Here is a 72,089-nt window from a genome sequence, read left to right on the forward strand (position 1 = left end):
CATAGGTATGTGTTGGCAGTTTGCAGAAACCTATATCTATGTGAATCACCTCATTGTTGAAATCCAAGCCAGGCATAAGAATCACAAAAAGTGTCAAAAACAAATAAGAAAGCACACAACAAGACAAACATATTTTGGATGAACCAACATCTTTACCACTAAAACACCTTTAATTACTCGCAGATTTGAAGCAATTGTTTAAACAAAAAACCAATTTCAAGAATAGTGTAAAACATGATAAGGGTGAATGATAGAAAATGAAATAGAGGTTCAATATATATACTAGACAACATCATGAATAGTATACAGATTTTTTGAGGGTGAATTTATCAAATCAAACTACGCCTATAAGATGTGGGTTTAATTTAAATAAGAGATTACTATTATTTTTAACTTAAATTTTAATATAATGAACATATTAGTATTTTTTATATATAATATTAATTTTTTAAAATAATGTAAAATTTCAGAGTTAAAATTTTGAATCTGGTGACACTTGAAATTGTTGTCTAAATCAAGAAACATAACATAGTGTATAAATTTTATTTTATAAATCAATTTTGTAAGTTGAATTAGATTTATAGTCTATTTTTTAACATTATATTAAAATCATTATTAAAATTTATTTTAACAAGATTTATTATTTGTTAGATGTATTATTTTATTTGTATGCAAATCATATAAAATGAATTTATAAAGTTGAATTAAAATTAAAATTTTATTGTTGATATGTTACATGAATAAATTTATGAAAAAAATCCTTTTTTTTTGTACCAGCTAATTCATCAAGACATTATCAGTTTTCATGATACTGAATTGGTAAAAGGGCAAGTGTTTTTGTTGTTTGTCTAAACAGAGAATAGAAAATTGGCCACATTTGTCTTGCTCTGTCACAGTGTCTCTATTTGCTTTCTGCTTTTGGAAGGATCATACATTATTATATAAGATGTTGAATCCGATCTTCATGAGTTCTACCATTCCTTGAATGGGTAATAGCAAATTGCAGTGCAAGACAACAATAACATCACGTGCCAAGACATAATTGTCACCTATGTATTTTTATATATAGCCAACATTATTGGTTAATGAAACTTGGTCTTGAAAACCATCATGATCATGGATTATGCATAACAGATCTGACTCATGATCATTAGTTGAGGTTGCAACAACAATTGCACCACACAAAAAAGAAAGTTGGATTGAGAATTTTGATGGTAATAACAAGTTCTTGGTGATTCTACAAACTCATCATGGTGCTAATCATTTCCTTGCCATTGTGAGATTTTTTAAGCTTATCACTACTATAAGTCAAGGCTATGAAACATATGGTTCATTTGTTGGTTCATGTTGTTATGGACCACAAAGCAATTTATTTATGAGAAAAGGCTAGCTATAATAATGCAAATTGTTACAAGTGAAGAAAAAAAAGAGAATAACTATTATATATTATTTTCTTGAATGTGGGTAGTTGGAGGGAAGTGTTGTCTATTATCTACTTTGATAAATAAAAAATACAAAAATGTCCCTTTTTCAACTAAATTTGGGGAAAAAAAATTTCATGTTTTCAGTTTCTACTAGATGTTGTCAAAGTATTTATTATTTCTATTTCCAAGATGCATGCAAACAAATCATCCTTTAATACACCAACAAGAAAACACACTCTATCAACTAATGCATTGAATAATATGAAGTACTACCATAGAAAATCATGATGATAATCATGATCATGTGAATAACATTTATTATTTTTGAAGTTGGAAGTAGTTTTTAATAAATATTCTCTTAAAATATTCATAAAATAAAAAATATATTATTGAAAAACATCTACCTCCAATATTTAACCACTCCTAGCTGTAAAAACAAGGGTGAGACTCACTTAAAAAAAGTTCTAAATAGAAAAATAATTTGGGTGAATTAGCTACACTACACCACACTGTGGTCCTTTATCTATAATACTCTCACACACTCTGGCATATCTTATATTATTTAATTGCACTAAGTTATAAAATAATAATACATACATACAATATAAAAAACAATAATATTTCTTTTCATTTACTTTTCTTTATCAGATAATACTTTTTCTCTTATATTTGTCTTCTTTTATTTTTTTTACCCATTTACTTTATATCTATTCATTTATTTTCATTTACTTTATAAAAAACAATAATACAGTCAGATATTTAAGTATAAAAAGTCAACAACAATCATCCTTTTAAACTTATAATAAAAATGTGTTATTACATTAATGAAACGTAGTTTAGAACAATTCCCTAGGGGAAAAAACCGTATATTTGACCTTAAAGAAAAGAATTAAGGTCGTGAATACAAAGTTACAACTTACATGTAGAGTAGTAGTAGAGAAACGAAGGTAGACAATAATGGCGGTTCATGATTCTCTACATTAACTTCACTCTTCCTTCCAATGGTCCACCACTCCCTCTTCCTTTTTCCATTTCCTTTTTCCATTTCCTTTTTCTTGTCTCTTTTGCCTTTCCTCTTCCCTTTTCCATTCTCTCCTTCTCCACACTAGACTCAACTCTAAAAGCCCAATCTTGCACTCTCTGCTACCACCCCTTTCACCTCCATGATTTAGGGTTTCCCTCCTTTCTCAGACCCTGCATTTCCCACCTCCACCACAAGAAATGGCCAAGCTCCATTTGGCTCTCATTTTCACGCTTTTTCTTCTACTCTGCAATGTCTCAGCTGCACCATCCACCACATTACCAGCCAGTGAGTAACCCTGTTTACTGTTATCACTCTGCTTTCATCCTTTCAACTTCTTTAGCTCAAAGTTTGTTCCTTTTTCAGGGATTGTTAGTGGGTTTTTCTCCAATGTCGTGCCTGCATTCACCAAATGGGTGTGGTCGCTCAAGGCACCCACCAAAACTGGTATGAATCTGCACAATGTAGATTGCATTTTCTTTTCTCTTTCTTTTTTTAATTTCAATTTTTCGGTTTATGTGTAATTGGAGTGTTGTTGCAGCGGTTGGTGTGAAGTCGATGATGAAGTTCGAGAGTGGGTACAGTGTGGAGACTGTGTTTGATGGAAGCAAGCTTGGAATTGAACCTTATGCGGTTGAGGTGTTGCCTGATGGGGACCTTCTTATTCTGGATTCGGTTAATAGTAACATTTATAGGATTTCGTCATCGCTTTCTTTGTGTAAGTGTGCCCCGTTTGATTGGATGGTAGATTGAATTTGTGATCTGATTCATTTTTCATGTCCAATCTGTCATTTGATTTGTTTGTGTTTTTATTTAATTTGTGATATCAGCATAAGTCGGTTATCTCTTCACTGTGTTACAGTGGACTAAGGTTTTCTTGACATTGGACTTGCTGTCAATTTGGAAATTATGAGCTTCTCTACTTTGTGATCTATTAGGCAGTATTAGAAAAACCTTGAATTTCTCTCAATAGAAACTTGTGAGGTTTTTCTCCCTACCTACTTCACCCCAACATTCTGTTCAGAATTTCTTGCTAAAGTCAATTGCAATGTTTTTAGACCATTTTTTTCCCTCTTTTGTGCAATTGAACTTGAATTATTCTCCATTGTCTGGTACTCAAGCATATGGTTTTCGTGTCAAAATACTTGTTTATAGACGGCTAGTTGGCAACTGTCATTTAAGATTCACATTCCCCTTGCTCAAATCCCTTTTACATGGTAGAATCACAGTTGATTGAATCAATGTGTTATGTGCCTAGCATTATATCATCTCACTTTAGTTCTTGCTTACGAGATTTATGAATGTGCATCAAACTTTTACAACGTAACTGTAATGCATTTTGAACTTACTGCATCTGTGGGACTTCTCCTTTTGTTGAAATTTCTCTACCACTCTTGAATCCATTTAAATGTATATATTTTTATTGACTTAAAAAACTAATAGCCTTTGCTTTGCAATTTTTCAGATAGCAGACCGAAGCTTGTGGCAGGATCTGCTGAAGGATATTCTGGACATGTTGATGGAAGGCTTAGGGAAGCTAGGATGAATCACCCGAAGGGGATAACTGTTGATAATCGTGGAAATATCTATATTGCAGATATAATGAACATGGCAATTAGAAAGATTAGTGATTCAGGTAAACCTTATACCAAAACTGAACAATTCTTTCTCTTCCTCTCCCTCATGAGGCCCTTGTTCTACTTCCACTATAGAATCATTGGTGAGAGCTTTTTGTTGAGTTGAGATTTCTGTTTACAGGTGTCACAACAATTGCTGGCGGAAAATGGAGCCGTGGAGGGGGCCATGTTGATGGTCCAAGTGAAGAAGCTAAATTTTCTAATGATTTTGATGTGGTTTATGTTGGAAGTAGTTGTTCCCTACTTGTCATAGACCGGGGAAACCAAGCCATCAGAGAGATTCAACTACACTTTGATGACTGTGCTTACCAATACGAAAATGGATTTCCACTTGGTAAACTAAATCATTCCAGAGTCTTCCTCTAGAAAAAATTTTAATTACACATCAAGGCTAATTACCATAAATTTACAGGTATTGCAATGCTTGTTGGGGCTGGCTTTTTTGGTTATATGCTTGCATTATTACAACGTAGACTCGGTACAATTGTATCATCTCAAGATGTGAGTTCATAGTATTATCTTCTTAGACATTATAACAGTAAAACATATATAGACATTGTAAGTAGATGTGTGGAGTTTTCTTTGTTATGCAGCTACCTATGAAAGTAACATATTCTATACATGGACAGGTCTAGATCTCTCATTTCATGTTATGCTACACTTTTCAAATTATCCTTTTTTATCTTAGCTTTTTGCCATAGCTGCAGAATTTAAACTTGCCCTTTGTTTGCTAAAACTGCATAGTTGAGTTATTCAATAGTTTCCTAAATTTATTAGAAAACTTGGGCCATTTAAGCAATCTCTTGCTTTTGTAGGCTGAGGGTTCAGCAATGTCTGGCATTTCACCAAGTCCATATCAAAAGCCGGTGAAGTCTGTGAGGCCTCCTTTAATTCCATCAGAAGATGAATCAGATAAGCAAGAAGAAAGTTTCTTTGGATCCCTTGGGAAGCTTCTTACCAATGCTGGGGCATCAGTAGTGGAAATAATGGGAGGTTTATTTCCTGGTTTCAGGAAAAGACCACAGAGCTACGAATTTCAAAGCCAAACGTTGTTCCAGCAACCTCAAAAGCAACTAAATGCTTGGCCTGTGCAAGAAAGCTTTGTGATCCCAGAAGAAGATGAACCCCCTTCTATTGATCCCAGAACCCCAACACCACGCAAAACATATCCTTTCATGTCCAAGGATGCCGAAAAAATGCAACAACTATTGCAAAGTAGAGCATTCTATAGCGGATGGGAAGGAGATCTTCAGCAACAACAGCAACTAAAACATCAGCAACAGCAGCAACAGCAACAGCAGCAACAACAACAACAACTCAAGCATCATCATCGCCATCAATATCATTCATCAATCCCTCACACTTACCTTGAGCAAAGCCACGAGGAAACCGATGAGATACTATTCGGAGCAGTTCAAGAGCACGATAGGAAGCAGGAAACTGTGGTTATCAAGCCTGTGGAATATGGTCAATCTCTCTATGATCATCACTACATTCGACCTCGAATCAGTTCTGTGGGTTATACCAACAAGCACTGAGTATATAAAACAACAAAGATTAGGAGCAAAGAAGTGCTTTATCCCCAATCCAGCTTTAATTAGAGAGGGGAGAGTGATATCAAGTACAGGAAGTATAATTAATGATTTCTTTTAAAAAGTGTGATCTTTGTAAGGAGAAACTGGTGGTCATCACAATATTAAGTGTTTAATCAGTTTGAGGGTAAGATCAAGAAATTTTGGCATGCTATTTCTTGATATTTTTTTCTGGTGAAGATTATGTTTCAATGTCCAGCAGAAGTTCTCTGCCATAAAATATAAGATATATTATATAGTATACATATACTTGTCTCCTTTTGCCTTTGTTCCACGGAAAAGTTCTGACACATTCAAGTGTTCTTCTGTACCTTGTACGTTTTATGTGGGTGACATGCAAACACCTCATGCTTTGATAATTGTAGACAAGGAAAAATCTTTTCCTAGTGGAGCATGTCAGAACTTGTGTTTGATGAGTGTTTCAGTTACCAATTTTGCTGTTCTTCCAACAAACTCTCATATTCCATCCTGAACATATGAATGTAATTAAGATTATTGTGAAGGTGATAGAAGATGTTAATAGTAGTGACAGAGGAATGGAGGTGGTAATAATGGAGAGTAATAATAATTGAAGGAATATGATAATTGGAGTGACCAGCGGAGTGTGTTAAGTCCAACTCTAGATTTCATTACAAGTGGATGACATGACATGTTGGGAGTCCCCACTAGCCACTGCATGTGACTGACATTATGGCATTTTACATTATTAAATTCTTAAAGATTTTAGTATAAAGAATGTTAAATAAGGAAAAATAATACTGGAGGATTCTATTGGATCTAAGGTGAATTAGATAAAAATTATGTGAATTTATTTTCAAACTAAATATGTGACTGGCAGATTGGGTGAATTCGCCCAAGTTCGCTTGGGGTTTGAGATTTAAATTGTGCATGATCTTTTTTTTTTTTTTATGTAGGATGACACTGAGAAAATTTACCTATTGACTGAGTGTATGTAATATTTATTTTTTGAACTGGGTAAAGATGAATATGTATATGTTTATTCTGTTATTATTTTTATTTTAAATTACTAAAGATGAATGTATGTATATTTATTTTAAATTACTAAAATATTTTTACTTTTTTTTGGAAATAAATTATTAAATTTGGTAAATAAAGAGATACCTGCAAAAAATCTTTTCAAAATTCTAGATTCAAATATGAGCTTATGATTACTTTAAAAAACTCAGCAACTTGTATAAATTTGAAATTATTACAGAACTTAAATAAGTTATATCAACTTTTATTTATACTTAGTCTCTTAATTCACTTTTAAAACACTCATTTCATTATTTTTACACTTTTCTATAATTATTTACATTTTTATTTGATATTCATACAGTGATAATTCCTTTTTTAATATTTAACATTGAAGAAAAATAAGTATCCTTTTAACATTTAATACTGAATTATATTATATATTTTTTGCTATGATTTTTTTTTTGTAACCTTATAGTTTTGTTTTTGAAAGTTAATTTTGTGTTATTATAATTTCTTCTATTTGATATTTAAAAAGAGTGTCAAATGTTATATTAACTTATATTTATATTTAGGCTTAATTAATTTTTAAGTTTCTTTTAAATTTAAATATTTTTAATTAAGTTTTTATTAAATTTTTTATTATAAAACTACAAGTCATTTTTATTGTCTTATATTAATCACAAAATATCTGTAACATCCCAAAATATAGTAATTACCATAAATTAGAATTAATCACATTTACGTGATTAAACAGTGCATTCTTAACTAAATCAGCTATCAAAGCCGAACGTTAATTAAATACAGGGTTCAGAAAAATTTAATACAGGAATAACCAAGGTCCGCTGACGAACGGTTTACAAAAGCTAATAACCGAACGTCCAAAAATTTTAAGTAAACTAAGCCTACTGAACGATCTAAGTCTCGGCCTTCACTTCAACTTCCACCAGGTTTTCTTCTTCAACAACTTCCTCCAAAAGGGTATCGCCATCTGCTCACATCCACACAGATGATCATTGCATTGACAGGACGGACGTACATAAACAACAGACAACACAAGGAAACTCAAGGGTAAGCTTAGGTAATTTAATTCATACAATTAACATACAATCTAACATATGTAAATCAACATACACTACACACAACAATATATATCAGCATAGAATTAATCATCCAAACTCTTACAAGACCGACCGTCCGGACTGTATGAATCCATGTATCTACAGGCGTTCGTGCACTCGGGTGATGTGATAACTGGAAACACTCAACAGCTGCCACCCGAGGTTAGCCCTATCAGTCCAAAGTACTCATTAGGACTAGGACCTCCTGCCATTCCCACACATGACCTACTCCCCTCTGCATGAGGACGAGCACTCACGGAATATCAGGATGAACAACCATCAGCAGCTTTACCATGGTCACACTACACCACTTCCCACATTCAAATCATAGAGACGTTCCTCCTCGGAACGCTCGTTCAAAATCCATCATCATAAAATTTCTCCAAACATGGTTCACACTTCAGAATTTTACACTTTAATTTCATTTTCATCTTTAGTTTTAAGGGGGTAAAATAACGAACGTTCAATCCTCTGAAGAACGAGGACGAACGCTAAAGACTGGATTTACGACAACTCGTTCCAAGATTTGAAGAAATCGACACTAGGTATTTAACGAACGTTGTGGCTATTCAATCAGTTGAGGGGAACTGACTCTACAGTTATGAAATCAATATTCATAAAAAAAAAACTAAGTATACAGGCTCTAGGCCGAATCCAAATGTATAAGAATACAAAAGACAAGTATTTAACTTTACTGAGAATAATCATTCAAAAGAAATCGACTGCCAGTGAATGACCAAACGTCAACTAATAATTTGGACGAACGCTATTTACGTCCGTGCTGGAATCAAGGATAAGGACGAGCGTTCAGTATAAAACCGAACACTACTTAGGATGAACGCTAGGTAGATGACCGAGCACTAATTTGAACGAACGCTCGGTATAAGACCGATAGCTCATTTGGACGAACGCTTAGTATAAGACTAAGCGCTACCTATAACGAACGCTGGATATAAAACCGAGCGTTACTATTATAACTTCAATTAATTACGATCGTTGGGTACCACTAGGCTGTGCCGAACGCTCAAACCTAGCCTTTCACAAGAGGACGCTCGTTCTCAAGCAGAGTTCCTTCCAAATGAAAGAATTCCATTCTAAGTTATTTTCAGGGAAACCGAACGGTATAAGACCGTTCGATGACGAGCGTGCATTATCAAGGTAAGAAATATCATATTTTCCAGATTTTCATCTACATTAACTCCACATTTTTCACACGATTCATATCTTATAATTTTATCTCCATCATAAATCACATACTTTATAGGATTCATATTATCATCTCATACTCTACATAACTTATCCATTTTTTTTCAATTCATACATTTCATCATCAACATACAGTTCAAACAATATCACCCATATTCAATCAAAAACAGTGTTCGTTCATGCATCATTACAAAACATATTACTCATATATCCAGTTCACATCATCACATCATGCTTTCACGTTACATACAAGTATCAATTAAATTACTAAGCTTCCCTTACCTGGTTCAGTAGTGAAAAATCCAATTGTAAGGGTTCAGTTCGTCCTCTTACAGCGTTCTTCCCTCAGATTCACTCAACAACTTTCACTTAATCTAAAACACAAAAAAAATCAGAAACAACTTAGACCTATAACCCATGCATGCAACCAGAACTTGGTTCGCATGAACTAAATGGACAAACGATCAGAGACGAGAACTTACCAGCTCAGATCCCAGTTCTGTTCGGTCCAGAACGACGCTCACGTCTCAGGGAACGTTTCCACGGCCTCTGAAAGTTGATCGGAAAATAAGACGATGAGTTACAGTAGAGAGAAGATGCAAGGGTTCTAGAGAGAAGGAGGAGAAAAATGCAAGGTTTGATTCAGAGGAAGAAGAAAGGTGTATGCGGGAATGAGGAGAAGGTTTTTCAGAAAATCAGCTTTCTTCCCAATTCAAACGAACACTCTCTCCCCTACCGACACCTGGCTTCCAATACTGACTTTAGAACCTTCCACCGTGACACTTGGCAAGGAGACAGAGAGAATGAAAATGCGTTTTTAATGCACTGCAAATGGGTTTTCGAGATTCATTAAGGGATGTGACCGGTAATTATGGGTGTGCACTTTCCGAGATCTCACAATATCACAGAGAAAAAAACATATTAAGGGGTAAAATAATAATCATGTCACCTAATTTTTAAAAAAAAAATCACAAAAACTCAATTGAAAAGTGTAAAATTTTTAATACCCACTAAATATTTATTTTGATAAAAACTTATTTAAAAACATACAAATTTATCAAATATTTAAAACTTAAAACTTATATTTATATTTAGAGTATTAATGGCCAATAATAAAGTAGTTAGCGGTTTATTTAATTACTTTAGAGGTTTATTTGATCAATATAAAAGTATTTGATAACATATACAGTAGTTTATTTTATGAGTTTTAATTTATTTCAATTAATATTTAATTTACAAAAACTACTTTAGCTAGTTTTGGTAACATCCTCAAAAATATAGTTTTAAACTATACTTAAGAGTCCTTACATTCCTAATAAAATAGAACAGTTTATTAGAAAAATAAAGTTCATTTACAGCTATCCTAGAATAACCATAAATTTATAACTTTACAGAAACATATACTAACACAACTCATAAGATCTGACTGATCAGTCATACAAACAGTGTGTTAAACCGAACGGTCTTTTACTAATACAAAATCAGCACCAGACCGAACGGTCTTACCCTAGCAAGAACCATCTTCTCCTGCCATCGCCTGCTCTAGAAAAACTTCAGCTCCTTCTGCTCACACCCACAGGGTGATAATTGCAAGAACGAGGACGACCGAAAGGACAACCAGACAAGATAGAAAAATAAGGGTAAACTAGTGTAATTTAATTAACTATGAGATTACTCACATAAATCTGATATAAATCAATCAGTCCATCATGTAACAAACAATCATACATTTCCACCCATAATCATACCACAATGCATGCATTGATTGTTTACTTTACTTTGACTGCCCAGACTGTATGAATTATGTAGACACAACGTTCTTGCACTCGTGGAAAGGTAATCTGGAAAACCATCAGAATTACCATAGCTGGAAACCCAAGCCGCCACACGAGGTTAACCCTTCATCCCTCATTGTAGCTGGAAACCCAAGTCTACACATGAGTTTAGTCCGATAGCTGGAACCCCAAGCTATACGCAACCAGGCCTCCTGCTATTCTCACCACATGCTCCATCATTCTTTACTTGAGACTCGGTGACCATTAGAATGTCAGGATGAACGACAGTTTAGTCTAACCATATTCATACTTTACAATTCAATAACCAATCTTGAGATATTCCTCCCTGGAATACTCTTTCATACCCATATGATTTCATGTGTATCACAATTTAAATACCATACTTCATTAACAACATATTTCCTCATTCGTCATATCTTTAAATACATATCACACATCACATTGAAACAATAATCCCACCTTTATAGGCTTAGGCCGAACACTTAGGGCTCATGTCGAACACTAAGAACTTCGACCAGACATCAATACCAACCAAGTACCAATACAAGACCAATCACTACTGAGACCGAGTGGTAGTACAGAATAAGCATTACCGAGACCGAGTGTTACTAAGGCCGAACGGTCATGAACTGGGAGGACTTCAAACACACCAAACCCAATTAATAACCAAACACAGGAGAAGGCCGAACGGCCAAATCAAAGCATGGCCGAGCGGTCAACCCTGAACCCTTAGTGAACTACATAATTCTGCAGAATAATGATCGACACCACACATTACCAATTTCACTATACTCGTCCAACCTCTAATCCTCCAAACATATATCAAACACTTCTTTATACGGGACTAAGATTGCTTAAACTTTTCTAACATTGCTAAGAGAGTTTCATCACAGATTTGAGAACCAATTCTGCAGAATCATAAACTCGATGACCGGGAATCAGATTTCCTATACAGACCAAACCCAAACAATTTCCCCATTTCAATACCACACTACCTTTCAATTTCACTCGGCCACTGAACCATAATCATGCAGATACAAAATTATCATAATCACATCATCAATATTCCACACCAACAGCACCGAACATCCAATTCATCCAATTTTATACTCATACAGCTTTATCCAGATCAGTTTCATACACATGCATAATTATCAAACAACATTTTCATACATCAAAATCAAGTAATTAAATTATCTAGCTTCCCTTACCTCTTGACCGGACCGAACAATAATTATTCTTTTCCAGACTTTGCTTCCTTCCCAGGATTATACCAAAAACACCTTCACCGAACGGTGAAGAAATACCAACCCAAATTACTAGAAAAATAGTCAGAACTAAGAAGAAGGAGCTTATGAACACATGCAACCAGGAACTTAGTTTGCATGTGTCATGAAGTAGAATTTCTAAGAAGAGAATGAACTTACTTGACTCTAAACTTGATTTTTATCGGTGTAGATTGAAGATCTTGACTCCCAAATTGCTTAGACGGTGGCTGTTTGAGGAAAAAGTGAAAGGAGATGGAGGATTTCTAGAGAGAAGGAGGAGAAAAGGTAGAGGTTTGAGTTTTAGAGAGATGTACATTCTGAGAAAAGGGATGAGCTGTGTTTTGGAAAAGCCATATAAAATACTCAAACTCATCTTTTTGAGACATCTGCCCCTTTCTTCCACATGTCATTTTCAGGGGTTTGACAGTTTTTAATTTTCACATTGTTTTATTATTTCTTATATTTTAATAAATTTCATCATAATTCTTAAGTTTTTTACTTATCATATGTATTTAATCTTAGAGAGAAAAAAAAATATTTTTTATTTCTTTATTAATACTCGTCAGATAAATTACATTAAATAAAATGACTCGTTAAAAAATATATACAACTCTTAAGAAAAATTGATAAAAACACTAAAAGTTTAATAAAAATTTAATTATTTTTTAAAAGTATAATTATACAATAATATACTTTTTTTGTCTAAAGACAGTTTTATTTATACAATAAAATCTATATAGGTTTGTCGTTTTACATTTTCATCACATCCTTCTAATTTAATAATTATTTTGATTAAATCTTTGTAATTGAGTAAGCTACTTTTATGAAACAAAGTTTTAAGAAATTTGAAGTATTTATTAGGGAGTCAGGGTAGGTGGTGGTACTCACACTTGGATGTAACAGATTCAGGTACAATTGCAACATGTGCCTCCTACGTTTAAAAAAGTATGGAAGTGTTTCTTTATGCACCCTATCGATTTCTTCTTACACCTATTATTTTTTGAATTCCACTTTTACCCTTCTTTGTTTTATGGAAACACGGCTTGGTGTGTGTTGCGGTGTGGTTTCTCCTACAGTGTTGGAGGAGGTACTTCTCGGGTTCTGGTGAAGTAGGGTAAAACAGTTAGGGTTAAATGGGAATTCACATATATATTAGATGTAGTAAGAATAAATTTTATAGGTACAGAAGAAGAACTCTTATTTATTTGTAATGGACCCCGGGGCTTTTGAAATATGCACCTCCCAATCATAGCAAATGACAAAAAATATCATATTAAAATTTTTGATACATTTCAGATATATGGAATGGATAAAAAAATTCAGATTAAATATTTTAGAAAACAAATATGACACAATTGGCGTTCTATAACTAATGATAGATGTACATTTCAGATATATGGAATTTATTTCAAATTATTTATTTTCAGATAGTCAAATATTTATTACAGTAACTATTTTTAAAATAATGATAGATGTATATTCCAATATTTTGTAAAATAAACATCATTTTATTTTATATGTAAAATAAAGCATTATAATATATTTATTATAAGATGAGAGATGCTCCACAATACATAATAAAAAATAGTCTGAAATATGTTTTGATCAATGCATTATTTTAATAAGGTCAAATGATTTTTGAGATCAACATTCGGAAATACTGATGTTTGAGTTCTTTTAATATTTGTTTTCAATAGTTTTTGTTTGATTCAATCTGTGATAGCATTATGAGACCATGTTTTTGAAAATAAATGTGTTTTTATATAAAATATGTATGATAAAAATTGACTTAATTACAATTGAAAACTTTTAATTGAATGTGTAATAAAAATTTTATAATTTATTATGTCGTTTTAATAATGTAAAACTACTAAAATAAAATGTACATATATGATAACTTACAAGAAACATATATGACATCCCATTTTAACATGGAAAAATAAAATTCAACATACAATTTCAATCATACAATTAGTAGAACATATCCCACCATTTACACATATTCTATTTCCTATTCACACCACTGACTCGGACTTGGCCAAACCCTTTACAATATAGTATAAATATCGAGTCATGGAAGGTTCTACACTTGTGTGGTGGAATAATTGACCCACTCAAAGCTGTCACACAAGGTTAGTCCTTAAAACGTCCTTTGCCACCATGAAGAAAGGACCCCAGGTTAGGACCTCTTGCTCCTATCACGACATGACTCATCACTCTCTAATTGAGCATGAATGATCATTAGAGTATCAGGATAACCCATATTGGCTTCTTACAATTTATACACATGAATCCCCTAATAAGATATTCCTCCTTGGATGGAATTCTCTTTCCCAACCTTGAAAACCATTTGAAATCATACATATGTACATACACTTTAACATTCAAATAATACATCAATACATGAGAATACTGATCATACATTAAAGAAATAGAAACACTCATACAAATCATTACAAATCACACAATAACACAATTTCTTCATGGCATCTTGATACTTTTATTTAGGTAAGGAAACCAGCTTTGAAACCCTCACCAACAGCTCCGGAAGGGTCCAAAACCCCTAAAACGACCTAAAGAACGTAAAAAGCCAATAACTGAATCTCAAAAACTCCCCAAAACTGTTGTAGTGCAGTCTACTCGAAAACTCAAGGGCTGGGGCTCAGTGCCCTGATCACTGAAAAATGGGCACTTAGCACCCTGTTTGGCGCTCAGCACCTTGTTTGGGCGCTCAACGCTATCAGTAGGTACCAAACTCAATTTTCTCACTTTGAACACTTTACCCCCAACTTCTAAAGGCCTTTAGGACCCTCAAAAAATCTAAGAAAACTCTGAAAACATTGTTGTAACTCAAATTTGTCATTACCAAATTAAGTTCTCTAAGCTACCCAATCTCATTTCTACCTCTTTTACCACTTATGCCACTGGTTTTACTGCATCAACAAGTTCTAATTGACTCAACAATAGAGCCTAAACCAACTCCTACTCCACAGAACTGCTCCTTTAAAGACTCAATACTTAAAACCCCCCTTAATAGACTTGAAATCACTCCAACAAGTCCTCTCAAACTCTTTTTTGCATTACAAACCAGATTTTTCTTGTTTAACCACTCTCACAAGTCCTAATGGACTTCAAAACAATCCCTAAACTTCTCTTTTACCTAACCAACTGCTTACTCAAAAACTCACTTACCAAAACCCCTAATTTTCACTCAAAAACAAGTAGGATTTGAACTCATTTTATCTCCCTTCCTTAACCTCCTTTATTTGACCATTTAATGATACTAACAAATCACAAAACACTCAAAGACAAATACTAGACTGCAAATTTTACATTGTTCTCATTATTCCAAAATTGACATTACCTACAACATCCATTGAAGGTACAATCTGGACTGTAATTTCATATATCCACAACCATCATTATTAATACAATTTTATCTTAACAACATATTAAATTCCTCATGCAATAACCCACAACAACAATCATACAATCAAAATTATCAAAACACATCCTAAATTTACAATCACTCAACACTTTTCCCCAATTTAACACCACTTGTCTTTATATAAAACACATACACACAAATTAACTGATTTAACGCATTTTACTACACTTATGAAAAGCAAATTAGCTTCCCTTACCTTGCAATAAAGTGTCCAACTCAAAGAAACATTCCATCGATTGCTTGAAACGCAAGGAATCTCTAAACGAACCTATGAGACACCAAATTGGAAACGAATAGAATCTTTAGAACTCTAGATAAATCATGAATGACTAGGAGAAGCATGATTACACATGCAACAGTACAAGATTTTTCTAAAAACAGATTAGGAACAAGAGAGGAAAAAAGAGTCAAAACTTACTTTCTCTATTCTTGAAATTGAGTGACTAGATTTATAGACATTGACGTCGTGATCGTCTGGACACCTCCTGATTGTCAAACGGATAACTTAGGAACAAGAACACTTAGAGAGAAGGTAGAGAACTCTAGAAAATTGGTTTATAGAGAGATAATACGTTTTAAAATAATGAAACTCGTTTATAACAAAACTATTTATAACTAAACCATTTAATATTAAAATAACCGAGACTTACTATTTTTAAACTATCATCACTTCTAAAATATACCATTTTTTGGATTTTACATATTAAGTACTTAAAATATTTATATTTTTTAATTCAATAGTGGTTAACTGTTATTTTACTGTATTATTGTCACATATTATTTTATAATTTTATAAAATGATAATTAATAATATACAATAACAAACTGAAACATTATATTAAAATAAAAATATAAATCCTTAATTTTGATATGCAAACTTATACACGATACATTATTCATATTTTTATTTCAAATACAAAGTTTTGAACTTTTAAATATTGTTATTGTTTTCAAAATTAACCTGATGTAATATTTTCTTATTGAAAAAACTTAATTAATAATGGCTTAAAATTTCTATTATTTTTTAAAATCTGTTAACTTAAAATCTAAAAGTTTAAATTATTTATTTTATAAATTTTAAAAATCTTTCAATTAGTTATTTATGTTGAGTTGATGAAAATAATACATTTTGAAAAGTCTCACATCACTTAGGATGAGCAAATAAGTGAGTGTTAGTGACTGTATAATGAATTTAAAGTTCATTATTTTAGTTGCCTCAAATAAAAAACACTCTAACTTGTTTTTAACTTTTCTTAAATTATTATAGTATAGTGTTGTGTTAAATTCTTTCTTTAGAGAGTGTAGATGTATTTATGGTTAAAAGGCATGGAAGAAATATTGTATATGTTGTAAAAAATATCACATATTGTTATTCTCTAGTTGTTATTAAACAAGGTTATGATTTTTTTCGATTTTAAAGTTTTCACGTTATATTCTTATGTTGATTGTTTTGATCTTATTTCTCCATTTGTATGGTGATTCTTACAAGTAAAAACGATAATGTTATTTATGATGACACATTAGAGTGAGTATCAAGAGCATATGACTCGATAGAATATTATTAGTATATTATGTGGTTACAACTTAGTATGATATTCCACATTACAAAAGATGAATTCCTTATTGTTGGAGAGTCATCATTGGTTACTGAATTTGCAATGAAATTTGTAGGTATTGTCAAATATGACATAGAAATTTGATGGAAGAAACACTATTGGTACTTTGTTGGCTTGGTGAATTTGTAGTTAGGTTTGTGGAAGTCAACCAAGGCGCAAGGACGATGAGTCATGTTAGATATGCAGTGGAGTGAGCATTTTCTGGTGAGTGTGCTCCTAGATATGTAGAGAAGATTGGATCGGTGCTCACATGGCTCGATAAGTGAGGTTTGACGAAGATGTGTTTGATGAGTCATGTGTGATTTGGGTTTCCATGGTTGTCATGGTCTGCATGTTGTAACAATTTCTAGGATGCAATTAAAGGTTTGATGAGTGTGTTCAGATCAATAGCTGGGTTGATCTTCTAATGCTCCTGTGTGTTTTTTGGTGGTTGCGAGGAGGATAAATCATGGATCTGTAGAGATTTTTAGCTTGTGATCTAGAGAGGAGCTCATGCACTCTTTGATGGAGATTAACGGTGGAAGTGTTAATCTAGCGTATTGTGCGCAAAAGCTCTTCCTATATGATATGCATGGAACTCAAATGGTGTTGGTGATAACTCTAGTGAGTGTCAAAAGATGGGGTTGCAATAACATGCAATCTGCTACTTCGATGATGCACATAATGGACAATTGTGTTTGGTGAGGCTAGTAGTGAGTAGAGCTTGATTTACGTGGGTGGAGCTTGAGATCTCTAGTGACGGTGTTTCGTGTGGCTGACATGATGGAGTTTTGTGTCGTCAACAAATGTGTGACGGTGTTGCAACATTTTCTGGTTCAGTTTATGTTGGGTGGAGCAAACTTTTCCCTTCTTCAATGCTGGTATGTGCAATGACGACACGATTCAAATACTCTAGTGACTATGTGGAGGTTTGACGATGGTTTGTGGTGAAGACATTAATGTATTGCATGTCTGCTTGAGGAAAAAAGAAGATGATGTGGTAACTTCTGGTTGGTTAAATATCAGAGTGAGGGATTATGAGATGTGACATCCCCTAGTTGATTAAATTTGACAATGGAGGAATGCGACACGTGGTAGCTCAGTTGAGCAGGTTGTGAGTGCTAGGATGAGTCTTTTCTAATTGTAATTATACACATACATTGACTAATATTTATGCAGGGTGTGTGTAATTATACAATGTGACATTGGTTAACATTGATGTATGGTGTATGATGTTTATGCATGAACATTAGTTAACATTAATGCAAGGTGCAATGATAATACACGGGTATTGATTATCTTTGATATGTGTGCAACGAAATGAAATTATTAGGATGATTTAATTCAAAGTGAACATACTTTTATGATGGAATATGATTGTTGGTATAGACAATGAAGATGTATTTATTTTAATCATGGTGGAGATGATTGAGTTGATGAAAATAATACATCTTAAAAAGTTTCACATCATCTAGGATGAGCAAAAGAGCGACTCTTAGTGACTATATAATGGACTTTGAGTTTATGATTTTAGTAGCTCTAAGTCAAATACCCTTTAAGCTTATATTTAACTTTTCTTATACTTTTGTATTAGAATACTGTGAGATTTGAGTTAATTTATTGTTTTAAAAAATGTGGGTGTAGATTAAAGTTCATGAAAAAAAGTTATTTATATATTTTCTTGTTATTATCTTATTATAATTAAACAATACTTATACTTGTGTGTTTTATTTTTGATTTTGAAGTTTATGTATTATATTTTTGCAATGATTGTTTCGATTTTATTTATCCATAAATAGAATGATTCTCGAAAGTAAAGATTATTATTTTTTATGAGAACGTATTTTTTTTCCATAATTTAAAATGAGTTTTCTTTTCTTTTTGTATGAAGTAAAGATCCTCTGTTAACTAAAAGCATTTTTAGTCTATATTTGTAAGCATAAAAGTATTTGGAATATTCAATTTTTTTATTTAGTCAAGTTTTGGTTATTTGTAATCTATATACATGAAGTTAATTTTTATTACAAACCATCTCCGAATAATTTGCGTTATTTTCAACTATTTCTTGATAACATTTTTTTACATACTTTATATGTCATTTATAATTAAAAAATATTAATATTTGACCCAACAGGAAATAATATGTTGCAATAAAAACGTTAGTGAATTGGACCAAAAAATATGAAAATATTTTTTATCACTATTTTAATATAAAATGTAATAATGCAATAAAAATGCGAGTCAGTACATAAGACATGTTTTGACTAGTATTGATAAAAACATGAGTTTTTAAACTGATCAAATTTAAATGATAAACCCTTTTGATGTCTCATTTCCAATTTCAAATAAAATAAAAAACCCTAATTTAACTAACGTTAATGCACCCAATGACTCTCAAATGGGTGTAGCTGACTCTTTTCTAACATATTTTTTTCAAATATTTTCTAACTTTTTATTTTTAAAATGTTTTCTAACACTTTCTTTATAAATTGAAAATGCATAAATTACAGGAATTAAAGAAAGCCTAAATTAACTGCGGGTTCGTGACTCGAACAAAGGCATCTTCATCAATTAAATTAATACTCAAGTAACATATTTTTTTCTCAGGGTGAGGATTGAGGAACATTTTATTTTTAAATTTTGCCAAAAGCAGTTTAAATTTACGAATCTGTCCCTAATTAATTATCATTTTTAATTGTCTGGAATTTGTAATTTTAATCCATTTTCATATTTTTCTTTCTCAAAGATTTGAGACAGAAACGTTAAAATTGTAAAATCGTTGCAAAAGCTGAAGAAAGAAAAGGTGCGGTGGTGTCGAGTTGTTTTGTTTCCTCTGAAAATTGACAGAGCTCGCGCACACACACACAACGCAAATACTCGCTTCGTATCAGATCCGAATCCCTCTTCGTTTTGCCGATTCGGATCTCCGATTGATCTCCTTCTCCGATTCCTCCTCGTCGCAATTGGATCCGATTTGAGCTTCTTGCCGTACATAATCACCGTCAATCATGAACCCGTTCTCGTCAGGAACGCGTTTGAGGTAAGCAATTAAATCCTTCTCTTCTTCGCTTGGTCGCTTGGATTGGATCAACGCCTAGTGCACGCACGCACACGCTAACACGCACGACCACATTCTCACATCATGTACAATATGTTTGTTCTTCTTTGTGCTGGTTTTGTAGTTGAGTAGGGCTTTGCGTTTGGAAGAATTTTAAATTATCTCCGCATTTTTATTTTATTGGAATTTACTGCTCTTTTAGTTGCATGGTCGCGATTTTGTGTTTTTCTTTCAGCTGAAATTAGTGATATACATGTTAACAATTCATTTGGTGACTGGTTTTGTTGTGCTTAGCTGGTCAAGGTTTTCTCTCAGTCTCTAAATGGGATGGTGATATTGAACTCCAGCTTCTAGCCCCGAACTTGAACGAACACTGTACATCAGAGTTTCATTCGTGTAATTATAGAAGCGTTGGAACAATTCTTGAACGATATGTATTCTGTATATTGTTAGGATAAAGTCTTAAGCGTAGACATATGTAGTTGCAACATTGTAAGTGACTTAGTTATAGATCTTTATTAGTATATTTGTCTCCCTCATCCACAGAATGTCACTGATGCTGTCCCTATTAAGTACTGTGACCTACCAGTTTGATAATGGATTTGAATCTGATGTGAGTAGTCATGAGATTGTTCATGCTGATTTTATTTTATATATTTCATTATTGTGAAGCAATGAATTTGTAAATTAGCATCCTATGGCTTTAGTTACAATATGTGGCCGGTCTCGAGTCCTCCCATGAATTTAAAGCATGATTTTTACACACTCGACTGGTCTGGAAGGGGCCAATATGCTGTGCCGTAAGCAATATTGTATTGATTTGTTAATAGTTGCAGTATCTCTTGTTCTCTGCTTCCGCACTAACTTTGAGCATTGAGATAAAGCATTGTGTAGAAGAATTGGAATTACAACTATACAATGCTGTCACTTACATAAGCAAGGTCTAGTTTTCTTTGTGATCTTGCAGTTACGCATGTGTTTTCTTTTGTCTATGTGATTGACATTTTTTATTTCAAAATTCCTCTGATTTAAACGGTCAAATACACTTAATTTTTCCAGGTTTCTTGCTAGTTGGAAAGGGGAGACGTGTTTAATTTCTAGTTTCTGTTTGACTTTAATTTTGATTAATATCATTTACACATTGGGTTCATATTTTTCAATATCCCAACTTGTAGGGACATGATCCGGGCAATTCGTGCTTGCAAGACTGCAGCAGAAGAACGGGCTGTTGTAAGAAAAGAGTGCGCTGCCATTCGTGCAGCAATAAATGAAAATGATACTGATTATCGGCATCGAAATCTGGCTAAGCTAATGTTCATCCACATGCTTGGTTACCCCACACATTTTGGTCAAATGGAATGCCTCAAGTTGATAGCATCTCCTGGATTTCCGGAGAAGAGAATAGGTTATCTTGGCCTCATGTTGCTTCTGGATGAAAGACAAGAAGTTCTCATGTTGGTCACCAATTCTTTGAAACAGTATCCAGTTGTTAGTCAAAGTTGTGATTTATTTTATATATATTTCCTGATTTTTGTTGCACTTTACAAATGTGCTATTTTTTTCTTCTACCTACTGAAACAAAATGAGGGAAGGGAAGAATATTAATGATTGGTCATAGATGATGAGCCTTAACTGAATCACAGAGATCTTAATCATACAAATCAGTATATAGTCGGACTTGCCCTTTGTGCTTTAGGAAACATTTGTTCAGCGGAAATGGCACGTGATCTTGCACCAGAGGTTGAGAGATTATTGCAATTTCGAGATCCAAATATTAGGAAGAAGGTAATTTTCAGTGTACATCACATATTGTATCAGTGTTTTTTTCCATATATTAGGGGAGAAAATGTCGTGAATGGTTTTAGGTTTCATAGTGACAGTAACATACTTTCCTTTCCATATGATGATTAGTAGTGTAACTTTATTGACTATTCTGCAAGAGGTTGCTTATTTGTTAGAGTTCTTTCTTTCTTTTTGTAGTTTTTTTTAATAAAGGTTTGAGTTATATATTGTAAAGAATTCTCTTACATGCATTTATAAATTATTTTCAATCATCCGATGATTATGCCTTTGTTCTATAAATTTTTTAGTTGTATTTGGCAAAAGGAAGTAATTCTGATGCACAAATATGTGAGGATGCTTTGTGTTTGATGCCCATTCGAAGAATCTAGAATTTCATCATGTAGTATTAATAATAAAAAATAATAATCCTTATGTTAGGGTGGTCTGTTCAGCGTGCTACATCTTTTTGACATCACTGCAAATTTTGCAATGTATAATCTTTCTCATTGATTACCAGTAAAATGCTGTTTGCTACTAGTACTTTTTTCTTTCATTTTCATTATTTTGAATGAAAGTTCTATCAAATTTCCTCCTACGTACTTAGCATGCAACAATCGATTCCATAGTCTTGTCTATCACATGTACTAGTAATCTCCCTATTCTCATTTTTCTAAATATTTATAACCTTGCAATGTAATTTAATATTTGAGTTATTAATAAAACCTTTCCCATTTAACTGCTTGAATGATGGCTATTGATTAATTATTCAAAAAAACTCGTTCACAGAAGTTAACCGTGCTCACTGTTATATAGGCAGCATTATGCTCTATAAGGATCTTAAAGAAAGTTCCAGACTTGGCAGAAAATTTTATCAATCCTGCTACTGCCTTACTTAGGGAGAAGCATCATGGGGTTTTGATCACTGGGGTTCAGCTTTGTACAGATCTGTGTAAAATTAGCGCTGAAGCTCTTGAAAATATTAGGAAGGTAGTGTTTCATCTTTTAAACTATTTTGTCTTTCACATGGTGTAGTTACCTATAACTCACTTTGCATATTGAAGACTTAAGTTAAACTTATCTACTATAGCCTTAGAATTACAAATATTTTGTGCTGCTAGTCAAATTATCTCTATATATTTTCTTCTTGGTATTTGGGAGTTAATAGCATCCATGAATTCTTGACGATGATATAACCTAAAGGAAATTTAATGAAGTTATAATCTAGAATATGGGATTTGTTGGGTAGTTAATTTGAAATTTCTTTTCAATATCGGAAAGGCTTTTTTTGTGAGCTAGTATTATGGTGTTTGTAAACTCAACTGTTTCAAAAAATAACATACTGTTTCTAAGGTCACAGCACCATGTGTTAGTTTCTGCAAGCTAGTTTATTGGGTATAAATAATAGTATATACTTATTTGAACTGGAAAGGCATATTAACAAGTTTCATAGGTGTACCCTAATGCTCAAAGTTAACCTCTGATTGCATTTTAATATGAAGAGCTCCTGCAAATAGAGTCATGATTTGAACAGCTTTTATTGTAACGAATCATTTTGTGAATAAATTATTACAGAAATGCACAGATGGTTTGGTCAGAACTCTTAAGGATCTAGCAAATAGTCCATATTCACCAGAGTATGATATTGCTGGTATCACAGACCCATTTCTCCACATCAGATTGCTTAAACTTTTGCGGGTGTTGGGTGAAGGTGATGCTGATGCTAGTGACAGCATGAATGACATACTTGCCCAGGTCAGCTGTGTGTTTATGGTGAATTTTATGATATTATGTTATTATAGAGCTCATTAATAATCTGCGACGCTTGGTTATCTGACCATGCCTCTATCATTTCTCACATCTTAAGTCTATTTTGTTGGACTAAGTTATTATTCCTAAATCCACTTTTTAGTATGTTATTAGAGCTTATCTTAGATTCATTAAAAGGGTCACTCATCATGTTATCCGTGTACCATGCCCAATAATGTTGGAGATGAGGGAATGTATCAGGAAAAACGCAAGTGTATATCAACTAGAGATAATACTAAAATATAGCATACAAGTAGGGATAGTCCTTATGTCATAAGCTGGTTTTATAGGGTTGAGTGATGTCTAAACTCACTAGTACATAATCCTATGACAACACATTTTGGGGAAAGGAGTTAATGATACTAAACTTCTGCTCCAGCTAATGCATTAAAGGGCGTTATCAAACATAGATTGTGGTTTTGGATGTTGGTGTGTTTGGGTGGCACTGGTCAGAGGAAGATGCTTTTCTATTGGTTTATGGTAATGTATGGTTGGTTAGTTTGGTTTTGCATTAATGTAAGATCACTTTAGAAAATGTGCTTAAAGTTGAAGATTTGTATTAAAATCTTTTTTATTTTTTTCTTGTGTGCATGTGAATGTATGAAAGTATTTGTAAGGGGAAGAGGTGTCTTCCATTGTAAATAGTTGTTGAAATAGAAGCCCATTGAGCATCTGGATTTTCTTCTTCAAATTTCACTGTATATTTCTATCTAATTCTTTGAAGAATTACAAATTAGGCAAAAGAGAAAGGAGGGAGTTCTATAATTGTATTCTATATAAAATTTTTGCCAAGGAACTAGTATTTATGATACACTATGTGATTTAGTTACTGTTAGAATTCTTCAGTTAACTGGCGAAGCTTAGTTTTTTAATCAATTGTGTTAACCACATGTTATAGTAGTCAAGATTTGGCCATTTGCTGTTTGCCAAATCAATGTTTTAGGGGTAGATGAGTTTTAATATACTATTTCTTATTGTTGGTGGCCATCTCTTCTGAAATTTTAGGTTGATAATTTTACACGTGCTGCCTGTTTTAGGTGGCTACGAAGACCGAGTCAAATAAAGTTGCAGGGAATGCCATTTTATATGAATGTGTTCAAACAATAATGAGCATTGAAGATAATGGCGGCTTACGTGTACTAGCCATTAATATCCTGGGAAGATTCTTGTCAAACCGTGACAACAATATCAGGTTTATTTCTCGTCATTGTTTCTCTTTTGTAACTGACTAGAAATTTCAATCAAAACCTTCTAACGGTGGTAGATTGAGTGTTGAAATTGTAAGCTTCACTATAATTGCTAAAAGAAACATAAAATTTAGCACAGTAAGAGGTATACATAAAATGTGATTGATGGATGGTGCTTTTTGGGTTGATCTACAGTAAACTGGACTCAGTAAGTCATTTGAGCAATCAAATTATTGCCTTACCAATTTAAAACATTTAAAAAAAATAAGGAATCACCAGTTTGTTTAAGATAAAAAGTGATTTTTGTATGGAATAGTTTAGTGATTGTTCTAGAGGTTTTTAAAGAAGTAGTAATTAACAGGTTTGTTCACAATCAGAAAATCACCAATTTTTAAGTAATTAATTTTACAAGAAGCTATTCTAAAATGTAATTTCATTTGTGATGGGACAAAATCCGATTGTACCATGTGTAAAAGGATCCTAACCATTTGTAAGTATTTCCAGTTTCTTATTATTTTTAAATGCCGCACAAACATGTAACAAAGAAAGGGATTTTTTTTTTTTAAAACAGAATCGATTCTTTGATAAAAAAATGTTTCCAAACAAATGAACTCTAAAAAAGAATAGGACCGGGGACCCCAATTATATTGACAACATTTACGTGATTATAACTCTTAGAAAGTAAATTAAGTCTAACTTAACCATACAAAACCAACTTGTAAGGTGGGGATAAAATTTAAGTAGTTGATGTCTCTAGTTACTCATTTGGCTATATGCTAAAATTTATTTAGTTTGAACTTAGTTTGGTCAAAATCTTGTTTGTAATTTTTATGTTGCTTACAAAAGTATATGCTATGCTGTGGCTTAATTTGTTCTTAGGCTGAATTGTTCTTTGGCTGTTGACAGAAAAAGGCGCTTATAACTTCTATATTACGATAAAATAAATCATGTGCCCATTCAATTTCTTTAATTCTTTATAAAGGTTATAATTAATATTGCATCTAGTGTTCTTCAAGCTCTATTTTCATTCCATCCTTCTGTTTTTGTTTTTCTTTTAAATTTAATTATTGAAGTGAATCTTACTCTTCTACCTTCTTCGTTTAGATATGTGGCATTAAACATGCTAATGAAGGCTGTAACAGCTGATGGTCAGGCAGTACAGAGGCACCGTGCAACAATTTTAGAGTGTGTGAAGGTATTAAATTTGTCTTCTTCCTTAGTGATAAGAAAAGAGCTTTGTTTTAGAATCGTATGGGTTGATCACCTGACTCTTCCATTCAGGATTCAGATGCTTCAATTCGGAAAAGAGCCCTTGAACTTGTTTATGTTTTGGTCAATGATACTAATGTGAAGCCCTTGGCGAAAGAACTAATAGATTATCTTGAAGTCAGTGATCAGGATTTCAGAGCTGACCTTACTGCGAAAATTTGCTCCATTGTAGCAAAGTGAGTCATAAGATGCTGAATGACATTCTTTTTTCAGTTTCATTTGTTTTTTTTTATCTTTTAACTTGGGCAAGGAGAGAAGAGAAGGAGGCCAACTGTGTGAAATTTATTTCTTCTTTTTTGAGTATCCTATAATTTCTGGATCACTTGTGATATTCCATCATTAAAGGACACTTGATTTGTCTGAGGAACATGCTTTACTGGCATTAGTTCTTTTAGAAGATATAACTGTTTCTCACGTTGGTAGTTGTGAACATGTTTTCTATGTTGGCCTTGCAGTCTTTACATTTTGGAATTTTCTGCTCTTTCTTATTGATCTCTTTTTTGATAAAATAAAGATGAAGCCATTTGATCCATTTTGAATTGGTCCTTATCTTTGTTACCCCTTGTCAATCTAGAACTAATTAGAGATTTTCTTTAAATTTTACACTCACACACACACACACACAGATATATTTAGTTGACTAGCATTTATTTATTAATGTTTCAGGTTTTCCCCAGAGAAGATCTGGTACATTGATCAGATGCTCAAGGTTCTGTCTGAGGTAATAAATATAAGGGACAAACTTTTGTAGTGAATTAAAATTTTAAAGGAAAAAATTCCAAGCATGCTAGCTTTTTAGGCTATCCGTTAGCAGTGATGCGGGTCTACATGTAGATTTAATTCCTCTAGAGTGACAGTGATTCACTGGAGGGAAAAGTGAGACATCTCAACCATAAATGCTAAAATTATGGGAGTTGATTTTAACAAATCCATGATTATACATGTGCATGTAATATCAACCATTCTCATCTATGCTTAAATTTTCTTGCCTTTTCTTCTGAAGTGAACTCTGCCCTCTAGAGGAGCTAAATCTTTGTATGTGAAATATGATAATTCATTTGCTTCCCAATTGGCATGAAACATTGTATGAAATCATTCGCATGCTTAAAATCTGCTCTAACAATAATGTTAACATCTCCCACCTTATTATTGTTGTTTTATGATTTGATGGTGGTTCAGGTATTGATGCTAAAAATCTGCCATGTATATACGGTTTCATGGCATCAATTTGTTTGAGTCAGAATTGTGTTGTATGCCATGTGTTGGTCAGAAAATGTCTGCCAAATAACTTTGATGGTGTATTGAGATTGTTGTCTGGAAGGTGTGCCTTGACACAATAAGGTTGCTACCTTATAATCTGGTGGTCACAAAGTTCTAGCTGTGGAAACAATCTATGTGATCACAGGGGTGTGGCTACATTTTACCTTCTGAGGACCACTGAATGGTGGGAGCTTTATGTGTTGAGCTGTCCTTTTATTGTGGTTGTTGTTTTGGTGCTAGCTGTCTCCACATTGAGCCATTTTAGTTATATACATACATATATATATATATATATATATATATATATATATTTTTTTTTTTTTTTATATTGGGTGCATGTTCTGATCTCTATTCTATGTTAGTAGGCTGGAAATTTTGTAAAAGATGAGGTATGGTATGCCTTAATTGTTGTGATAACCAATGCTTCTGAGCTTCATGGATATACCGTAAGAGCATTGTACAGAGCATTTCAAACGTCAGCTGAACAGGTGCTCACTTTAGTTTTGACAGAATCTAGGCACTTACTTTTCTTTTGATGCTGTGCACATAATATTACCTAATGCTTTTCCTCAGGAGACTCTAGTTCGAGTTACAGTGTGGTGCATTGGGGAGTATGGTGACATGTTAGTCCATAATGTTGGAATGCTTGACATAGAAGATCCAATAACAGTGAGTGCTACTGCTTGAGAAGTTTATTCATCTGTCTAACTGTTGCTTCAGGTTGCATAAATATAATATATCACTTGATTATAAGCAATAATTTAACAAGTTGATAAATGTATTGGTCTGAACCTTCAAATGAAAGATGTTTTAATAATGTCCCTGGTCCTTGTTATACTTAATCATTGTCACTTTCATAGTTTTATAGTTCTCCCTAACTGAAGGGGGGAGTGAGGGTGGGATTTAGTTTACCTGTTTGATTAGTTTATTTAACATGCTCTGTGGCAGAAACTGCTCCTGTGTCCTTGCTAATTCAATGAAATCTGGGCATGATATGGTTGTACTAAAACCATATATGTTAGCATTATATGACTTGCCTTTTTCATTTTAGTTCTTATTGCATAGTTGGATTTTTTTATACAGAGGAATGAGTTTATATTCCGGCCGTGTTTTCTTTTGAGAGTTGCAGCTTTATTTAACTGTGATTGTACTTTTAACAATTGTTGCCTAAATCTGCTCATTTTGGCAGCACATAGGAAAATCTAAAAGAAATCTTTCACTGAATCTACTTTTTTTAAAAGTTATCAGCCTTCAATTTGTCATGCTTGCAGGTGACTGAGTCTGATGCAGTTGACATTGTAGAGATTGCCATTAACCGTCATGCATCAGATCTTACCACAAAAGCGATGGCTTTGGTTGCATTATTAAAACTCTCTTCACGTTTCCCTTCATGTTCAGAGTACGATCTTTTTTTTTTTTTTTAAGTTGTTATTATCTATTACAGCATACCTTAAATTGGAGTTTGCCAAGAATCAATGTACCAAAAAACTTAAGTTGTAGGCGAAACCTTATGGATGGTTTTGTATCTGACAGGCTCTGTCACACTTGAGCCGTTTGGGCTCTAAGTGTAGCACCTTACTTTATGCTGAAATTCAACATTTATTTAAAATAATGGAGTTCGAAAGGATTGAACCCATGGCCAATTGATCATAGAGGCTTTAACACCATATCAAGAACCAACTCCCAAACATTTAAAATATTAGGTGAAGATTCATGAATGGTTATATGTCTAATATTGTTTCTTCTTTTTCTTCCCTTTTTATTTTAGAGGAATTAGGAATATTATATTCTAGTAGAAGTTTACCATACTGTGTTCAGGATAGTTTTAAAATCCTATGCTAGCAATTTGATATGTGAGGAATTGGGGAACTTTTCTTCCACGGTTCTCCTACCTCCTTACTCCCCATGCCAAAGACTCATGCACCAACTGCAAGTCATATACTTTTTATTTTTAACATGGAAATTTTATTCTCTTTTGATATGGATATAGGAGGATCAGAGAAATTATTGTTCAGTTCAAGGGGAGCTTTGTGCTAGAATTGCAGCAGAGAGCTATTGAATTCAATGCGATTATTGCAAAGCATCAAAATATTAGGTAAGGTTAATTAATTTGCTTAGTAGACTATATCAATAGTATGACATTCTACCACACTCTCATGGGAGAATGTCATTGTGCAGGTCTACTCTTGTAGAAAGGATGCCAGTTTTGGATGAAGCAACCTTTATTGGTAGGAGGGCTGGGTCTCTGCCAGGTGCAGCTTCAACTACAACTGTACCATCAGTTAGTCTACCAAATGGTGTTGCCAAACCTGTGGCTCCTCTTGTAGATCTACTCGATCTAAGTTCAGATGATGCTCCTGCACCTAGCTCTTCTGGTGGAGATTTTCTTCAGGACCTTTTGGGTGTTGATCTTGCTCCAGCATCACAACAATCTGGTTAGTATTGTGATCCCTGAAAAGAATATCTTTTGTATTTAGCAATTACCATTTTTATTTATACATCTTTGCTTTTCACCCATCCAACATAATTGGCATTGTTTTATGAGGCCTTCTTTACTTTCCAAACCTCTTGATCCATAATAAAAACCATTATGAAGAACTTCTCTCTTATGGATTTATTGAAAATTTAGTTTATGATCAAACCTAATGACATTGTTTGATCCATCTAAACCATCCTACCTAAAGTGGTGGTAGTCGTTGGTGATTTGGATTTTGTTCAAGAAACATCATTTAACTTTTTATGAATATTGAATAAGTCCATCAAACATATTTGTAGCATGTCTGACTTTTATTTGCTTTTTTAGCAGCTGGCCAAGATTCAAAAAGTGGCAATGATGTTCTTTTGGACCTTTTGTCTATTGGATCACCTTCCCAAACCAGCTCATCTACAGTAGACATCTTATCCTCCAATTCTAGTAACAAAGCACCAGTTTTACCATTGGATGATCTCTCATCTGTTTCACTTTCCTCAAAAGCATCTTCGAATGCTGCTCCTATGATGGATTTATTGGATGGTTTTGCCCCCAGCCCACCTACAGGTTGTTAACTTTGTTTAGTATTTGGGCAATATCATTGCATGATATTTAGTCAAAGTACTGACTTCTCGTCCTTTCTTATCTTGAATAGAAAACAACGGACCAGTTTATCCATCTATAACTGCGTTTGAGAGCAACTCCTTGAGATTGACATTCAATTTCTCAAAACAACCAGGAAACCCACAAACTACAGTTATCGAGGCTACATTTACGAATTTGACCTCTAATACATATACAGATTTTGTTTTCCAGGCAGCTGTTCCCAAGGTATGCCAATCAATATGCTATTGAACTTTCTGCATGAAGTGCTAAGATCTTCATCGTTGTAATTGTATAGATATAATTTTAATTTACTTCTTTTAACATTTTGAGATAATGATAAAGGTAATTTTCTGAAAATGCTTGAGTATCTTTTCCACTCAGCAGATTGATTTATTTATAAAACAAATGATTACATAGAAGAAATAACAACTACTATTTTCAAGAGAAAAATTAAACTGTAGAACTTCCTATGGAACACTGAACAATGATAAACACTTGGAAAGATAAACAGCATAATAAACATTAAATGCTCCTATTTCCAACACTTCCTCAAGCTGGAGAATAGATGTTTTCCATAGCATATTATTCTTTCAAAAACTTCACAATCCTTAACTGAGAATATATGCAAGTTAACTTAGTGAAGGTGCATATAGAGCACAAATCAAACCGTTGTCCAACTTTTCTATGATAAAATGGCTAATCCTTTTCGATGTGTTTTGTTCAATCTTGTTGAACATGATTATGAGCTTATGCTAATTGTTGGCTTGTTGTCACAATAGAGCTTTCATAGAGCCATCATATTTTATCTTTGTTGAAAGTACTACATTGACTAGAGATAAGGTCACTTTACTGTATATAAGTAAGTGTAAACCACATCTTACAAACCAATTTTATAAGGTTAAATTTTGCTTAAAGTTCATTTCTTAACATGATATATAGCCTTGGGTTAGAGTCTATCCTAGCAGAGTTTGTTGTTTGTTGGATCTATTGTTCTACTTGGTATCGGACCACATATTAATGTCTAATTCCATGTTCAAGATGTATATGTCTTGTCGTGAAGTTGTACGGTTGAGTTAGGCTTAAAGTTGACTTTTTAATAATCTTGAAATCTTCTAAAATCATTTCAGCCAAATTAGTTCACAAATACCTTGTGTGTAACTAAGAATACAATTTCAGCAATAGATCAAGCTATAAAAGTTGTTTTTTACTTCTTCCAAGAAAGGTGAAATACCCATTAGCAAATCTGCTATCAATGGTTGACCCTACATAGTTAGTGTCAAAATAGGTTTAAAGAATTTGATTTCCATTTCTTTGACATAAAATTCCATTTTTGTGTCACCATAAGGTATTATAAATATGAAATAATAGAGAAGATTAGGAGAAATCTCCCTTATGTGTTTAGCATACACATAGGGTAGTTTATTTATAATGTAAGATAAGGGTTAAACCCTAAATACAGAATGGGCTAAGCCCAATTAACATAAACACACAACTTAACATCTAACACTCCCCCTCAAGTTGGAGCATATAAATCATATGTTCCAAGCTTGTTACAAAGATAGTCAATTCTTGGTCCTCGTAAGGACTTGGTGAATATGTCTGCCAACTGGTTGCTTGAGTTAACGAACTCAGTCTTGATATCTCTAGATATGATTTTTTCTCTAATAAAATGACAATCAACTTCAATGTGCTTGGTTCTCTCATGGAAGACAGGGTTAGAGCTAATATGAAGAGCAGCTTGATTATCACATATAAGTGTCATGCGAGTGACATCTCCAAATTTCAATTCACTAAGTAATTGTTTAAGCCACACAAGCTCGCAAGTAGCAGATGCCATAGCTCTATATTCTGCTTCTGCGCTGGACCTTGCCACAACACTTTGCTTCTTACTTTTCCAAGATATCAGGTTGCCACCAATAGAGACACAATATCCAGAAGTAGACCTCCTATCAGAAGGGGAACCAGCCCAATCAGCATCTGAATAGCAAACGATTTTTGTATCGTTGTTAGGGCCATATAGCAAACCTTTTCCAGGTGATCCTTTAATATACTTCAGTATGCGAACAACTGCATCCCAATGGTCTTCACATGGGGAGTTTAGAAATTGACTCACCACACTAACTGCGAAGGAAATGTCAGGACGCGTAACAGTAAGATAGTTTAATTTACCAACTAATCTTCTGTACCGTTCAGGATCTGAGAAAGGCTCCCCATGATTTGGTAGGAGTTTGATGTTAGGATCCATAGGTGTCTCAACAGATTTACAGTTCATTAACCCTGTTTCCTCCAAGATGTCTAATGCATACTTCCTTTGAGATATGACAATACCATCATTGGATTGTGCTACTTCAATACCCAAAAAGTACCGGAGTTTGCCAAGATCTTTGGTTTGAAAATGATGACAAAGGTGTTGTTTCATCTGAGAGATGCCGAGATAGTCACTTCCTGTGAGAACAATATCATCGACATACACTATTAAGTAAATACATCCAGCACTTGAGTGGCGATAGAACACTGAATGATCCGCTTCACTGCGAGACATGCCAAATTGTTGAACAACACAGCTGAATTTACCAAACCAGGCCCGAGGAGATTGTTTTAGGCCATATAAGGATTTGCGAAGACGACATACCAATCCAGATGACTCCCCCTGAGCAACAAAGCCAGGCGGTTGCTCCATATAAATTTCTTCATGCAAATCACCATTTAGGAAAGCATTTTTGACATCAAGTTGGTAAAGAGGTCATTGTCGAAGAGCGGCCATGGCAATGAATAGGCGAACAAAGGTCATTTTTGCCAATGGAAAAAAAATATCACCATAATCCAAACCAAAAATCTGTGTGTAGCCTTTGGCAACCAGTCGAGCTTTCAGACGATCAATTGTGCCATCAGGGCCAACCTTGACAGCATACACCCACCTGCAACCAACAACAGACTTTCCAGATGGTAATTGGACAAGCTCCCAAGTTCCACTTTTCTGTAAATCACTTAATTCATCCAGCATAGCTTGACGCCAGCCACGATGAGTTAAGGCATCACCCACAGATTTAGGAAGTGACACAGAAGAAATGGATGAGAGACAAGTGTAAAAAGATGGAGATAATTTGTGGTAACTAAGAACAATATAATGGGGGGAAGGGTTACGGGTAGAGCGTATACCTTTACGGAGGGCAATAGGCAAGTCAAACTCATTTGCTGGAGCCGGAGGAGACACAGGAGGCGGCACTGGAAGTGAGTCATGAGGGAGACAATTGCGGTGACTATAAACCTGAAGGGGTGGTGGTGAAGGACGATCCTGTGGTGAATGAGAGTCTAAAGAAAGAGGAGACAAAATGGGTGGAGCATCACCAGGAGGATCACAGATAAGAGGAATATCAACAGTAACAGGGAGAGGTACAGAACTAGAAGATAGATGTGTAAAGTAAAAAGAAGATTCATCAAAAGTGACATCAGCAGAGATAAAATGACGATTGAGGGAAGGGGAAAAACACTTATAGCCCTTTTGTGACCGTGGAAATCCTAAGAAGACACATTTATGAGACCTAGTAGATAACTTATCAAGACCAGGACTAAAATCATGAACAAAACATGTAGACCCAAAAACTCTAAGAGGTAATGGATGTAGAGGGTCTTGAGGTAATAAGATAGAATGAGGGATTTTGTTATCTAGGACGGAAGATGGCATGCGGTTGATAAGATAACATGCCGTGAGAACAACATCATCCCAAAAACGTGAGGGTACTTGACCATGAATGAGAAGGGTACGAATTGTTTCAATAAGGTGTCTATTCTTGCGCTCAGCCACCCCATTTTGTTGAGGGGTATAGGCACATGAGGTTTGGTGAAGAATGCCATGAGAAGCCATGAAATGTTTAAACGGTTGAGAAAGGTATTCACGGCCATTATCACTGCATAAAGTGCGAATAGAAACCCCAAACTGAGTTTTTATTTCACTGAAAAAAGATTGAAAAATAGAAAATAACTCAGAACGATTCTTCATGAGAAACAACCAAGTACATCTGGAATAGTCATCAATAAAGGTAACAAAATACTAAAATCCGAAAGTTGACTTAACACGACTAGGTCCTCAAATATCAGAATGAACCAATGAAAAGGGGGATGACGCTCTTTGTGAAACACTACGAGGAAAGGAACTACGAGTGTGTTTACCTAACTGACAAGACTCACACGACAAACTTGATAATTTCGACAGACTCGGAACAAGTTGCTGCAGTTTGGCAAGACTTGGATGACCTAACTAAGCATGAAGAAGGGATGGTGACTCCATGATTACGCCAACATGTGGAGAAGGGCTGAGATGATATAGGCCATGAGACTCACATCCTGTGCCAATCATGTGTTTCGAACTCCGGTCCTGCAACCAAACAGAATCTTTGGTAAATGAAATAACACAATTAAGGGAACGAGTTAGACGACTTACGGACAATAAGTTAAAAGGAGACCCAGGGACAAAGTACATTATCAATGGATATGGACGGAAAAATATGAACAGTACCAATACCATGAGATGAGACTCTAGACCCATCAGCCATCGTTACCGAGGGTAAATTATCCGGACATGACAAGGAAGAAAACAAGGACTTGTTACCGGTGATATGATCGGTGGCGCTTGAGTCAAGGACCCAAGATCCGAGAGAGTGAGTCAGACCAACAAAAGGGGTACCTGTGCGTATAACAGAAGCAGATGTAGTGGAACTAGAGTGCTGACGGTCCTCATACCATCTGAGAAATTCCTGAAAGAGTACAGGGTTGTTTATGGTATTTGATGAAGTAGGATGGTCTGCAGACGGTGATCGGGGAGGTGGATCAGAATTTTGTGGTCGAGGAGGACATCCATGAAGCGCATAACATCTATCAATTTTGTGGCCTAGCTTGCCACAATGGTCACATTTTGGACGTTCTTTACCTGGTTGGCGAGACCGACTCCGATCATGAAGTTGGGCAGCCATGGAGAGGGAGAAACCCTAAAAATCCAAAGTGCTCCGATTGACGCAACAACCACAGATCCAGAAAGAGGGCGAGGAGGCGATCACGGCGGTGCTGATCAGCGGCGGCAGCGTGGCGGGAAGCGGCGGCAGCGGTGACTGTTGTGGCGGCGCGTGGAGGCGCGTGGGTGGTCCGTTCGCCGCGATCTTTGGACCACGGTGGTCGCCCAGCCGAGACGATTCCGATGATGTGGTCGTCGATCGATTCTGGAACTCCGGCGACGGCAGCGGTGGCGGCGGCGGCGACTGCAGCGACAGCGGCGGTGATGGGTACCGGAGACCGTGGAGTTGGTGGGAACTATTCCTTGCTCTAGATACCATGTGAAATAATAGAGAAGATTAGGAGAAATCTCCCTTATGTGTTTAGCATACACATAGGGTAGTTTATTTATAATGTAAGATAAGGGTTAAACCCTAAATACAGAATGGGCTAAGCCCAATTAACATAAATACACAACTTAACATCTAACAATAAAATTAGGTATGTGGTCTGGAAGTTGACCTCTCTTGGACAGTGCATGCATTGGCTAGCCAAATTAACAACAAATGCAATATTTGGCCTTGTGTGGGGCAAGTGAATTAATTTTTGGTCCAAACGTTTATGCATCTCTTTATCAACTACTACACTACCATTTGCATTACCCAATTTAAAGCTCTAACCCATGGGAATACTTGTAGGTTTACAAGTTTCCAAACCTATCACCTTAAGCAAATCAGTGACTTATTGTGGTAACATATGAAAATATTTCTTTTGGAGTAGGCCACTTCAATCCCCATAAAAGTATTTCAACCATCCAAGTACCACAAACACGTTTGGTAGATGTTGATTCAGAAGTTGTTCTTTCCAATCATTAGAAATAATGTCCTCTACACATACTAACAAGATAGTCACTCCAATTGAGTACGAGTGTTTGATGAATAAATTGTCTGACTTTGTATCCTAAAGTTGTCATGGTCTTAAAAAATCTCCCAAACCATGCTCGAGTGGATTTTTTTAACTTATAAAATGATGGGCGACAATTTACAATTTCATATCTTGATGGGACCTCCATTTAGATTTATTCCTCAATCTCTCCATGCATGAAAACATATCCTTCACATCAAGTTTCATATCTTGGTGGGGACCTCCATATATATTTATTCCTCAAGGTCTTGTAAATTGTTGTAATTCTTGACCATAATTGTACAAGACATAATATTACCCTAACGACATTCATGTTTGTAATTGGAGCAAACGTCTTTTAGTAATCTATCTAATGAGAAACCAGGGGTAGGACCGTTATGATTTTCAATTTGGGAAAGGATATTGACACCACACTCAAGAGAGATGAGAAGGTGAGTCACGGGGATGATTGTCACATATTACCCTGACAAGATAAAAAGTTGGGGTTCTTATAATGCAGAACACCCAAAAAAAATTCTCACAAAGAGAAAACTCAATTTTTCTGATAGAATTCATATATGATGTGTATTACAAGTGTATCCTTTTCTAGGATAAATTAGACAAGACCCCTCTACATTCCACATTAATTCTCAATAACTAATACTAATATCCACTTGTGTTGCATGTAATTCCCATTATATGAATCATTATTTTTTATATTTAAATAAAAGATAAAAATTAGAAAGAAAATTCAAAACACTTTTCAAGATCATATCACTATCCCATAGGTTTGAGTGAAACTCAGCAACCAATCTCGCTTTTTTATCTCTCAATTAACCCATTTACCGTACACTTTATCCCGCTTCCAACCATTTTCTCTTGGCAGATAGACCAACTTCCATGTTTTGTTCTTTTCCAATTCTTCCATTTCCGCAATCATAGATGGCTTCCAAACTTTATTATATGATGCCTAAAAAACATTAGTGTTAATTGAGATAGAGTTTAGGTTTGCACAAAATATTTTATGGGTGGGTGACAAATTTTGAGACATCATTTAAGAGAGAATAGAATGGCTTTTCATTGCATTTTCTAGTTCCTTTTTTGAAGGCAATTGAAAGATATAGATCTTGTCAATTGATTGGGCTTTAGTGCCATTTTTATCATTATCGTGGAAGTTAAGAATATTATAATTATTAAAATAGGAAGTTCAGAATTTGTTACTTGATGTGAAGGAATTGAATTGAGCTCTTGAACATGTGTCAATAGAGTGACCTTTAGTCTTCCTTCATTAACTTTAGTATCTTTTTTAGTTATCAGGAAGGAAAAGATATAATTTTTACTCAACCACTAGAATGCTAAACTCAAGGCTAGGAAGAATGAGAGTTTCAAATTAAGCTTCCTTATCTTGTTGCATATTCTCCCCCTGAAGATAAGATTGTTTGGAAAAACCTTAAGATCTTTATAAACGGAGAAACAACTTTCTAGGAGGAAGATGGTAACTCTTATATTATATCTCTGAGTAAAGGAGTAGCCAACAAAAACACATTTTAGGACTCAAGGATTGAATTTTTTCCTACCATGACTATGAACTTGAACAAATGAGACACACTCGAAGACCACTGGTGTAAAGTTTATTATTAGTGGAAAAACTAGGATAGAAAGAAGAAATGATATCCATAGGACTCTTGAACCCCAAGATTCTAGAGGGTAACCTAATTAGCCCAATTTTTTTTGGAACAATAGGTCACTAGTTTAGTCTAGGAGATGTCGAGTTTTCTTTCTACAATATTATTTTTGTTGAGATGTTTTGACTAGATGTTCATGAATTATACCCTCTTAATGGCTTAATTGAAACATTCTTAATTGAAGCTGACATAAGCTAAAATCAAATAGCAACAAAGGGAGGGTGAGAAACATTTATATCCTTTTTTGAGACTAAGGGTAACCTAAGAAGATACTTATGAGACCTAGTTAACAATTTATCAAGTAAAGGACTGGGATTGTGAACAAAACAGGTGGACCTGAAGACATGAGGAGTTAATGAGTGGAGAAACAAAATTAGTGAAGAACTTGCTTGTTGAGAATATTGAATGACAATTGATTGATGAGATAGCATGCCATTAAAATCATATCATCCCAAAATCGTGAAGAAACAGAATCATGAAGTAAAAGAGTTTAAGTTGTTTCATTAAGGAATCTATTATTGTGCTCTACCACCCCATTTTGTTGAGGGGTGTGTATGTACATGAGTTTAACGAATAATATCATGGGAAGTCATGAATGTCTGAGAAGAATGTGATAATCACAGGCATTATCACTGTATAAAGTTCAAATACAAACACTAAACTAATTTTTAACTTCATTATAAAAGGATTGAAATATGGAAAACAACTCAACTTCATTAAGAACAACCAAGTACAACATAGTCATCAATGAAAGTTACATAATATTGAAATCTTGAAGTGTGTCTAAGGTGCCAAATATCCAAGCTTACTAAATCAAAAAAGGTGATAAAAAAATTTTTGGGGACACTCCTGGATATAGAACTACGGCTATGTTTTCTTATTTGACACAACTCACACAACAAGATGGACAACTTAGATAGACGTAGTACAAGGTGTTGCAGCTTGCAAGGCTAGAATGACCTAATTGAACATGGATTGGATGAGAGAAGGGTGCCACCCCAAGCCAACAAGAGTAGATGTCTGAAACTGATAGAGACAGTGGGACTTACATCCTTTGCCAATCATTAGTCCCAAACTCCAGTCCTTCAAGAAAGCATAGTGTGGTGGCAAGAACTTCTGTAACAAAGCAATGACTTTTACCTCTTGTGAGTTTGTTTACCTCAAACAATTGTTTAAAGAACTAAGATTTGGGAAGCTATACAAATGACTTTCATTTGTGATAACCAAGCTAATGTGGCGGTAGCAACATAGGGAAGAGTGAAAACTAGTTGGAAAAAAAATGCACAGCAGAAATACGAGTAGCTAAAAATTGGAGTGATGCATTTTTTGGAGAAAAAATTAGCACCAATGAACAGTGGGTCCATTGGGAGGGCATGGATTCAAATAAAAACTTGATACCATCTTAGAAAGTAGATTTAGGTCTGAATCAACCTTATGAAATTAACTTGCAATGTGAGGTTTGTACCCACTTTATACACACACACACATATATATATTGATGTGGGATTTCTAACATATTCTTTCATGTTGAGGATTGAATATCTCCAAGTTTGAGATTAGATATTTGTGGGTAGTTTGATTTATATATATATATATATATGTGTGTGTGTGTGTGTGTGTGTGTGTGCACACATATTGATGTGGGATCTGTAACATATTCTTTCATGTTGAGGATTGAATATCTCAAGCTTGAGATTAGATATTTGTGGGTAGTTTGATAGAAACTTGATAATGAGTGACACAATAGGTTCAACAAACTTTATTAGGATAAACTCTAATACAATAGAGAAATTATATGCATTCATGTAATAGAATCCTCTAGTGTGTATGAGCACAACGGAGGAACATTTATACATATATCATGCAAGGTGTCGCATAGGGATAGGTCCAAGTCCAAACCCAAAATATCCATATAACTAGCAGAAACCATGTGAGAAAATGAGAAAGGAAATTTTGTGAAGTGCCTATTCCACTAAGTAAATTGATTTATTTTATAATAATTATTACAAAGATAATAAATAACAAAAACTATTTTCAAGAGAACAATTAAAACATTCACAACTTTCTTAGGACCATTGAACTATTCTAAACACTGATTGATGTACTTTGTAAAGATAATTGTTGAAATAAAAGAGAAAGAGACATGGGTTGAATCCCTAATGTATATGGAACACATAGGGTTATGTATTTATAAATAAGAAAATATAAAGAGATGGGCTTAAGCATGTTACATCTATTAGCTTTAATAACAGAAATATGATAAACTGAATGCGGAACATCTAACAATTACAAACATTCAATGCTCCAATTTCCAACAAGCAATATCATGATCTTCATTGTTTAAATGGAAATTTGAAGTCCCATGCCTGTTGTTTGTTTCTCTCAATAGATGGATTATAGCAATAAAAGTGTTTGCAGCGGTCAATAGCTCGATAATTTTTATTAGTTATCTGAGCTATTGAGTGGTAAATAATTACATTTATTCTTCAATATTTGATAATGGTGCTTGGTTACCTTCCATCATCTAGTACTTACGTATTTTGTTGTTGACTTTCAGTTTCTTCAATTGCACTTAGATCCAGCTACCAGTAATACTCTTCCCGCAGCTGGAAATATAACCCAAAATTTGAAAATTACTAACAGCCAACATGGGAAGGTAGATGGTCTTTTTTTTCCTTTGTTATTGCTTTGCCGTAATTATCTGTGCCTTTTTATGGCTTAAATTCTAAACGAAATGTTGATCACTGACATGTTGCTACAAAACTGCTAGTTTATGCTTTATGTTAATATTTGATATTACATGCTGCAAAAATGCTTATAATTTGAGCATGTGGGTTGTTGATTGATCACTACTGTTCAGATTGGTCATCAAAGTCAACCAGGATAGTGTGTAGGATTGAACTCCAATATAATTAGTTTACTTCACATTGCACAAGCACTGGAACTTTCAGTAGGCATTATACAGTAAATCACATTTTCTTTGTTGTTTATCGTCTGGACATACTTTAGGTTATTAATAATATTGGGTTAGTTTTTTTTTTTTTCTTTTTTCTTTTCTTCTGGTGTTCAATTATGTATCCTAATTGATTTATCTTGAGTTGTACTGTAATCTGTCATTGTTCCTATCCTGCTATTAGCCAATTTTGGGGTTTGCACTCCATGGCTTTATCTGGGATTTACAACCATGGATTCCCCAAACCCTCCTTTTATGTTTGTGCCTTGCGAGTGTGGATATGACGACCCTTACTCGTGTACATTATCTGGACTTACTTTCAGTTATTAATAATAATTAATATATTGAATTAGTTTTAACTGTTGTGCAATTATGTAGCATAAGCGATTATGTTGTTAGTTGTACTTTAATATGTCAATGGTGGCTATACCGCAATTTTCTATCTGCCATACCATTTTTGGGGTTGGCCACTCCACCTTATAATGATTTAGACTCCTCCATCCCCTCCTTTTCTCTGTTTGTGCTTTGTGAGTATGATTATGGTTTACACTTGCTGATATTATTTTCCCAAATAATTTATACATGTAAGTGCTTCTTAGTGAAGACTTGATTGCTAGCAATTATTCTTTTTTTCAGAAATCGCTTGTCATGCGTACAAGGATAGCGTACAAGATAAATGGCAAGGATACACTAGAGGAAGGACAAGTCAATAATTTTCCTCGTGAATTGTGAAGCTCAATGATCAGGGGTCATTAAGGTGATGCACAAAACCGTTCGTTTTCCCCAGCCTTCCATAATTACTGGTGCAGTTTTAACGTTTCATTCCTTCGAATGAGGTATGGTTGGAGCATCTGGACCACTTTTTGGCTTAAGTTTGAAGTCGATTCAGTGGCTTCATTTCTTTCTACCTTTTTTTTACCTAGGTGGTTTATGTACATTAGTACAAAATATTCCTGTATGAATGTGAAAGTCAAATTTTGCCTCTCAAGGCGATGAGAGTCGTGTCATGTTGGGTACTTGAGGTGCTTTCTTGGTATTTTTTCGGAGGTAGTCGCTCGGTCTTGCTGTCTAAAGTTATAGTGTTGTTGAATGCAATTTGGTATCCTTTAGACGATTGATATATTTGATTTTATGTAACTTTCTCCCCTAAAGATTAATGAAATGTAATCTCAAAATTGTCAGCTCTCTTGATCGGCGTTTGTGAAACATGTATGTGATTCCTTTATCTTTATAGAGCTCATTTCAGTGTATGGAAATTAAGAGTTTTAACTAATAAATAGGCTAAAATGTATTTAAGCGCCTTCGTTGTAGGTCAATCGAAGAAATTGTCATGGTTCAAAACTCTACGCAACTCTGAACATGCAAAATTATGTTGAACAGCGTAAATTTACACAAGTCAACGTGTGATGTTTGGTAAGTTTAAACAATTCCAGCTGAAGAAATTTCGACGCATTTTAGCTAATACTATAATTATCAGGTGAGCTAAGCTGGCTTCAGTCGGTGATCTGTTACAAGATGGTAATTTCTTCTGCACGTTAGACCTTTCAGTTTGAATTGGCTCATCGAGAATCCAACTTCAAGTTGTCAAATTTATTAAAAAGTCCAACTTCTTAATTATTATTATTTGTAAGTATCTTTCAACCCCTCGACCTTAAACATTTTACTTTCACGGATCCAAGGTGAATAATTAAGACTCATTCATTGCATGCAACAGTCATGAAATGTATATATTTTTAGTGTAAGATCCCAAGGTTATTTGCATTGAACTGTATTATTTTATTAATATAAAGAAAAAAAATACATTTATTAATATTCATAAGATAAGAGACTGGAAAACATTTTATTTAGTAGACTGTCAAGAGCGTATTGCATTGCATTGATGAAATTGTGTTGAAAATACAAGGGAAACATAAGATGGCAGAGAAGTGTTTCAGAAGAGTGTTCAAGAACAGTTAAAAAAACATTTTCCTTAAAAAAAATTCCAACCGTATGAGTTTTTGGAAAGATTAAGGTACAATAGCAATGAATAGGCGTTTGATAAAAATATTCTTTAAATTGGTTCAAAAATTTTGTTCACAAAATCAGCACACTAGTTAGACAAAGAAAACATGGATACGAGAAATATAGGAGGATATACGTCTTTGTTTACTTTCAAACTATGCCATGCTTGATACTTATGCAAGGATGGGGATATTTTCACTATAATCAATTGTAAATACAATTGTTCTGTATACAATCTTCTCCACACTCTATCCCTACGTAGTTTTTTTCTCACAAACCTCTTCAAGCTCTGTGCCAATTTTTCGCTTTTACAACCTCTAAACACGCTTTTACAACCTCTTCACAATTTTTCGCTAGCAATGATCAAGATACTTAAATGTTTATGTTTAAATTGTATTTGGAAGATTAAATAAAAAATGATAGCTAATAACTTAATATTATCAAAAGATTAAACATAAACAAAAAAATAAAAAGGTTTCAAATCATTCCCAAACTTTCTATTTAGTTCTTTTCACTTTTTTCTTAACTTAAGCATCTTTACTTTTATTATATATTTTTTTTCCTTTTTCCACTTCTTTTCCTTTCTACTCTTTCAAATGCTCTCTAGTCATGTTACTTTTTCATATCTAGAAGTCTAAAGATTGTCTTGGAATTTAATTTTGAAAAACAGAACACCGACAATAAAGTTTAAACGATGCAACCCAAGTTCAAAATCTTCACTAAACATATACTAATGATTATTTTCAATAAATTAATTATTTTAAATGATATAAAAATATTAATTAGAATAATGGACATTAGCAGTAGTGAGCTGCCAAATAATTTCTGAACAATATCATTGAAAATTATCAGTATGCACACACTTCACACCCACCAATTCTTTAAGATTTCATCCCTCTTTAAAGTTATTATCAACCTTTTTAGAAAAAAATCCGAAGTTCTTGATCATAAAACATGTCTTCTCTACGATTTTTTGTTATCTAATACAACATCGTAATCACTGGATTAACTACCACCTTTGTTTTCTTTGCCTCAAACAGAAAAACATTAGTTGTTATCCATCATACTGAATCAAGTTGAAAGAGACAAACGTGTTAATTGATACCTGATATAATATCTCTTAATAAATAACAAGTACATAGTGCATAGTTGGTATGTTTCTATATGAGATCCATCCAACCACCGATACTAAACTATCTTTTCTTTTTCCTTTTTATTTTTTGTTCTCATTTCAAGTCTACTTTTTATATTCTAGTTTTAAATAAGATAAAACTATTTTAGAATATAAATAAATCATATCAGAAAATATGCATTTTTTGTGCTCCCAAAATTGGCAATGGTTTGGTAGGGTATGATTTGTGAGCAGATGATATAACAGATGTACACCATTATCATGGGACAGCAATGAAAGGGTAGAGAACCTTCCCTTTTCCCCCAGGCCCCAGCATTAAGCTCTGCACTATTTCTTACCCTTTATTTAACCTTTGGAAGTTGACCCAAAACAATTAAAAAAAGTAGTTTAATAGTCGTTTTCATCTTTATTTTTTTTATTGAAATTATTTAATGTGGTATCTTAATTTTTCTTTTCTTGATGTACTCTTGTTTTTCTTAAAAGAATTAATATGATTTTCGTTAAATTGGTTGTATAAATAACAACACATTTTATAAGTTTAGTTCCATTCTTATTATTTATACGGTTACATTATCACTTTCATTAACACCAATTCAGTAAAAAAGCTATATTAAAATGAAAAATAATTGAGAAATTGTATTGAATAATTCTGACAAAACTTATAATAAAAGATGCTATTAAACCTTAAAAAGACAAGCAAAATATCAAAATTTAATTGCATAAAGTGTGATTCATAAATTAATACTAGTTGGTTTTGGTGGAAAACACAACTTTTTATATACATATGTTAGGAGTTTAGAAATCTAAATATAAGTTTAAAATTTTGCATTAACTAAAAATAAAATAAAAAAGTTCAACGATATAGTAAAAACATCTCAAATATATTATTTAAGAGATATTGGGATAAAAGTAGTATTATAGAAGAGAATTTAGGTGTGTGTTGAATGAGCAAATATAATAACAAACAGGTCATAAGAGAGAGTTAGAAAAGGAAGTTTTCATTTCTAACAGAACCTAACCTCAACGAAAAATCTACAAAACCGGTTTAAATTAGTATATACTTATACATCTAAAGTAAACCTAAGCCTTTTTAGTAGTTCAATTTTAGTGCTACATACTACTCACACAATAAATTAATAAGTAATTAACATAGTTGGTGTAAACTTTAAGATATATAATTACTATGTTTAATTATACATGTAACATCCCAATTTACAGTAATCACCATATAATAGAATTAATTACATTTAACAGTAAAACAATGTAGTCTTTACACTAAAATTAGAGTTCATAAACCAAAAGGCTTTAATTACAGAAATTCATACATTAATTCAGATCTAATAGAAGTTCGGGACGAACGGTTTTACAAAGACAAATAACCGAACGTTCAAAAACTACCAAGATAACATCTAAATTAAACGAACTCTCTAGGGCTCGGCTTTGACTTCCACGTCTACTAGGTTTTCTTCTTCGATAACGTCTTCTAGCAATGCCTCTCCTTCTGCTCACATCCACACGGATGATCATTGCAATGACAGGACGGACGTACAAGTACGAGACAACACAAGGAAAAACGAAGGGTAAGCTTATGTAATTTAATTCATACATCAACATTTAAATCGAACATTTCAAACACACAAGAATATTTCAACATATGTAATCATTCAAAAACTATCACTAGACAGACCGTCCGGACTGTATGAATCTGTGTAGCTACAGGCGTTCTTGCACCCGAGTGATGTAGTAACTGGGATACACTCAACAGCTGTCACTCGAGGTTAGCCCTATCCAAAGTACCCCTAAGGACTAGGACCTCCTGCCGTTCCCACACATGACCTACCCCCCTCTACGTGAGGACGAGTACTCACGGAACATCAGGATGAACTGCCAGCATTAGCATAACCACAGTCATACTTTACCAAATCCAATATTCAACAGATGAGACGTTCCTCCCTGGAACGCTCGTTCAAATTCCATAATCGTAAAATCATCCCATATATTGTTCACCCTTTAAAATCTTGTACATTATTATCATTTTCATCTTTAGTTCCAAAGACATAAAATAACGAGCGTTCAGCCCTCTGAAGAGCGAGGACGAACGATAAGAATGACACCAATGATTTTCCCGTTCAGAACAGAATAAGATTAGGATAAATACTTGTAGAATTTACGAAAATGAACTAACTGAACTAAGAAATCTGTGACGGACGTTACTTTCTACGCGGGTCAGTTAAATGAACTAACTCGTTTGGGTTTTCTCTGGTACTTAAAGAAAATTTCATTATGGAGACCTTAGACCGGATCCAATGTAAGGAGAAGGGCCAAGAATATTAAGAACTATCTTTGGAGTAATTCACATATGGAAATCCAATGCCAGTAAATGACCGAACTCGAGAAAAGAAATATTATTATAGTTGAACGAACGTTATTTTATCAAGGGTAATTATACAATAGTACGAGCGCTTGGTATAAGACCGAGCACTACTTAGGACGGACGCTAGGTATAGGACCGAGCGCTATTTATTACGAACGCTAGGTGTAAGACCAAGCGTTACTTATTACGAACGCTAGGTATAAGACCGAGCGTTACTTATTACGAACGCTAGGTATAAGACCGAGCGCTACTTATTCTAAAGTACGAGGGTATAAAGATATTATTATTTTATTTCAAATACTCGGATACCACTAGTCTGAGCCGAACGCTCAAACATAGCATTTCACAGAAGGACGCTCGTTCTCGACCAGAGTTCTTTCCGAATGAAAGAATTTCATTTTAAACCGTTTACTAGAAAACCGAACGGTAGAGGACCGTTCGATGACGAGCGTACATTATCATAGTAAGAATATCAGATTCAGATTTTTCATCTATTTTGCAACTCACATTTTATCATATCAATTCATATCTTATAACTTCATATCAGATATCAATTTACATACTTTACAGAATTTCACATTAACAACTCATACTTCAAAATGATAACTCATATTCACATTTATACCTCTCAGGCATCATCATACATGTCAATCAGCATGCATCATATTCATTTAATCAACTTAGACGAACGTTCAAACAAAATACAGCATACGAATTAAATCAAATAAGCTTCCCTTACCCGGATTCGTGACTGAAACGTTCTATATGCAAGGTTTTGGTTCGTCCGCTTACAGCTTTTTATCCACACGATCACTTAACAATTCCAACTTAATCTAAACACATGAAAATCGAAATACTTAGACTATACCCTTGCATGCAGCCAAAACTTGGTTTTGCATGAAACCTAAGAACGAACAGCTAAGGGAAGAAACTTACCAGCTTCAGATTCTGAAACTGTTCGGTCCAAATTGAAGCTCACGACTCAGGGAACGATCCTACGGTTTCTAAATGTTGATTGGAGAAAAGAGTAGTGAGTTACAGTAGAGAGAAGATGGAAGCTTTCTAGAGAGAAGGATGAGAAAATGAAAAGTCAGGTTTCAGGAGGAAGAAGGGTGCATGCAGAGAGTGGGAAGAAGTGTTTCAGAAAAATCATTTTTCTTTCCCAGGCAAAACGAACACGCCCTCTCATACGGACACCTGTCTTCCACTACTGATTTTCGAACGTTCCATTCTTGACACCTGGCGTCAGTGTGCAGAGTTTGGAAGTGCGTTTTAAATGGTCTGAGCAGGGTTTTAATGCATTAATTTTTGATTTGACAGGTGGATTACAGTGTTCATTTTCCAACGTCTTACAATACATTTCATTATCCGATTACTATTATTTTCTTATAAATTGTACTGTTTTCGAGCATTATGCAAGCAAGTTTTTAATTTTCCCACACTTTACTACTATAATTACTTTCCTGCATATTTTACTAATATATATATATTATTAGTTTTTTTTTTCAATTTTAACATTATATATTAATAATAAAATGACATATCTGTAAAAGTCAATGATATTGAATAATTTAAAAAATTAAATAAATTACAAATTTATTTTAATTTTACACAATGACAAATTTATTGGACAAACTAGTTTATATTTATTGGATAAACTGGTCTTGTTAGGCAAAAGTTTATGATTGTAATTTTTTTTGTTATTTTTATGTGTTTTAGATTTTAAATTTTATTTAAGGCGTTCTCTTGAATTTATATAAAAGAAACTCTGATATAAACACTTTATGATCATATTTGTTGTGTCTTAGAGTATGCTAATTCTTATAAAATATTAATATTTTTATCAAGAATCTTCACTTGATTTATTTACTAGATTATGACGTCTGTATTTTTCTTTAATTATTTTTGTTGTGTTTTTTAAAAGTTTAAATTATATTGTAAAATATGTTTGAAACATTAAATAAATTTATTAAAATTTGATTAAAAAATTAAATCTACGTATTTTTAAAATTTGAAAATTAAATTAGATTAAAATTTCGAACAGGAGTAATTATAATTTTTAATGAAAGTTACTAATAGAAACATATTTAACAGTATTAATCACACAACACATTTTGCTTATTGTTATTTCTAAAATTCATGAAAGAAAATGGTTAAAACAGCTAAAATTTTCGTTTTTCTTAGTTTTCATCCAAATCCTAGAAATTCGCAAACAAATAAAGAACATCTTTTTGATTGAAACCTAGCACTGAGTGAGTCAGCACACAACCCCACCACCCACCACCCACCACCCAAGAGTCCACAATCCTGATCTGAAAATCTGGTGCACCCCACATTTCAGTTTCCCCCATTTGGTTTCATGTGCTATGCCAAACCATCCAAAAAGGATAACATCCACACACAAGAATGACCCAACACAACAAGGAATAGAATCCTCCCTTTGTAACTTTCACTTCTTTTTAACCCAAAACCCAAAAAGCATGCCTCTAGAGAAAACCACAGCATCCAAAAAGCAACCCCATTTTGACTTCACTTTCATCTCCCCCCTCCTTCTAAGAAACTGCTAATCAAAAATCACTTTTCACACTTTAACAAATAATCACATCACATGGCATTAGGGTCCCACTTTCAAATACTATCTCACTTTACTCTTTTCCCTTACAGGCTCTTCTAGCTTGTACCTTTTCATGAACTCTCTGGGCAAAACAGGTGATTGCTTCTGGTTATATTGGTAAGATGTTATTACAAACAAAGATGTTTTCTTTCTTACATTTGAGTTTAATTTCTATGTATTACACTGTCATGCAATGACGTTGTCAGAATGACTTTTAAAGGGATTATAGGAAAAGCTGATATATATATATATTATATGATGATTGTGACTGGATAATAATATAAAAACTTTGTACTGTGTAACATTCACTATTTACTCTAAGTTTTTGTGTCCTTATAGGGAATAATGTAAATTTAGTTTTCGCCCCTCCTAAAAGTTAGTGTGAGGATACTGTAGAAACGTGATGCCAAAAACAAGTGCTGTGTGATGAAATGAGCGTAAAGTAAAGAAAAATGTTTGAGAATACATGTGATATAAAGAAAGAAAAAGAGTTCTACTAAGTATATATGTATCATAGGATGAATATGAATACATAACACAACGCATGATAGAATTAAGAGTTATAGTCTTTCCGCATACTCAAGATTAATTGTTGCTCAAAGAACATTGGCTGATTATGTTTATGGCACAATTTACAAGTTCTGTCACTACAAATATAAAAAAAGTAAAATCAAAGTGTGAGAGGAAGCAGAAGCTCAACAAAAGGATTCCTTAGTGAACATATGAATTAGTTAAAGTACAAAATGCAAACTAGCTTCATGTATCAGATACCTCTGGCTTTATTCATCCATGGCAAAGTTGCAGAGAGAGTAGAATTATGGAAGTGAGCATGAGATGAACCTGACAACTTATCTTTCCTAGACCATTGCCAGATCTTGGAAACAGAAAAGCTTTCACCTTTCCTTGCAAGGTTGATTTTCTTACCCTCAATATCCCCATCAATGAAAGAACTTCCATTTGGAGCTGTTCTTCCCTTCAGTTGTCTCATGCTGCCACTGCCTCCATCACCTCTAGGAGGGCCTAGAGCCACTCTCAGATCTGAATCAGCCACCACATACTGAAAAGACCCCATTGAATAGCATCTCCTAACATCCAAATTTCCACTACTGCTCTCACATTCACCTCTCTCCACTCCATCTCCATTGTTTGTGCTTCTGAATTTTCCAAGCCTAACAGAAAACACCCTTTTCCCATTCACTATGTGGCTTTCTACAGTTTTGTGAAAAGAAGCAACCCCAACCCCACCTCCACCACTGCCTGACACCTCATCTTCCTCAAGTTGACTTTCAAAGTCAAAAGCTGAGTTCTCAAAGGCAAAGCCTGGTGAATACAGAGTCCCTCTACAGAGAGGGCAAGTTGAATTGGACAACAACCATGTATCTATGCATTCAATGTGAAAAGCATGATTACACATGGGTAACAGTCTCAATTTGTCTTGTTCCAAGAACTCACAGAGGCAAACAGCACAATCAAATGGCTCTTTCAGGCCTATAATCTCTTTGTAAAAGAAGACGGGAAGAGCATCTATGAAAGCCTGATCCAGGCCTGAATCATGAAGATGGAAGAGCTGTTGTAACTGTCTCTGGTAAGCATCTGATTCGGACATGTCAGGGTACCTATTTGATTGGGAAATTGATGAATTAGAAGACCTATGCTTTATGAGAAATCTAACAAGCAAGTGAAGGAGACCTAAGATGAAAAACACCACAGCTAAAATGACTATGATGAAAAGAATTGCAGGGCTTATTTTGTTCCCGGATGAAGAAGCTGGGGATGGAGCTGATTGTTTCTGGTAGTTGGAAACATAAGGCAGCGAGGGTAAAGAAGAAGAAGAATATGGAGAAAGAATAGGGGGGTTGGTGATAGCACCATTGCTGAGAAGGATTTGAGAGTGAACCCTATACATTTTGAGAATAGGATATCTAAAATTCAAATTAGGCCTTGTTTAAAGTTTGAGGTTGGAATGTGTGCGTGAGAGAGAGAAAGAGTGGCACTACTACCACCCATGTGGTGGTTTTGAAGAAACTTTTTATCTTTGCTTGTTTTGGGATTAAACCCAACTCATACATTGAGGAAAACAAGCAATGATAGGCAAAACAAAGCATTTAAGGAAACATGCCTGAGAAAATGTCAACCTTGCAGTAGCAGTTGACCAACCATATGGTTGTTGAAAATTTGAAATGTTAGCAGACACCTGACATGGGTTTCTCTTCTGAGGCAAAAAGAAACCCTAATGGTGATGATGAAGAGAGCATCTAATTGTGCTGCTCCAAATCTAATGCCAATAGTGGCCATGTGAAAACGAAGTCACTTCCAAAACCCAAGGTTTTTGGGTCCCCTACAACTGCAGACTATAGTACAGATCATAGGCCTCACCTGACTAAAAAAAGGCAAAATGTTAGGCAAAATTGTCATTTTGTCGTTTGACAAGTTGACGCTGTTGTGTTGCTTCATATTCATGTCCCACATAGTTTTCTTAGCAGTAGATTGCCCCTGAAATATTATTGGTCAAAAACTTGTTATCATCCAAAAGATTGCATAAAGCCTCAGATGAAGTTGATCCATTCGGCCCAAATGTTCAAAGTTTGCTAGTGTTCGAAGTAGTGCATAAAGCCTCAGATGAAGTTCACCTATCTGAACTTCCATATGTTTTTTCTTGTACTCCCATAAATTTTTATATTCTAAACAATCTAATTCAAAATGTAAATTTTATATGAAAGTATATTTTTTATTTTATATATCAAAATATAAACTTTTGTATCATGAAATACAAATTTATATTTTAGATTATATAATTGTATAATTAAAATGTATCTATTTTATTTCAAAATGTATAATTCAAAATATATTTATATTTTATTCAAAATAAATATATTTTGAATTATACAGAATATAAAATTTATGAAGGTGTGGATGAAAATTATAGAAGTGGAAGAAGAAGTGGCCTGAAGTTGATCCATTCAGCCCAAATGTTCAAAGCTCACTACTGTTAGAAGTATTGGGCTATTGCTCATGGGTGATTCATACTTATAGTCCTCCAAAGTATTCCTATATACACCCTCTTTTCATTTTTAATTTTCTTTGGTGAATACTCCTACTTTTTTTGACAAATAATTCTCATATCTTCATTATATATGAGTGTTTACAATATGTTAAGATATGGAATAAAAAAATCACACCTCAAAATTAGGACTTTTAGAAATTCCAATTTTAGGAATTATTCAAATATGATTGTTGGATAAAATATATTTGTAAAAATATTTTTATAAATTTTGTGGGAATAAAATAATAATGTGTTATTTTTATTAAATTTTTTAAGCCTTAAATGAAAGATTTTTTATGTGATATTTTATTTTGATTGGGAAAAGTTAACTTATTTTTTAGCAAAGGTACAAGACACAGAATTACATCACAAATCACAAAACAAAAAATAATGAAATATGTAATTTTATTTTATCATAAAAGTTATTTATTGACCATAAAATCCCATTATGAATTCATAAAATACATTAATATTAACATTACCAAAGGACAAAAAAAACTGGTTGATATCGTAAGTGTTGCTAATTTCTAACATATTTTTGTTTTTAGGAAATGTGGTTTGTGGATAACTACCCTCTACCTATTGGTATAGTTTTATAGGTATATTATCAGATAATACTTTTATTATTAATGGATAAAAACCTAGAATATTTTTTTTCTCTATCTTTATTTTTAAATATGATATTTATTCAAAGCAATTTCATAATACTCAAAAAATAATTCAATCCAATCATATTTCATAATATTTAAATATAAAGGCCTTTAATTTCACGTTTCTTCTCCAACTTTATTAAAAATGTTCATTTTGGCCATCTATACACCTCTGACACATCAAATAAGATTTTTTTTTCTGAATTTTAAAAAAGAAAACCTACACCTCCAAGCCTCGCTTTCACTTCCATTATCATATATTTCCCTTTTGCTTCCTTCATTTTCCCCTTCTGCTTCCTTCCTTTCTCCTCCCTTGCACTTTCTCCTTCATCGAGCTTTTTTTCTCTTCTTTTGGTTTTGCGGCGGCATAATGTGGTGGTGTGGTGGTCTTCCTTGGTGGTGATAGTGTGGTGGATCTCCTCTTGTGTTTTTCTTTGTGCTACTAAAGGCTGGTCTCCCTCTTCATTTACTCATTCATTCGTATGTTTTTTATTCATCCCAATACATCAGGATGGATTGAAATGTATGAATTGTATTGAAATGTATGCATATGGATGGATTTAAATGTATAAATTGAATTGTTGAGTTCGTGATCGAAGATAATTCATGATTGAGATTAAGAACAGAGAAAAATTGCAGTTGGGAGTTTCAAACAGATAAAAAGATAAGCGCATTTGGGGATTTCAAAGACCGAAGAAGTGAAAGTGCAAAATGCAAAGTGCAAAATTAGTCTTTTTTTAACACCAAAGTGGATTCCATTGAAGGTCCAAGGTGCGTTTTTGTGGAATGTGTGTTTATATTTGCTTTTTGGAAGTGTTGTCGTGTTGTGGTGTATTGGTTATTTGTTTATGGAATCGATTCATAGTGGTGGTCCCCTCCCCTATGAAGTTAGATGTTATTTTCGTTGTGATCCCCATTATGTCTGTTGTTGTTTTGCTTTAGTGCCATTTGAAAATGATATTCAAAGTTTGGGTTTTATAGAATGTGTCAATGAGAATTGTAAAGTTAACACCTGAGGACATTGTACTCCTTGAATGGTGGTGAAATTAAGAGGAACAACAAATTCATTTAGGTTAAGAAAGTTGAAATATAATTGGCCATTAATATGAAATAAGATGTATTTTAAGGGGTGATTACAATTAGTTGGTTAGTTGTTAGCTATAAGGAGCAATTTTCATATCTTGCAAAACATTTTAAGAAGAGTAATAGATTGTTCGAGTCATAACAAGATCATCTTCAAGATGACTAAGTTATAAAGAGTAATGTAATTGTAAATTATTTACTTTTATATAAAGTTATTTTATAAGAGAAAGTGGAGTGGATATTTCTGTTAAGACCTCGACAAGTGTACCGAATCGTATCAAGTAATAATAATTGGTAAGACCAAGTATCGTTTTTCAAGAGACTCACGACACTAAACAATCATGTAATTACTTAACTAATTAAGATTTTGAAGAACAATTTTAGGGTTTTGAATGCAAAAACAAGAAAGTAAATATTTTTTGATCAATTGAAGAAAAACACAAAGATGAATGAATGATATTGAAAATATGAGATGAATATGTTGTTGGGGTTTAGATTTCACCTAGTTTACTCTCATGCATATATGAATTCATCTTCTTCATTAATGTTAATATCAATTTCTAAATTATTTAAAACCCGATGTCTCGGCGAAGAAAGCCTATCCTTAATTACTAGATCACAATGTCTTGTATCCCTAGTAATTAATTCTGCATTACGATTAGAAGCTTAAGATAACCAAGCGTTCTATCCCTATGTCTAGGCAATAGTTACCTTAGGACAAATTCCCCAGATCTAGGTTTTCCCGTATGTGTCCATATCACAAAAACCAATAATTATGTCATGAATAAGTTAAACATAACAACCATATAGCAAAGAAGAATAACCCTAACAATTAATGAAAGAAGCAAATATCAATTAAAACCAATTCAAATACATGAGAGTTCACAAGGTTATCATCCCCAATAACAAATTGAATTTAGTTCCCCCTTGTCATGGAGAAACTAGATGAACAATGGAATGAGAATGAAAGATAAACCCTAAACACCGAAGAGGAGAGCTTTCGCATCCATTTATGCCTCCAAAGAGTTGGCAAAATCTTAATTTTTATTAATTCTGTCAAAAGATACTCCCTCTAGGACGTCCAAGTCCTTATATACAGTTGAATTGGATCATGGGCCAACGTCGCCAACGCTCAGCGCCCCAACTTAGGGCGCCCAGGTGAGCTTGCGAGAGGAGTGGCGCTCAACGCCTTAGGAAGGGCGTCCAAGCGTGAAACGTTACTAGAAGACTGGCGCTCAGCCTCTCTAAAAGGGCACTCAAGCGTGAATGTAAGACTCTTGTGATGAGGGCCCTAGAAAAAGGCGCCCAAACGTCCTGCGACCTTCAGCAGCCTTCTCTTCTAGTGCTCTTTTTGTCCTTTTTGAGTTCCAACTTCTTGATAAATTAACTCCTCTTCCAATTCATCCTAGTTTCCTACAAAATCAAGGGAATTTAGTGATAAAATCTTCAAGTATAATCTCAACTCTCTTATTCACCAAAATAAGCTAAAAACAAGCGAACAAACAAGTTTCTAAGTCAAAAATGGTTCATTTATTACCAAAATTTAATCCCAATTAACGGTGAAATCAACAGTTATCAATTTCATATTCAATGTAGGTATTTAAAACTCTTTAATCAAATGAATGCTTGTTTTATAACCTAGAGAGGCTTTGATATACTTAGTCATGTGGCTTTTATGTACTTGGCTTGGAGGTGTTAAGCATTTAGTGCTAAACTCAACAGAGATTATTGCATAGTTGGAATAGGATCCATGTACTTTTGTTTGAATAGACTTTGTGTATTTTGATATATAGTCTGGAGTAAGTTTATGTACTTGTTATAAGTTAGAAGTGACCCTAATAGTATTCATTACTTTACCTTGTGTTGCTTAAATTTAGAAAACTAAATGTAGTCTTATTTGGCTAAACAAACATAAATTGTATAGTTGTAATATGCCAAAACTATATATTTTCTCCCCCATTTAGGCATAACAAAGTGAATATGGCAAGTTGATCTCACTTGGTCATTTTGATATATGACAAGGATTTTTATATAGACATATATTAGTTGAAATGATTAACTCTAATATCGAAGTGGTCTTTTGTAAGACCCTTGAAACTTGTTGTAATTAAGATACTAGATATTTTTAAAATATAAAAAAATAATTTTATGTATAAATGCTACAGTAAAATGCTACAGTAAAATACGTATAGTGCTACAGTAAAATATGTACAGTGCTACAGTAAAAATACCTCGTGAATCATGTGTTTCTACAATACTGCTATAGAAAAAATGTAGTACAAGCTACAGTACCGCTACAGTGAATAGTAGTACAGCTACAGTACTGCTACAGTAATTGTAGTACAGCTACAGTACTGCTACAGTAACCCCTAACTTCAACTATAAATAGGAGTGAGAAATGAAGTTTTAAGGGAGGAGAGTGAAATTGAGTAAGACTTTTGTCAAAAATAAAGAGATATTAGGAATAGAATCTGAGTTGTAGAGAAGGTAGTGAGAGCTTCTGAAGAAGTGCTCTTCATTCAGAAAGGAGGGAGAATCAGGTAAGGGGAGCTAACCTTGAGCATTTCGTTTTGTATTATCTTGAGTCTTGAATATGCAATATTTTGCTTTTGTCTGATTTTAAATTTTGAATATGAAGTATTTTGTTTCTGCATGACCTTGAAATTTGAATGAGAACATGCTTTTGTGTTTAGATCCAAGTGTGATAGTTGTAAAATGTGATGTTGATTACGTTATGTCATTTGTATATTATTAGTTGTTTATTTTGTAATTTTGAATGGATTAGAAGTTGTCTAACCGGCTCTGCCATATTCAACTTCTTGTTTCCCCAAAGCTTTTGTTGTTTCTTATATCTTTATTTTTGGAAGGACGAGAAGTTGTCTAACCGGCTCTGCCAGATTCAACTTCTTGTTTCCCCATACCTTTTATTTCTTATTTATATTGTATTTTTGGAAGGATGAGAAGTTGTCTAACCGGCTCTGCCAGATTCAACTTCTTGTTTCCCCAGAAATTTTATTGTTTTATCTATTTTTTATTGCATCTTTCTGGAAGAATGAGAAGTTGTCTAACCGGCTCTGCCAGATTCAACTTCTTGTTTCCCCTGAATTTTTATATTAATATTATTTTGATGGTAAGGGGAGCTAATTATTTTTGTATGAATTTATTTTATAAAAATATATGCATATGAATGATGAACTGGTATGCTCTTGTGAAACTATTTTATGACTTTTATTATATTGGGTGTTATAACTGAAACTGTGAAATTGTACATGTTGTGATGTGATGAATTTAATCTGTTTTGAATGAGTTTGTTGGCTGAAATTGATCTTGTTGGAAGGTCTGGAGTAAGGGTTCTGTAATAGCTTGTATGTGGGTATTAAATAGATGTACAGATATTGTTTGAGGTTGCTGTGAGAGGAAGTGAAAATATTAAAATTTGGCATTTCAGATTTAGAGCATAAGAGAACAGGGTAGATAATTTAAATAAATCAATTGTTAATTATTGAGGGCCCTTATTTGTTGGTAGGATATAGGAACCTTAAAAACCTGAGTTGGCACATCCCTGATCATAGAGCAGCCCTGGCCTGGTCCAGTCAGTTGTGACTAGTCATATGTGCTGGCGTCGAAGGCGAGTTTGATGCGTTCAGACATCTGGGTCCTCTCCGGTGACCAATTGGGGTAAAGAAAGATCTCTACTAGGATGAAAATAAAATAAAACAAGTTGATTGTAGATGCATAAAGTTATCATGGTAAAAACTTCATATATATTTCATTTATCGTTACATTGAGTCCAGACTTTAATATGTAGTTCCTAGGATATGTTGATGTATTTTGGCTGATTTATGATCTTTGATTGGTGAAAATATGTTGAGTAATACTCGTTATGGGCAAAATGAGTTTATAATATGAAGTATGATATCTGGTAATATGTTTAATTTATTGACACCAAAACGGGTTATTGTGAATTTATGATTAAAGAATGAACATGATTGAGTTAGGTGGATAAGAGGGTATGAATTGTTGATTTTATGAAATGTTGGAGTGAATATAAGAAATCATTACTTATGAAATGATGTTTACTACTGGGAGTAGTATGTTCGAATTATACCATGAGAGCTTGATATGAGCGAAGTAACACCCGAGGTTTATGAAAGCAGGCAGAAAGTGGTCTGACCATAAGGCTTTGACATAAACATATGATTCGTAAGTTTTATAGAAGCAGGCAGAGAGAGGTCTGACCATAAGGCTTCAGAAAGTAAGACATAGTATACAGGTAAGGCTTAAGGAAGCAGGCAGAGAGCGGTCTGACCATAAGGCTTCGTGAGTAAGCATGGTATACTTGTAAGGTTTATGAAAATGAGAAAGAGGATTTTGAAGAAGTTAAAAAAAATGGATTAATGACATCGGGATAATGGTATTTATAAATTGCGGAAATACATGATTGAAACATTTATATTATAAGTAAGTTTAATGATTGTATGATATGGTTGGCTTACCCTTATTTGTTTGTGCTATGATCATATAACTCATGTTATATGTGAGCAGATAATGTTGCAGATGCGGTTGAAAAAGCTTAGAGATGATGAGAGAGATGCGGGGAAAACCTTTCAGGGAGTTTTGTAAAAAAAAAAATAAATAAATTTGCATTGGAAAAATATGTTGTGTAAGACTTATAAGTTTAATTTCAAATTTATGTTAAGTGGTGAAGACTATAATGTTTAAAGTTTGTAAGTTTGGAATTGTACTTTAAAAGAATTGAAATAAAGTTTGATTGTTTATATCAGATATCAAATTAATTTAGTCTTTACTATCAGTAATACCCTTTTATTATATTTGGGTGTTACATCTTTCACCACAGGGGTAAGTTTGACAATAATAGGTCACTGAAATACGAGTGTGCTGAAACCATTACTTTGGTAATTGACGAAGACAGATGGAGCTACTTTGAAATTTTGTCCATTCTGAAGGAAATGGGTTATGTGAATGTTAAAGAGTTGTGGTATTTAGTGGGTGGTGGTTCTGTGTTAGAAGGAAGGATGAAATTGTTATCTGATGACAAAGGTGCATGTCATCTGGTCAACATTGCCATATTGAATGGTCAAGCTCACTTGTATGTTGTAACACATGGTGTCAAACCTTTGGATAATTAATATGTTGGAATATTTTGGTGAATCCGAAGTTGGTGTGGATGGTGAATCATAAGTTGAGAGAGGGTGAGGATGATGTTGTTGTTTTGGGGGAAGGTGAGGATGTTGTTGGTGTGGAGGGGGAGGGTGAGGGAGAGGATGATGTTTCTGTTTTGGGGGAGGGTGAGGATGGTGTCGGTGTGGAGGGGGAAGGTGAGGATGAAGGAAAGGATGAAATTGTTGTTTTAAGGGAGGGTGAGGATGATATTGGTGAGAAGGGAGAAGATGAGGGTGAGGATGATGTTGGTTTGAAGGGGAATGGTGAGGGACATGATGAGTATGATGTTAGTAGTTGGAATGGGTCCCAAGAGGATCTGTTGAATGGATGATCTTATGGATGTTAGTGCCATGGAGATGAAGTGAAAGATGATTTATCTGAGTGAGTAGACCAAGTGGGTGGACTAAGTGGGTCTTCTACTCCATTTTAGCATGTACAGGACATGGGTTTATATGAAAGTGAAACGTGAATCAGAAACTTTAGGCAGTGTTGTATTAAGTGATTCATTAGATTATGATAGAGACCAATATGAAAATTTTGGGATTTTCTCAATGTCCAAAACTATGGAAGAATATAAATGGGAAGTGAGGACATACTTCACTGAAAAAAAAGACTTTACTGAAGCAATGAGAACTTGTGGTGAAATGGTAGGAAATTGAAGGTTTTTAAAAATGACAAAAGAAGAGTTTGTGTGAAATGTTGTGGGGCAAAAGGGAAATGTCCATGATACGCTTATTGTGCATATAAGGTTATCCAGAGTACATGACAATTAAGAAAGATTATAAACAAGCACACATGCAGTAGAGAATTTAATATCTGGTTAGTGACTTCAAAATGGTTAAGTGACAGGTTAGAGAAGCCATAAAAAAAATCCAAATCTTAATCTCAATAACCTCCAAAACAAAGTTTGTAACAAATGGAACATTGATGTGTTTAGATCTACAACATTTAGATAGTTAAAGAAAAGAAGACTAGAGTCTTGGTAGCTAAAGAAGAATACGACACAACTAAGACAAGGTGGAAGCTGTGAGAGATGTGGGATATGTAAACAACTTGGATATGAAAGAATAACTTGCTCACAAGCAGATCAAACAGAACACCAGCCAAATACAATAAAACCCAACTCCATCTCAATCAAATCAGATTACTCAATGTCAGTTTCAAAAACCCCAACAAAATCATCCAACTCCAACACTAATTTAGAAGTCATAAAACATTACTAATGTCCATATTGATGCCTATTTTGGAAGCCATATAATAAATTGGAACTTCAATATTTATTATGCACTTTATTTTGGTTAGGACCTTATTATATTGTTTTGTGTTCTTTGTTAAAGAACAACGTTTTCTGTTGAATGAATATTGGCATGAATATCATATGCATTGATGCACTGTTTATGATTTCAATGTATATTGAATTGAATATCACTTTTATTGGAAGCAGAATTTCTGATTTTATATCTTAATTTGAATATGATTTTAGTGTTTATCTATATTTTGGGCTACATTACGTAAATAATACTCGAATTCTTTTTTTTTTCTATTTTGATGCTAAGAAGATCCTCCATTGCATTAAAGGCCTCAATGACTTAAAGAAGCAAGGAAATCAGCAAAATGGTGGAGTTTTTGGAAGCCTAGCTGGCATTGAGCGCCACTCTCCACTGTTGAGCGCGACATTTCTAGAGAGCTTTCACGAAGTTGGCGCTGAGTGGTGGCGCAACTGGTGTATAAAATTGCCTATTTATTCAAGCTTTCTTGAAGCATTTGGGGTCTTTTGTTGTTTGGAGGTGCGACTTCACTTAGAGGAGGGTTAGGAAGGTTGTTAGGGCTCGTGGGAACATTCCCTTCTTCCTCTTGGTTTCTTCTTCTTCTTCTTCCATGACCATTTTGTAAGCTTTGAGGCTCTCTATGAAAGTGGATAGTCAAACCCATCTTGTTTGGGGTAGATGTAGCGATTGAACTCTTTTGTACCTTATAAATGCTTTAATTTTATATATATATATATATATATATATATATATATATACATATATATACATATATATATATATACATATATATATATATATATATATGCATTTTCATTTAAAGGTTAACTTCTTGTTTCTACTCTTAATGCTTATGGGAATGGCGACGTTCTTAGCTCGACTTGCGGTTTCATTAGGTTTGGGGAAAAATCTTGTGAACCCTAGGCTTGAAACAAGAAATCTAGTGGGGACTTATGTCTAGAGATGGAACATGACTCATTAGTTGTCTAAAACCCTAGGTTCTCATGCAAGTTCGCTTGTTGAGTAATCAAGAGATTGATGCTTAGTAAGAAAACATAGGCTCTCTCACCTAAGGAATTGGGGTTTGAGTGCTTTCACTAGTACAAAAATCGCGTACAACGTCGAATATTTTGGGCTTTTAACGACAAATTCATGAACGACATCATATTAGAAGACGTTAAATTAACGTCGAATTTAAAAAATTCGACGTTAATATATGACGTTAACTTAACGTCAAATTTTGTTAATATACAACGTTAATCACCTTTTTTTTGTTTTCTTAATTAATTGTGATACTTTTTTACAAATTTACGAGACTTGAAAAGCAGAAAAACAACAAATTTCAATTTTTGGTATTTTATAAAGCAAGAACTATGAACGTAGTATCAAGAACAAACAACAACAATAAACAAGTTCAATCAAACAACAACAACAACAAACAAGTTCAACCAAACAATAACAAACAAGTTCAACAAATAAGTTCTTCAAAACGAAAACGAAAACTAACCTTCAAAAGGTGGGTTCGTTGGAATAAAGTGTCGTCACCGGTGTTAGAGAAAACAGAATGCGCCTATGAAGGACAAAAGCACGAAAATAACCGGTCAAAACAAACGAAAATCATACATAAAATGCATTTGTATCAAATGAAAGAAAGATTACATGTGATGGTCGTCAAACTTTCGTTCGAGAAAAGTTTGAGAAGAGAAGAGGGTATCGCGTGCTAAGATAAAGATAATGAATTTTCAATCTCTCGCTCAATTTTTTATTGAATTCACTAACCTTTTGACGTCTAACGTTGGGGCATTCGACGTTTTATATCATTTTACGTTGAATTACAATTCAAAACAACTTTTAATAATTGCATTTATTTACAAAAATGACACCGATCATTTTTAACATTGGTTATTCAGTGGTTAGACGTTAAACGCATGACGTTATACGCTGTTTTTGTACTAGTGTTTAAAGGGTTGACATTAGTATTTAATGGATATGGGTTATTTCGATGTATGCAAGAGAGTGAAGCCGGTGAAATCTATCCTTAGCATTGTCATTCCATACCATTTCTATCATTTTTCTGGTCCTAAGTGTCTCAATTTACCAAAGTCCACCCTTCCTTGTAAATCTTTATTTACTTTCATATAGTTGTAAATTCATGAATTATTTTTTAGCCTATATGAGTTACTAATCGTACAATTAACTAGTATTACACTAGTCTCTTGGAAAACGATATTTGATTTTACCATTTTATATTACTTGAACAATTCAATACACTTGCCAAAATCATCTAAATGTTATATATTGAACGCAGAATTTGAGATTTTTCATTCATTTAATAACATCACATTACAATATACCCAACTTGGTGATGACAACATGTCACTAATACAACACTTCATGGATTTTTAAACAAAATACAAACAAGGATGATATTGAACAACCCCATAAAACATAACATTCATATTAACAAATTCTCCCATTTTTGAGAAACCATAACTGATTTTTCCAGAATATTAATCGTACTTCGAAATACGATTATGGTCTCGCCGACTTTCGAAGTCGGTTAAGGCCTCGACGTAATTCGAATTACGACGAGACTTCAACCGGATTTCGAACGTCAATGAGACCTTAACCGTATTTCGAAATACGGTTAAGGATTCCAAATGTAAATCTTATCTCGAATGTCAGCCTTAATGAAGAAGAGAACGAACTAAGATAGCCACCACCACCAGAACCACCACCGGGTCCACCACCGTAATGAACAAAAGCATAGAGAATAAGGGGATCACAAATACAAAATTGCAAAATGAATTTGAAAATGTCGGGGTGCAAGTATGTATATATAAATTAATTGAATTGATTGGTAAAAAGCAAACCCTATCATTACTAAATAATAACTCACTCATGTCAGAGTAGTACAACATAATGATTAGCGTGAACAAATAAACGAAGAAGGGGGGTGATTTAGTTTCCTTTCGGAAATGTGTGTCTTTTATAATTTTCTCTCAATTTTATCTTAGCGAATAAATTAAACAATAATAAAGAGTAAGGGAAGAGAGAAAATTATACAAATAATTTTATATTAATTCCACTATCATAAAACCAATAAATTGTTACAATCACAAAAAAAAAACAAGTTTAAGGGTTTAGAGACACCTCTCTTATTACCATAAGAGATGAAACTGACTTCCTTTGAAGACCACAAGGGATGAATACCTCATCCAAATGTTTCATGAAAGATGAACACTTCCTTTGAATCTTCACAAAGGATGATAGGATTCATTTAGTAACAACAACAACACTCAATCACACTCCCAATGAAAGTTCTCGCTCTTGCCAACACCAAGTTCTCAAAGTTAAAGCACAAGAGTTACATAAACCCTAGATCAAGTTTTTTAGTTTAAAATAAACAGTATGTGTTAGAATGAGAGTCTAAAACATCTTTATAAAGACCTTACTCAAGGACACCTCCAAAAATCTGTTGTCAGCCTTTTCTTGCATGATAAACGATTCTCTTAGGTTTAATACATCATTTAGTCCCTACTTTTAGGGGGTTGGTTCAAAGTAATCCTCCCTTTTAAAAAAGTTCAGTAAGACCCCATATTTCGTTAAAAAATGTTCAATCCGGTCCTTTCCGCTCACGCCGTTAAAAACATAACGGTGCAAATGCCACATCATCATCACAATCTCCAGACAAACCCTAATTTCTCTCCAAGAAACCCTAGCCGTCGCACAATCTAGTGCCACTGCCATCCTCGCCGGCAACCGTCCTCTCCAACATATCACGCGCCACCACCAAAGCGTCTTCTCCCTTCTGTTGCACCTCCGTCACCTTCGCATCTCACTTTAGTTCTCGCGCCACCACCATACTTGATCCCTTGCTATGCCGCGACCACCAATCTTCACCGTTTTCACCCTCGCACCAACCAAATTGTCGTCACGCTAGCAACACTATTGTCCAATCTCTGTTGCCAATAAGGAGTATTGGTAAATCTTGAAGAAAATTGTTTTGATGATGCTGCAAGAAGTTTTAGTTAAAGAAGATATTAGAATTATTTAAAAGCAATTTGTAAAAATTAAATATAGTAGGAAAGTCTTGTAAACTTTGTAAAACTTGCATTTTTAACTGCAATAATCGATTATGGAATGGCAATAATCGATTATCACAAAGTCATCCAGGAATAATCGATTATCACCTCATATAATCGATTATCACATTTTTTGAAAAACCTGTAACGGACTTGAATAATCGATTATCACTAACAATAATCGATTATTCGTGGCAGTTGGGACTTAACCTTAGATATTCAGAACAGCCGGCTATATATTGGGTTTCTGTGAAGTTCAAAAACAGGAAGTTGTTGAACAGAAGCTCTTGCAAAATACTGTTTGTTAGAGGAAGTTCTCAGAAGCTATAGTTCAAGTTCCCTTGCTTGGTCTCGTGAACAGGAGGGACTCGCGTTTCGTGTGTCGATAGTCGGAGCAAGCTCTCTTCGAGTTAGCAAGGTGCTCTGCCTGGTCTCGTGAATAGAAGAAGCTCGCGTTTCGTTTGTCGATAGTCGGAGCGGTTCTCTTCGAGTTGGCAGAGTGTTCTTCTTCCGGTTCGTTCGTCGAAGGAAGGTTTATTTATCTGTTTTATTCACTATTTGTTGTAATCTGTGAAACATCTTTTTAGTGGAACTGTTGATCACTTTTTATAGTGATTAACGACTAGATGTAGATTCTGTTGATTACTCGTGTGATTTTTAATTCCCTACATTTTTTTATCTTTTACACATATCAATTGTTCGATAAATTTTCTGAAAGAAAATTGATTTTCTAAAAACAGACCAATTTATTTTAAAAAGGTGAATGAACATGCTTTCTTCTACTCTAAGATTTATTCCGCTGCGTTACACTTTGTCTGGTACCAACCAACAATCTCCACCACAGAATCGTCCACCACTAACCACCAGCCAAATCGCCAGCTACTGCAGATCGCGAATCGCCACTCTTCTCAACCACTAATCGCGCCGCTGCTTGCCTCCACCTGCAACCACAATCAGACCTGCAAGCAAACCGTGGAGACCTAGGGTTTCTCACGTTCTCGTCGCATAGCTTTGGTTGTGGCGTGTGATGCGTTGGAGAGGACGACTGCCGGCGAGGATGGCGGTAACGGCGCTGGATGGTGCGGCGGCTAGGGTTTCTTAGAGAGAAATTAGGGTTTGTCTGGAGATGGTGATGGTGACGTGGCAAGGATTTTGTTTTTAAATTAAAAAATCATTTAAGTTCACCTATTAACGTGTGCCACGTGCTTATGAGATGCCATAGTGGCATTTGCTCCGTTATGTATTTAACGGCGTGAGCGGAAAGAACCGGATTAAACATTTTTAACAAAATATGGGGTCTTAATGAACTTTTTTGAAAGGTAGGATTACTTTGAACCAAACCCCTAAAAGTAGGGACCAAATGATGTATTAAACCATTCTCTTAATAAGGTAATCGATTATGCATTTAATGAATGCATAATGCTAAAAAACATGCTAAAAACTCCAACGACTAGTTATGATAATTGATTATGGTGGTAAGTCATAATCAATTATGGATAATCGACTATCATTATCTGGTAATCGATTATTCTAGAGCCAAAATGAGTTTTTAGCAAACTTAAAAACTTCTTTGTGAGAATCGATTATTTTAAGTAGTTAATTGGTTATTGTAGAGCATTTTGACTCCAAGGAGAATTTTAAAGCATAATCGTTCGTCTAGTGGGGGTGGATATAGTGGGTCCCTTCCCAATTGGCCTAGCTCATTAGAGGTTTCTTTTGGTAACAATTAATTATTTCACCAAATGGATGAAAGTAGAAGCTTTGGCAACTATCATCATTTAGTTGATCCAAAAGTTCGTATAGCAACTCATGCTATTTCGGGCTACCTTAGACGATTATTACAGACAATTCATTGACAAAAAACTTGTTAGGTTTTACACAAATTTGGGCATCAAACATGTTACAAGTTCAGTTGAGCACCCTCAAACGAACAACTAGGTAGAAGCCGTCAATAACACCATTGTTACCGAGCTGAAAAGGCATTTTGGGGAAGCAAAATAAGAATGCGTAGATAAGCTCCCTAAGGTGTTATGGGTGTACCGATATACGCCACACTACACAACTAGAGATACCCCTTTAAATCTAACGTACAATATTGATGCCATGTTATCGGTTGAAGTAGGGGAACCTTTATTTCGTAGGCAAATTAAGGATTTGAACCTCAACAAAGGAGAGCTACAAGTGAAGTTTGATACCCTCTAGGAGCGAAGAGAAGCGACGACCATATGGTCAAAAGCGTGCAGGAGGATGGTAGCCAGAAGATATAACACTAAGGTTTGATATAGACGTTTTAATGAAGGAGACTTGGTATGGAGAAAGACTATGGACACACAAAAGAAACCAATACATGAAAAGCTGGCAACAAAATGGGAGGAGTCGTTCAAGATAGTAGAAGATTTGAACAACAATGTTTATTTCCTTTGCCACCCGTGCGGGAAAGTTGTGCCCAACACATGGAATGCTTCTCATTTGAAATTTTACTTTAGTTAAAAAGTTGCATTCCTTCTCACCAAATTAATACAATGAGGCATTCACAAAGTTCAAAGACCATATATAACTGCATGCATGAACAAAATGCATGAGGTTGGTGAACGACGAGTTCATTCGGGAACCACTATCAACCTCCCTGAGTTGGTGAATGACGAGTTCATTTATGAATCACTACTACTCGGGTTAATCAAGCACCATAAAGGTTGTGAATGGTGAGTTCCTTCGAGAACCACTACCACTCGATCCTAACAAACGAAGAAAGAGTTTGGTGAACGACAAGTTCCCCCGAGAACCACTACCAACCTTATCGAATGATGAATAGGGAGTTCACCAACAACCACTACCATTTGGTCTAACAAACGAAGAAAAAAATTGGTGAATAAAGAGTTCTCTTGAAAACCACTGCTAACCTTACCGAGTGATGAACAACGAGTTCACCATGAACCACTGCCACTCGATCCTAATAAACAAAGAAGGAGGTTGGACGAGTTCATCTTTGAAGGAACTACTCTCCACTTTCTCGAGTTGAACGACGAGTTCATCTTTGAACTATTGTCGCTCGAGTTCAGTTAATGTTATACGAGTTGTCGAATGATAAATTCATTAAACGAAATTCACGAGGACAAAAACCGAAAGTTTATCGACAAGTAGAAGCATGTAGGAGAAATTCACGCCACGTAACCATACGGTTATAACTTAAGAATGGTCTTAGGAATACGGAATGGTCTTAGGAATTTCATGATTATGTATGAACAAAATTCAAAGAGTACATTACAACAAAAAAATATATTTACCAAGACGCACCCGCTTATGCTAATACATAATGCCACTAAAAATTCAACTTCCAACCCTGTAGAATTACTGTTTCTAAAATATTATTTTAAATTAGTTAAACTTCAATTTTAAATTATGCATTCTAAATTTTTCGTCTTAAAATATTTTTTTTTTCAGAATATTTCTAAACTATGTAATCTGGAGTTTTCTTTTGTAATATTAAAAAAATAGTTTTATCATTTTACTACAGTAAAAAAAAAATTAAGATAAAATTATGAAGGGGCACCAAGCGATACGCTCGATCTAACCATAAACCCTAGAAACCTTTCTCTTTACCCACTGAACCCACTAACTCAATGAGCGCATGCAATTTGTTTTCATTTTTTATTTCCGTTTAACTAATAAAGAAAAAGGAAAATTCGAAGCCAAAACCCACACACAACACACTATGCTATGCTATGCTCTCTAATCCGTTTGCGCCGTTACGCTTGTCCACACTCTCCGCTTCTTCGTATTCCTATTAACCGTTTCTCCTCCGCTGGTGCCGCCATGGTTGCTCACGCGAAGGACGACGCCTACCTTCAGGCGGCGATTCCGAAACGCATCAAGCTGTTCGAGACTATTCAGGCGGAGCAGCGAACGCAGCGCCTCTCGCTCTCGCCGGATCCTATCAAAGTTACTCTTCCCGACGGCGGCGTGAGGGAGGCGAAGAAATGGCTCTCGACTCCGCTCGACGTGGCGCGCGAAATCTCAAAGAATTTGGCCAACAACGCGCTCATCGCCAAAGTCAATGGCGTGCTCTGGGATATGACGCGCCCGCTTGAGGACGATTGCCAGCTCCAGATCTTCAAGTTCGATGACGATGAAGGACGCGACACGTTCTGGCACTCCAGCGCGCACATTCTCGGCCAGGTCTAGCTCTGTTCAAGTGTTTTTGTTAATTATCATCTGAATTCGTATTATGATGAAATAGTGATTATTGTTGTTGGTATTGTTCTTTTTTGTTTATTTTCAGTCTCTTGAGACGGAGTATGGTTGCAAGCTCTGCATTGGGCCTTGCACTACAAGAGGAGAGGTTCGTGTGTGTTTTTTGTTGGTTGTAACGTGTTTATGCGGTTTTGACTTTGTTGTGATGTTTTTGTGAGGTGTGCATTGAGTTAGACAGTGAATGTTCTATTTTAGGGATTCTATTATGATGCGTTTTACGGTGACTTGGGTCTCAATGACGATCACTTCAAGCAAATTGAATCTGGCGCATTGAAGGCTGTTGCGGTATTCTTCTTCTTCGTCTTTATTATCTTATTTATGTCTTTTTTTTAATGTTTACTTCTGCTTTAGATGCTACATTGGCTATGGGGTTTTATTCCGGTTACCGTGATGAATAATGGTCATGGCACTTACTGTTTTTCTCTTTACGTTCATTTCTCCTCGTAATCTTGTGTTTTGTCGACTTACAGACACTTCATAGTTATCAAAGATTGTTCCAAATTTCTGATCCTCTGCATATATTTCTATATCTGGAAGTCTAATGTTTATCAAGAGTGTCTTAGGAATTATTGGTTTAACTTGTTGAGCAAATCTTGAGTTTGGAATGCTAAACAAATATTAAGTGATTTTATTTTTAATGAAAATGCTCTTCTAAAGTGGTATCTTCCCCAATATGAGTGCGAGGATGTAGCCTTCCTTCAACTTTCATTTACGATCTCTTTACAATTTCAGTTAAATAAGGTAGATATATCATACATCCTTACCCATTTTAGAGATAATCTCACTTTAGAGGAGCCAACCTTGTTCAATTTTTCAATTGCTTTTGTTTTAGAAGTTGTCTCTAATTTAGTAAAAAATGATTTTTATTTTTAAGTTTTAATTGATTCACCATATTACCCTAGTTAATAGTGCATTTTTTTTTCCAAAAAGATATAAAGTCTATCCCGTTTTTAATTTCCTCGAAATATAATTTTGATTTCTAAATAAATTCAGATTCCCTTTTTATAATGCATATGTGGAAGCAAATCAACAACACATGTTTCCACTCTCTCTAGTTTACCAGAAGCAACCAAATATTGAGTCATTTGCACTATTTGACGTGGTTTTTATTGAAGAACCTTTGTAGTGGATGGGTGTTCACTCACTGATAATGAGTTTCAAACATAGAATTGAATGTCTAAATCAAAACATATCATTTCCTACTTTCAAATATTCCTAGTACAGGGAAAGAGATTTCAGATTTTCCTCCTTAATCTAGATGTTTTGATCTGGTTGCTCTTTTCCATTCTTTTATCTGTCGTTTCCAAGAATTTTCCTAGCACGTTTCTGTGGTAATAAATGTGGACTTTAAATGGAGAACAAGAGAAAAATGTTGGAGTAGCAAAAACAAGTATGCTAAGATTGATGTGACAGGACAAGAAAGAATGGGATGCAAAATGATTGTTAGTGAGGAGATTTTGATGTGACAGCTACTTAGAAAATGATGATAAAAATTGTTTGAGTTGGATTGAAAACATGTAAAGGTGGTCACTGGAGGCACTGATGAGAGTAACTAATGTTTATAGCCTCATGAAAAGGGGTGGAGGAAGATCAAGAACAACATTGGAATAACTTATGGAAAGGAAAATTTCACAATGAATAATATTTCTGAAAATATAGTTTTTAACTAAACCCGGTTGATTTTGTGATATGTTTAGCTGGCCTCATTTAATGGAATACGTTTATTTTATTCTTGTTGTATGTGTTACTCATCATTCTGATAAACATTAATTTTGTGTTAACATTGAAAATTATATTTACAGGAAAAGCAACCCTTTGAGCGCATTGAAGTTACACGTGATCAGGCACTAGAGATGTTTTCTGATAATAAGTTTAAGGCAAGCATAACGTACTTTTTTTGAGGGTGGGGTGGGGTTAGCTTCTTGTTTTAATGATATTATCTATTATCTTCTTAATTCTGATATTTCCAGTTTGCTTTCGCCTATAATATTTTATATCTCAAATTCACAATTTGCCGCTTTGGCTTTGGGGTTATTGTGATCAGATTGAGATTATCAATGATTTGCCTGCCGACAAAACTATCACGGTATACAGATGTGGTCCCCTGGTTGACTTGTGTCGTGGACCCCATATTCCTAATACATCATTTGTCAAAGCAATTGCATGTTTAAAGGTATGTGTAAGCTGTCTTTTCACGCAACCACTGATTTTTATTTATCCTTTAATTTGTATCAACGGCAAGTACTTTGGTTTAATTGGGTTGGAATTCCAGGCTTCGTCAGCATATTGGAGGGGGGACAAAGATCGTGAAAGTTTACAAAGAGTTTATGGCATATCTTATCCTGATCAGAAGAGTTTAAAGGTGGACTGAATAATCAATTGCAGTTCCTTGTGGAATAAGTAAATAACTAGCTAGTAGTCATTAATAGTGTCCTGTAGCATTATCAGCGGCGCTCTAGTTTCTCTGTGCTGTGCTACATGCACACTGTGGTGTTTTTGAATTAAGGCTTACTGTGTTATTATCATTTAATTCTGCTCCCATTTTTTGTTTTTGAATTTTTTAGGAATACTTGCATCGGCTGGAGGAGGCTAAAAAGTATGATCACCGGATTTTGGGTGTGAAGCAAGAGCTTATTCTTCATCATGAATGGAGGTATGTTGGGGCCATTAGTCTGATTGCAACATTTAGTAAGCTAATCTGACTGATATGTCTTCATCTGTCTTTGTTTTTGTCAGCCCAGGAAGCTGGTTTTTTCTTCCACATGGTGCTCGTGTCTACAACAAACTCATGGACTTCATTAGAAATCAGTACAGAGACAGGGGTTATCAAGAGGTTGAGTTTTAGGCTACATCTGGCCCATTGTGTTGATTTTAGAAGTCACTTAGAAGTTAAATCTAGCAAACGAACTTTAAAAACAGTGTGGAAATTGTTTGTCTGTTTTAGCTTAAAAACTTCTTTTAAACTATAAGCTCTATTTCGTTGTTCCACATTGATCTGTGTAGGATGATAGGGAGAGGGAGCCTACGGTGTAATGTATTCTTTTTTAAGAAAAGCTACTTCCGTTAAATATATTAAAAGCTGATTTTCCTTTTCTTTTATAAACAATAAGCTCCTTCATTTTTATAGACTTTTTCCTCAAATGTGTTTGACTTAGCTTCTTCTTTTAATACGAAGAAAAGCCAAAAAAGATAGGCCCAACAACTACTGTATTGTAGGAGTTTCTTGAAGTGACAGAAAAACAATCTTTTTCCATGTACTTAGTACTTATTTATTTGCAAATGGAATTAACAGGTCATATCTCCAAATGTGTTTAACATGGATCTGTGGGTGCAATCTGGTCATGCTGCAAATTATA

At 34.3% G+C, this 72,089-nt stretch overlaps 4 protein-coding genes and 1 long non-coding RNA gene across 6 annotated transcripts in view; 4 read left to right on the forward strand and 1 right to left on the reverse strand.

Moving 5' to 3' along the window:
* Nucleotides 1-2,429: 2,429 nt before the first annotated feature.
* LOC124846013 (uncharacterized) lies at nucleotides 2,430-5,917 on the forward strand. The gene is made up of 7 exons (XM_047323227.2): nucleotides 2,430-2,733; nucleotides 2,812-2,892; nucleotides 2,987-3,163; nucleotides 3,911-4,081; nucleotides 4,204-4,416; nucleotides 4,495-4,583; nucleotides 4,898-5,917. Exons 1-7 carry the CDS (start codon nucleotides 2,646-2,648, stop codon nucleotides 5,618-5,620), a joined length of 1,542 nt encoding a protein of 513 aa, XP_047179183.1. The 5' UTR covers nucleotides 2,430-2,645; the 3' UTR covers nucleotides 5,621-5,917.
* A 13,921-nt stretch (nucleotides 5,918-19,838) lies between these two features.
* Nucleotides 19,839-42,234, forward strand: LOC124840027 (AP-1 complex subunit gamma-2-like). 2 transcript variants are annotated; one of them, XM_088095416.1, is made up of 18 exons: nucleotides 19,839-20,123; nucleotides 21,317-21,619; nucleotides 21,785-21,926; nucleotides 22,737-22,910; nucleotides 23,496-23,675; nucleotides 24,767-24,921; nucleotides 26,021-26,111; nucleotides 26,198-26,361; nucleotides 26,852-26,906; nucleotides 27,811-27,933; nucleotides 28,019-28,114; nucleotides 28,717-28,844; nucleotides 29,436-29,540; nucleotides 29,624-29,880; nucleotides 30,249-30,482; nucleotides 30,571-30,746; nucleotides 40,653-40,751; nucleotides 41,685-42,234. In XM_088095416.1, the coding sequence occupies exons 1-18, from the start codon at nucleotides 20,092-20,094 to the stop codon at nucleotides 41,778-41,780; spliced, it is 2,610 nt and encodes an 869-aa protein (XP_087951542.1). In that variant the 5' UTR covers nucleotides 19,839-20,091; the 3' UTR covers nucleotides 41,781-42,234. The 2 variants fall into 2 exon arrangements, with proteins under 2 accessions (XP_087951542.1, XP_087951543.1); XM_088095417.1 differs by having other exon boundaries at nucleotides 30,252-30,482.
* Nucleotides 42,235-48,966: 6,732 nt separating this feature from the next.
* Nucleotides 48,967-58,723, forward strand: LOC148196467 (uncharacterized). The gene is made up of 2 exons (XR_015781069.1): nucleotides 48,967-49,286; nucleotides 58,491-58,723. It is a non-coding gene; the product is annotated as an uncharacterized LOC148196467 (long non-coding RNA).
* LOC124825345 (RING-H2 finger protein ATL46-like) lies at nucleotides 49,718-51,829 on the reverse strand. The gene is made up of 2 exons (XM_088095554.1): nucleotides 49,941-51,829; nucleotides 49,718-49,816 (listed from the first exon to the last, which is right to left on the reverse strand). Exons 1-2 carry the CDS (start codon nucleotides 51,073-51,075, stop codon nucleotides 49,755-49,757), a joined length of 1,197 nt encoding a protein of 398 aa, XP_087951680.1. The 5' UTR covers nucleotides 51,076-51,829; the 3' UTR covers nucleotides 49,718-49,754.
* Nucleotides 58,724-68,094: 9,371 nt separating the features above from the next.
* LOC124825347 (Threonyl-tRNA synthetase) overlaps nucleotides 68,095-72,089 on the forward strand; it is a 9,933-nt gene continuing 5,938 nt past the window's right edge. The window contains exons 1-9 of the mRNA XM_047297946.2: nucleotides 68,095-68,658; nucleotides 68,762-68,821; nucleotides 68,929-69,018; nucleotides 70,536-70,610; nucleotides 70,778-70,906; nucleotides 71,006-71,095; nucleotides 71,298-71,386; nucleotides 71,470-71,566; nucleotides 72,026-72,089. The exon at nucleotides 72,026-72,089 is cut by the window's right edge and continues 23 nt beyond it. Coding sequence (XP_047153902.2) covers nucleotides 68,200-68,658; nucleotides 68,762-68,821; nucleotides 68,929-69,018; nucleotides 70,536-70,610; nucleotides 70,778-70,906; nucleotides 71,006-71,095; nucleotides 71,298-71,386; nucleotides 71,470-71,566; nucleotides 72,026-72,089 — 1,153 coding nt within the window. The 5' untranslated portion in view covers nucleotides 68,095-68,199. The remainder of the gene's footprint in view (nucleotides 68,659-68,761; nucleotides 68,822-68,928; nucleotides 69,019-70,535; nucleotides 70,611-70,777; nucleotides 70,907-71,005; nucleotides 71,096-71,297; nucleotides 71,387-71,469; nucleotides 71,567-72,025) is intronic.

Source organism: Vigna umbellata, chromosome 7 (genome assembly GCF_029865625.1).
Source record: "Vigna umbellata cultivar VRB3 chromosome 7, Vumbellata_1.0, whole genome shotgun sequence".
NCBI classification, from domain to species: Eukaryota; Viridiplantae; Streptophyta; class Magnoliopsida; order Fabales; family Fabaceae; genus Vigna; species Vigna umbellata.

Excerpts from the sequence above, each read along its gene's own strand:
- LOC124846013 (XM_047323227.2), top strand. The coding sequence starts at position 2,646 with ATGGCCAAGCTCCATTTGGCTCTCATTTTCACGCTTTTTCTTCTACTC. Across the intron at positions 3,164-3,910 it reads TTCGTCATCGCTTTCTTTGT|ATAGCAGACCGAAGCTTGTG; the intron begins GTAAGTGTGCCC and ends GCAATTTTTCAG. Across the intron at positions 4,584-4,897 it reads CAATTGTATCATCTCAAGAT|GCTGAGGGTTCAGCAATGTC; the intron begins GTGAGTTCATAG and ends TTGCTTTTGTAG.
- LOC124840027 (XM_088095416.1), top strand. The coding sequence starts at position 20,092 with ATGAACCCGTTCTCGTCAGGAACGCGTTTGAG. Across the intron at positions 26,907-27,810 it reads TGCTCAAGGTTCTGTCTGAG|GCTGGAAATTTTGTAAAAGA; the intron begins GTAATAAATATA and ends CTATGTTAGTAG. Across the intron at positions 30,747-40,652 it reads TCCAGGCAGCTGTTCCCAAG|TTTCTTCAATTGCACTTAGA; the intron begins GTATGCCAATCA and ends GTTGACTTTCAG.
- LOC124825345 (XM_088095554.1), bottom strand. The coding sequence starts at position 51,075 with ATGTATAGGGTTCACTCTCAAATCCTTCTCAGCAATGGTGCTATCACC. Across the intron at positions 49,817-49,940 it reads ATGGATGAATAAAGCCAGAG|TGACAGAACTTGTAAATTGT; the intron begins GTATCTGATACA and ends TTATATTTGTAG.